Raw genomic sequence first — 59,054 nt, 5'->3', positions numbered from 1 at the left:
AATTTGTCAAACTTGCTTAGATGATAAAGATGAATCAGGCTGCGAACGGTTTGCCCACCTGTACTTGACTCCCAAATAATCATCCCAGATAGTTCAGATCCTGGACAAGAATAAGGAAGAACTCTCACGTGCAACTCGAATTTTTGCTTCTCCCCAGGCTCAAATTTTAGACAGCTAGGTATTGCTTTGATCTCAACTTCAGGATCTAATGTATTCTTGAATATTTGGACACTGAATGTGTACTCCTCAGCACTTTCACCAACATTTGTTAGTTCACGTTTAAAAATTTGCTCAAAACTCAAATGAGAATAAGAGAAAGACGCCACAAAAGTTGGGAGATTCAGGTCAAAAATTGTACGCCTATGTTCAACATACTCTTCGAAGCTATCATAACTTTCATTGTAAACAAGGCCTGGACTCAGAGCAAGTTCCAGGTTAGTTGATCCAGCGCCATATGCGAATTCGCTACCTGGGATGCATGTCGCTGCAAAGCTTGAAGCTACATAAAAGTACATTTTAATGTTAACAAAAAAAAGGCAACTATATAAAAGTTTAATAACTAATAAGAGTAAATTACAGTTTGTGCCGCACCACTTGACACTAGACTTCTAAAACTACCACTTGACATACCTAACTTTTATAATGTGTGCACTTATGTCACTCCGTTAATTTTTAACTTTTTTAAAAGGCATTTCAGTCTTTGTCATCATCTTCTTCCTCAAACCCATCTCCATCATTGTTGAAACTTTTGAGAAATTAAAATTTGAATTTCTTTTTCATTTCATAGTGAAATCAAATCATTCAAGTTTTGACATAGTCATCTTTTTCTTTGATATTGATTTTCACTATCAATATTATAATTTGGTGAAAACAATTTAAAAGGACATAACTAAAAAGTCTATACATTAATTGAATTTTGTAACATACGAATTCTTGAACGAAGATGATAGGTAAACGATGAATTTACCCCTGAATTTCCTAACAGTGTTCAATTAATTCGACGAAAGTACATACATTGTAAAAAAGTTATAAATCTAAAATAGCAATTGGTAGTTTTAAAAGTCTACTATTTCAAGTGGGTTGACACCCAAAGTGGTGCACTTTACTCTAATAAGAATAACATGCAGTATCACATTATCACTAATTATTTTTTATTTTAAATTACCTGTGGTTATTAGAGCTGATTTGACTTCTAATGGACTCCATTCGGGATGGCAAGAATATACAATAAGAGCATATGCAGCTACTAGTGGACAAGCATACGACGTTCCTGACTCAATTATGCAGTTTCGATACCACCCTTCCACCATATTTAATGGAACAAAAGTGGTATGTGACACGAGGACTGCACTACCTACAACAACTATGTCTGGCTGCAAAAACGTTGACAATTTATTTCACAAATAATCAAAATACATATAGTCATATAATATATAAGAGATATGCAAATAAGAAAACAGAAAACTTGCATATAGTCTAAAGCAAATTTCTAAACAAATTTCTGTCATAGAACTGGTAATCTAAAATAGAGGGAGCTGCATGGTTTAGATTTTATAGGTTTCCTGAACATCTTGAATCATAAAAATATGCAAATAAGAAAACTGAAAACTTGCATATAGTTTAAAGCAAAATTTTGTCGTAGAACAACCGGTAATCTAAAATAGATGAAGCTACAAGGTTTTAGAAAATTTTATAGGGTTTCTAGAGCATCTTGAATCTTAAGAAACCGATATATGCAGCTTAAGTTATGAATTTTTTAAGGTTGAGTTATAACCTCTGTGTTTTTTTAAGTCCCTGATTACACTTAAACTATTGACAATACGTTGTTTCTGAAATGGCAATACCATTCAACACCAAAAAAACAAGATCATAATGAAGTAATGTCGCTTAATCTAAAGTATTGAATTATTTGCACACAGTTGTAATCATATGAAAAAACTATTATGACTTTGACTAGGGTGAAGTACATAAGAATGAAGAGAGTTGATTACACTTAAATTATTAACAATATGTTGTTTCTGAAATGTCAATAACATTTAACACCAGAAAAACAAGACCATCTTTTTAAATGCTTAAACAAATTGTCAAATACAAGGAAATTCCCAGCAACTAAAATAGAAGAATAATGTAAAAAAGAAGAAAGAAAACTTACACTCATGTTATCTTCATATAACCTTGATGGACCTCTCGAAGAAAAGTTTGACATAAAAACATTTCGATTATCGTTTTGATATTTACTTTTCAGAAATCGTACATAGAGTGATTCCCTGTCAACAGGAATATAATTTATGTCAAATAGTAGCAAGTCAGACAAGCAGCAGTACCATTTATCAAGTGTTCTCAACTAACCACAAAGATATAGGGACTCTATTTTTTTGCTAGGCAACAGTTCATCAATTTAGACTAGCATGCAATTAATAACCCTTTAAATTCAGGTAAATCAAGGATAGATGAGAAAATATATACCCATGTTCCATATATAATGTGTGCAATTGATGCATTTGTGCTTTACTAATTGTAACCTCCGGCGTTACATTGAAACATGTCAACAATGTTGAGCTTTTATTTGGGGTAGCTGGAATCAAGCAACATTCCTCATTGGATGCATGTAGAAAACCCTCCTTACTCCATGCATTTTCATCAACCCTGTGACACAACACAATAATAATCATTTGACATATGCAATAAAAATTGTGAAATTAATTCTACTTTAATTAATAGAAAATAAAACTTAATTGATTGATTGAAAAACTCTAATTATGTGTACCTCAGTTTAAGAAACTGTGTGTCAATCACGTTGAGAGAAGCTCCCTGACAAGTATGAAATAAATATTTAGCAATGTTGTTAGACATGAATGAGGTTTGTTATATGTATTAATAATAAAACCCAGATAATAGTACCTTTAACCTAGTATATAGCAACATGAAGCCTTCATTCTCATCTTTTATGGCAATCTCTACTATGGTTTCCAGTATATTCCCATTTGTACAAGCACCAACTATCATGGTCCATGGCCTACAACACACAACTGATTCTTTGATTGGCCCTTCATTGCCTATAGATACAATTGTTAACACTTCTTTTTCGATTGCATGTAATAGCTCCAACCCAACTACATCATTTCCTGGATGTCGAATTTTCTGTGCTACTTCCGCATCATATCCTAGGGACATCGAAATAACCTTAACACCATCCTTAATTGCTTTGTCGATTGCATTGATTATACATTCATCGGTGGGTTCACAAGTATCACACACGTCGAAAAAATTTACATGTTTGCGTTTGCAACATCAGTGATGCACATGAGAATCCATGTGGGCTTACCGTTGCATCAGCTTCAATATAGCTATCACACATGTCGAAAAAATTTACATGTTTACGTTTGCCACATTAGTGATGCATATGAGAATCCATGTGGGCTTACCGTTGCATCAGCTTCTCCTTTACAATCATCAGAGTGAAATACTTCAACCGATAAACTACAATAACATAATAACAAGAAGTATAAGAAATATGAAGACAAATTAAAAGACACATGAAGGTGGATATTGCATCTAAGTTAGTTAGATTACCTTTCAAAAACATTTTTATCCTCCTCTTTAAGTGTTCCCCTACATCCCTCGTCAATTACACCAATTTTTGCAAGACAAATGGAACGAAGATCGAGATCTACGTGGAAATCTAAGTTATAATAAAAGACAATTGCAAGTTACTTTAAATTGGTCAAAATCTGCAATACAAATCCTATATCAGGGGCGAACCTGCAGCTGGGCTGCGGTGGGCTAAAGCCCAGGTCAAAATTTTAAAACAAAACTTTTTATTATTAGTAATATGTAGTGTTAGAGTCTCAGCCCGGTCCATATATAGGAGAAAGTATGTGAAGCTGGGCTTCTGTAGTTTAGCCGCATCACGCCTGGGCTGTACAAAACGATAAGTATGTGTATATTATTTTTAAAATTTATAACTCCTTAATTACTAAAGAAGCACAGGCGAGCAACGGTTTTCTTTAACCACCTAGCAACTGTTTCAATTTTGTATCTTATATTATATATTTATACGAGTGTCTTTTATATATTGAAAGGTGCTTATTCTTATGATTAGTTATTTTTACTACAATTTGAAGGATTATGACAATTAAGAATTGTTATTTTGTTATTAATTTTAATAATTTGAATGAAATTTTGTCTTATATTAATGTTTATTTATTAAATGTTACTACGTATTCTAATACTCTCATAAAATATAGTTTAATAAATTATTTTGAATTTTTTTTCTGAATAAATATTTATTATTACATTTTTATACAAAAAAGCAAATTTGAAAAAAAATTATGCAGCCATGTTTATATGCAGTTTAAAATGCGTATCGAAAAATGAAAAAAATGTAAAAATATAAGAAACACAAAAAGTGTATTTTTTAGGGTAATTTTTTTTTAGCCCAGGTAAGATCAAAATCCTGGATCCGCCCCTGTCCTATATGCTTGAAAAATAAACAAATTTAAATAGATTGCTCTATAACCCAAAATCTCCTAAAATTCATAAAGTTCCAGCGTCAAAAAAAGATATTGGAAGTTAAGATTTTTACCTCCGGGGTCAACTGATGCAGATGAACCAGATGCATGCATGGTGTTTTGTAGGAATTCCATCAAAAAATCGAAGGGTAACAATTTCCTACATAAAGTAAATTACATAATTAGAATGAATACATGAAACTCCCAAATTAAATTCAATACAAAAAGAATCAAAAAATCAAAATCAATAAAATAGAATACAAATCAGAACAACTACTAAAGCGTAACTACTAAACAAGCTGAAAGAGCTTCCCACTGTAATGAAATTTATCAAATATTTCATGAAAGATAGCAACCAGTATCTCTAAAGAAGGCCAAATTAATCAAAGATTTCACCTTTACTAGAAAACCTAGAAACAAAACAACCTAAGTATTACAAAACTTAAAAAGAATCATTCCAACACTAAAAACATAAACATACACACATACAACACATGCATATATAAAACAAAGCAGATAATATGAACTATGTTAAGTAATAAGGAATCGTCTAAATTAAGGAACAACTTTATTACTAGTATTCTAATAATAGGAGCATATACGTGAAACTAAAGGGTTAAGACATGAAACTGAAAAAATGCATATAATAACCTGGATTCCCAACACACTTTTGTGTTGAGGTCACAAGAACATATAATCTTGTTAGGTCCAAAGTATCGTAGAAGGGGGGGTTGAATACGATACTCACTACAATTTAAAATTCTTTCGAATCTTGCGGATAAACAAATTGCAGTTCTGTAATGGGTTTCGTGTTCCGGATATTTATTGGGTCGGTTTCTGAGGATATGAAAATATTAAACCAACACACAATATTTTCCAAGGTATATCTGTATATTGATAAATACCTCGAAGGGTGCTATAAATCCAAACCCGAAGGTTGGCTACAATGGCTACTACTACTTACACTCACAAACCCTAGCTTCTAAATATATATATATATAATACAAAACTAAGCTAGAGTTTATTTGTGTGTAGTAGTGTGCAAGGCACAAAGCCATTCCACCATAAAGGTGGTGGAGAGTGTTACAAATGTGAACAAAATCCATGGGTATTTATAGGCTTTTCATAAACTAACCATGGTTAACTATATAGTCTTCTGGCGCCACTTCATCTTTTCTTTGTTCCTGTTAGTGCAAGTGGCGCTTGTATGTTCTCCCTGTACTACAGTGTAGAACTTGCCTTGGCCAATATTACCTTAATAATCAAAGTTGCGCTCCACAATGATTCTCATGTGGTGCCACTCTGATTTGTTTGCCTTAGTTTCTACAGCCTTTAGATCAACTGGCGCCTACAAGATACACACATGTATCACTGAAGTCGCAGCATGCTTACCAGCGCAACATGTGATTTTACATGATTAGCCTTGCTCCTTTTATCAGTATCATAGCATGCACCATTATGGACAATACAGTAATCATCCAACTTGCGCTCAATATCCTTCAGATGGCAGTTGACACACCAGGTTAATAATAATCTCAACCGTAGCGCCATATGTGTATATTCCATTTTATCCTTGCGCTGCAGGCTGGTTTATGGTGTCCACTCTTCTTTTTCATGTGCAGTAAGTTGCGCTACAATTTCCACTGTAGGCACTGAAGTCTGCCTTAGCAGAATTTGCAGGACATGCAAGCTTTTAACTTGCGCCACAGCAAGGTCTTCATGTTATCTCTCCGTGCTAGCTGTGCATTCCTTGAAACCCTAGGACACATGACATCACATGCACATGCAAACCCTAGGTTGTAGTAGACACCTGACATCATCACATGCATGCATAATATATATAATATAATATATTATGTTGTTATTTTATTAATAAATAAAAGTATATATAAATATATACACACATATATATATTATTTATATGAACATATAATAATATATGTACATATATTTAAATATATTCTCATATATTTAAATATATATAATATATAATTATATGTAAATACAAATGTAAATATATATATATAAATATATATATAGATATATATAGTTATTTATAAATATAAATATAAACATAAATATATATAAAAAAAAGTATATATAAATATATACATATATATAATATTTATATAAACATATAGTAATAAATATATACACATATATTTAAATATATTCTCATATATTTAAATATATATAATATACATATAACTATGTGTAAATATAAATATAAATATATATATAAAGATATATATAACTCTCTCTAAATATAGATATATTTATGCACATAATATAATATATATATACACTTAAATATATAAATGTTTATGTAAAATATAAATACATATATTATATACATATATATTTATTTAAATATATATACATATAAATATACATATACATATGTTTAAAAACATATATACATATATACTATATATATATTATATTTAATTAAATATACATATATACATATATAATTATATTTGTACATATACAAATATATAAGTGCACACATATAAAAGATAGGTCACTTTGGCATAGCTTGCAGAGGCTAGGCATTTGGCTTGGCTTGGCTTTGGAACAAGTGACTTGTTATGACTTGATCAATTCTTCGATTGATAAATACTTTGGAAAACTCCGTATGTGTTGACGCTTAGTGCACTGGTCTGGTTCACAAGCGACTAACACTGAAGTCAAACATTGTACCTTCTTTGTCAGCAAACATTGATCAGTCGGTTCAGGGTTAGTTTATGCTTCAATTGTTGATTGTAAATAACCAACCAAGATATAGAGAAATATCTTGCTTCAGGGGTTGCACTGAAATCTTTCGAGTACTTGGACAACATCTTCATTACTTCCACAATCTTGAATACTTCAATCTTTATTCTTCACTGAGGCATGAACATATTAATGAACTTCTTCCAGTGAACTTATTCCTTCAAGACTGTAGATGGCTTCTTCAACCTTTGTCTTTGTATCTTCCGATTCCGGTGCAGATGTAGTGTTATTTGCTTGTCCTGTTCTATTGTTGAGTTATCATCCCTATGTAACAGATAGGGTTGTCTTTACATTTAGACTTACAATCTCCCCCTATTTGTTTGTTAATCATAACAAGCAAATCCTCTGGAGGATAACTCAACTAACACTAGAAAAAGTAAAGTCCTGGACTAGTAAATAATGCTACAAAGTTTCTGGATCATATAATACATTTCCAGATTTCATGAATAGAAATAACAAATGTGCATATCACTTTTATTTCTCTGGTTCTTGCTTACCTGCCAGATAATCCTCATAGTCTGTCTTGAGGAGAATTCAAAACATTCCATTATGCAAAGAACAATCAGCGGCTTCATTGAATTCTTCAGTGGTAATGAATGAGTTCATGTCTACCACATACTGAAGAATAAATGTATCACCTTATACTTCTCCTCCCGTTACCTTGATCAGGTTCCCCTTAGTGATAAGTAGTTGTCTCCCCTTAGATGAAAGATCAATCCTCCTCCTTAGTTGAAAGAAGAATCTCCCCCTCAGTAGTACACAGCTAAAGAGTAGTTTAATCCCCCTTAGTTGTAGACAGCTAAAGAAAGCTAACTTACTTTTTCTTCCCCCTTTCATAAATTCTCCCCCTAAATATATTCTCCCCCTTAGTTGTGGAATCCTCCAAGGATATGTGGTATCAAATAGGTCAAGGAATGTGTACAATACTTCCTGTACCAAAAGATAATCTCCCCATAGAGAACTAAACAACGCTAAAGCTGGGGTCGAAGAAAGAGTTCAGAAGAAGGGTTTACTCTGATTGGGTTGGTCCCTATGCTGAAAGAATAGGTTCCAAACGGAAAAGTAATGAATAAGAACTGACATTCCAGTAACAACATCCACTTTGTCTTTAGGTATAAATTTGGTAATTAGTAGGTGTCTCACTAAAATGTTCTGCAGGTGTATCACTCAACACTCAATTTTCTCTCGGTTTTAGGGTAAGGGTGTCACTCACAAGTTCTGTAAGTGTATCACTCCACACAAATACTGAGCTTCCAAAATGCTGAGTACCTGCAAGAAAATCACCTTAGCCACCCTTAAAGGGGGGTCACCGGTGGTGCAATGGGAGTTCGTAATTCCCAGTCCCTGCGGACTCATCAGATAAATCCGAATCATGGTCCACAAGTTGCCAACCACTAAGTGGCTTATCCAATTAAGGATCCAGAGTTGTTTGCTCTGGGAGGTTAGACAAAGGCTTAATTATGGCAAAGGCCTAAGTCCTCCTCAATGTCTGTGAAGACACTTGATTCAAGAGAATCATCAACCATAGGTTCACACCGTGAAATGGAATGAACTATAGTTGCTTCCGTCAATTCTTTCAACAACTTGTGAGCTTTCAATACCGATTATTATTATATGTACCTCACAAGTGTTTCACTCTTCTCAAAATCCTATGTGTTTGCACTCACTTATGCTCACATATTTCTCATTCTGATATCTCACTGGTTCTTCTCAGAATCTCACCAAGTGTTTAACTCTCAGTGTTTGGCTCACAGTGTTTCTCTCAGCACTCAAAGTATGGTCTTCTGTACCTGCATGAGAAAATCACCATAGCCCCTTCAAGAGAGGTCACTGGCGGTGCAATGGGGTTTCGTAAATCCCCGATCCTCAACTGACTCATCAATAAATTGACTCATAGTCAGAGAGTTGACGATCTCCTATAAATAGGAAATCCATTCCGATTGGATCCAGATCTGTTCTTATCTGGGGAGGGAGACGAGAATCCTGAAGATTTGGCAATTGAGATCCTCGTTTCCTCCTTACACCTGTAAAGGCATCAACCATCTTATTTACCGTAAAATGGTGAATGAAGAAGTTGCTTCTGGAACAAAACCTTTAACCTTATTGTGCACTCTCTTGTATTGTGTCCATAATATTTTCTGTTTAGGCTCTTCATCAGAGTGATTACTGATGATGTGCTTGACTCAATACAAGATGCTCTGGCTGACGAGCGAATTTCAATGGACTCATCCTTTTGAGAGAATGATTCCAGAGACTGTTTAATTGCCTTTTCAGCTCTATATTCTTTTGGGAGAATACAGATGAGTAACAGTTACCTCAAGTTTGAAAACACCTTTTCTCCTTGAGAGGTAGAGCTGTGGGTACACTATCCCTCACATCCTTATTTGCTGCAACGAGTATAGTTTCTCCCTCATTGACCTCTAGTCTAATAAGTTCCTTATTACTCCAGGGAAAAAGTTGGGATGTGTTCTGAATTTGGTTTTATAGTCTGGGATAAAGATTGTTGGTTTTCAACCTTATGACTATCTAGGAAAGCCAAGAGGCTGATTAAGTTCCAAAGAACAGAAAGAGATATAAATGCACTTTAGAAAATCTATGATTTTGAATGAAAGCAATTGCATTTAATCTTTTGAGAAAAATGAACCAGTTGTGAGTGTAAAATGATTTTCATAAAGAACGACAATCACAACTGATGAAAGAATTGAAGTTTTCCATTAAAAACTGGTTTGAGTTTAAGAGTCTGAATCTATGCATAAAAGGTTTAAATGAACTTGTCTTTGAAAAAGACACAGACTCCTGTTTCCCACTACAATTTAAAAAGGAAACAAGAAAATTTATGCGCTACAGTGTATAAAGCACTCGCCACACTAATTAGTGAAAAGGTCTCATACTAGCACATCGTCAAAACAGACGCTGCAAGTGACAAAGATCACCAAGTACACAAATAAAAGATAATCAGTGTCTCGTCCTATGACGCTTCATGTATAGATGCAAAATATTCTAAGAAATATTTATGAAATAGAGTAGTGGATACCAATTGTTGAAACCAATTGATAAGAAAATTTCTTTGAAGAAACTCACCACTCCAGAACATAAATATGAGACAGAATAAAAATTATGTTGTTTCCCTTGTACTCAGAATATTAAACACCTAAAATATATTAGCACCAGTGGTTTTAAGAAATATGCAACAATATTTCACCAGTGCCAATACATCACAATCAATTCACAAATAAAACATCAATAAAGCATCAAGAGAAGATACCAATCAAATATTTCAAAAAGGAATTAATCATGCTTCTATTATTCTATCAAAGTCAATCATGAAACAAATAGGAATATAATTGTCATGGATCACAATTTAACTAAGATAAAATAATAATTACCTACGCAATATCATATAATTATCAGATCATCATATAACAACTAAAATCATGACAATCATACAAAGATATACGCAAGCCCGAGGGAAAGTTGAAGAAAAGTTCACAAGTCCTATACATGTAAGCATTGAGTACAAGTAAACTCACACAACTCCTCGCAGAAAATATTAACAATTAATATTAGTGGTCTACGTATAAGCATGCAAAACATCACTAACACTAAAAGTATCACAACTATATGCAGTTAGACATGAAATAAAATATCAATTAATAAATCATCAAATATCCAACACAAAAAGTCATGCTTCAAATATATACACTAATATAAATGGATTCAGCCTAGAGAGAATCTAAGTAACTCCACAAATACTAGTATATCATGACTAGATTATGATAAATTTCTCTACTAGATACCAATTGTTAAAGAGGTATAGTTCAAGAAAAATAACATAATTAAATCATGCTTCATGTCATCTCTAATCATTTAAATTATGAACAAATAAGTTACTTAATTGTCATGCACCATAATTTAAATAATTGAAATAACAAACACTCATGCTAAAACACATTATTACCATCTAAGCATATAACATATCATCATGGCAATCATATATAGTAGCACAAAGCACGAGGTACTGGATTTTAAATAAATTCACAAGTCCTATGTATAGACAATTTAATACTCATGAATTCATTCAAGAAATACGATAGACATGCTCATGAAAGAAGTAATACCTTATAGAAAGTATAGTATGTGATCCACTTGCAGTTAAGTAAAGTGATAAGTTGAATACCTCTGAGACTTGACATTTCAGTTGATGTACCTCTCTTGTACTGATCAAGTCCAGTGGTTGTTGGCATAAGTCTTAGCAGGTCTAGAATCTTCCAAAATGCGCATATTCAAAAGATCCTTGACTTCCTTTTATTGCCATCATTCTTTAGGCTAACTAGTAGACCATAAAGAATTGCAACTTTCCACAAACTCATCATATCACTAATCTGCATTCACTTAGCAATTATCTTGCACAAGTGACGTTAGTCCACATATAATATAATCATGGTATTACAGCACCAATAGTTGTATTGTGTGTGCCTTGTATCATGAGAGGTAATAATTTGGATACCAAATATGACTCTAGCAAACAGATATTAAGATAATATGCTAGTAAGAAGTCATACCATGTCTGTGACGATCATCAGGTGTTGGATAACAACTCATAGAGAGCTGGTGAAGAAAGAGAATACAAATTCCGTTGGATCTGCAACTGCAAAGTCTTTGAAATGTTGCATGAAGCTTCATCTTCTAGCTCACTGTAATATCCTGAACCCGAGTCTCGTCAATGGTGCTTTAGTTCAATCATGAAGGTCGTTGAGTCCCCTAAGATGTAGAGTCCTGAACTTGAAGATTCTGTTTCCATCATCTTCATAACCTTCTCCTTTGTAATAACTCTAAGCAACCAAATTGGCTTGTCCCTCGTAACAGAGCCAAAAACATCCAGTTGGAATCTAAATACCCGACAAATACTAAGTACTGAATTGTCATTAGGTCAGGGTATCAGACTCCGCACAATCTGCTTTCAAACTGATTGAGATCATCTTGCTGTGCAATCACTCAATCTGGATCCCTTTAAGAGCTTCTGAATCATCCCCAAGTTTCACTTCAGATTGAAACCCAAAGAAATAACATCCTTTCACAATAGCTCTCCTAGTCTTCACTTCACCATTAGGAACATATAAGAACTAGAACCCGAGAATGATATTGACTTCAAACCCTTTGTCTAAGCAGATACGTTCTTCATATGTCCTGTTCATCTTCAATGTGGTGTTGAGTTTGACTAGTGGATCCACCAAATGCTCCCCCTAAGCTGTTGCTGGGATCTCCTTAACAATCCTTATCCTTGCAAAGAGATTCTGCTTGGATTGAATCATCATAATACCAATGATATCACCATTAACAGCTTGGAGCAAAGTGTTGTTCAACGTCCCATCCAGACTTACAATCACCTTCTGTTGATCAATCATAATCACCCTGTAAACTGTAAACTCCATTGAGTAGCCGAGGAAAATATTCTTTGATTTTCAAATGCAAGACTTTCAAAGAGGCATTTTCCTCCAAACACATACCAAGAGTTAGTGTTTGCTTCTGATTGGCCACTAGAAAGAATGGTGTCTTCTGGATTTATCAATGATCAGGGTTCATCTTGATCAACCTTCATTTGTGACGTCTCATCCTTCGAACACATACGAACAACACGAAAGAATCTAGAGTAGTCAATGATCATCGCAAAAAGATATCTAGCTTTGTTTGCAGACATGACATTAGCTGATCCGTAGAAATCCATACGTATCATCTGAAGCGGCTCAGTAATGTTAGTCATATCTTTGCTTCTTTGTGATGCTCCTTCGACTTCCCTATTGACATACCTCATAAGCTTCATCCATAATGAATTCCAGATGAGGTAGTCCTCTCACCGATTCTCTTCTTACAAATAAAAAGAGCTCCTTGTTTTGACATACAAGTTTGAGAGCTTCAAGTGCCATAGCTAATACTCATCTGATGAAGCTTCACTATCGAAACAGCTCACTCCATCTTCAATTGTAGTTCCATATTAGCTACGAGCAGATTCACATCTTTCCTGATTTGAGATAAAACACTATTCCATGAACTGACATAATGTCCTTTGTCAGAGAACAGTCTGATACTCAGAATTTGTGTGCTTTGACTCTTTTCAAGAAAGATATGCTTCCATGATGACATTCCAAGTAAAACTGGCATGTCCCGTAAGAGAATCTTTGTTGTCATATTTCAAAGATTATTGACGGAATTGCTCACACGATCACATTTGCTAACAGGGTACTTTTGGTGAATATATGATTTCAGCTACTCAGCAAACAGAGTGCACCAAAAATCATATGGAACATATGTAACCTGCAATCACAAATGGAAAGAGTTCTATGGTCCCCAATCATAACTGGGTCCGGATGGATTAGAGATTTTTCTTTAACAGTGGTAACAACAGAATCAACCTTAACATGCTAATTCTTATTTAGACATTGCCCTAATGTGATTCTCAAACATGCTTTTCTAAAATCAATGCAAGTACACGGACATGCATTCATGACAAGAAAATAAGCAGACATGATGTTGAATACACATGGCAAATAATCAAAGATAAGACAAGAGCAAGGTAGGCAGTTATGCAATTCAGAAGATTCAGTACTCTCTACTTAAACCAATTAACACAAGTGTAACAGGTAGCAAGTAGAATTACAGATATTCAATAATCTTCTAAGAGCATAAGGATTAATCCCAATCTGTTGTTATACGGCATTATACTATCTCTATTACCTAAGTTAGTTTTAGATCTAACATGAAGTTCTAAAAGTTCTACTAACACAAGGTAGACATTCCATCATAGAACAAATAAATTCCTTAACAAACAATTCAGATAAATAAGCAAATCTAGTTGTACTAGGAAATTTGAAACTAAGTGTTTTAACAAAGTTATATATGCTAGGATCATAACCCATAAAACTAAGAGTCGTGTTCCAAAGGAAAGCTTCTAATCTCACCATTGCAAATAATCAAATCCTAAATATTCATACACATGTTAAGAATCTGCTAAAGACACATGCACAAGATTATCATCAAGCCTAGTAACTAGAACAGTCATCTAGCATACCAGTTTAACATTTTCTACTGTGATGCTATCATGCTTGTGCTTGTATGTTAAACAATTCTACTCAGAGATTTATAACATGCTTTGAATATAAAGAAATATGTATTGCATAGTTAGAAAGAATTCGTACCTGAGATGTGCGAGTTGAGTCATCTTCAGAGAATGCTAGGATAGCCAGATAACCATAATCATCCTTCTCATCAGCAACTGATCCAGCTCACACCTTTCCTAAAATAGCATAAGAACTTGTTGTGATGTTTCTTTCAAAACATCCACTTGAATTTCAGACAAGCCTTATCATCCTTGTTTGTCGAGGCTTCAATATATATAGCAACCATTCTTTGCTAAAGATACCAAACAATATTGTGTGTACTGACCAACTCAGTTTTGAAAAACAACCTCCTTGAACTGAACCCCGAAGAGTCTCTACTTGAAACCAATGGATTCCATCTGAATCTGACATGACTAAAACCTCTCAGACAGTGTTATGCTAATCCTTGAAGTTCTGTCCTCACATTCTTCAAAAGTGTTAACTTTCGTCGACTTGAGCTTCCTCAAATTCAGCAGTTACAAACTCTTCTGTTCAATCCTAAGGTTCTGACATAAATGCACGAAACTGATTTGGTGCGGTAGTAACTCGATAATTATATCCTTAAACCTCCACAGTTCTCTATCTTTGGTTCAGTTGATTCTGGATGGATTTAGAATTTATACAATTCACTGTGTTAATTGTATATCCCTGAATCACTAAGTTAGATTGAAATCCCTTGAAGATTCGTCCGTAAAAACTTCTCTTTTCCTACTACCAGTGGTGCCATTCAAAGTTGACATTCTGAGCCCTGGAAAGATGCTTCATTGCAGATGTAGCAAATTCCCATCCTGATCTGGTGATCTGATAATCAAGTCGGAGTAATTTCTCAGATCAAGGCCTGAAGTACCTTCTTCAAAATTCACTGTCAGTACTGTCCAATCAGTCTTCAATAGAATCTTCTTCGAATCACAATCTGCTTTGTTGAACATAGAAAAATGCTTCTAATAATCCTTTGAGTAATCAATTGGATTGGGTCATCAATGTACTTCCATTACCGGTTCTGAGAATCTGGTATTTGAAAACCCGGTGTTTGTCTTGTAATCTGTTAGCCTAATCAGTCTCAACTAAATGTCAATCTGATTTGTCTTGGAGTAGAAATAATTGAATAGGTTACGGGACACTTGATTATTTAAACTAAGTTTAAATTATAAAGAAAATAAAAAAAAATAAGTTTTAAAAGATGAAAGAAAATAAAGTATAAAATAAACTTAGTCAAATCTATAAAATAAATTTAATTATATTTAAAAAATAAATTCAAATAAATTCATAATAAACTGAATAAGTTTAGAATAAATTTATTTCAAATTCATTTAGTAAATATATTAAAATTTATTGTATAAATTTAATTTTTGAAAATATTCAAGTGTCTCGTCTCCAATTAAATTATTACTTCCAGAACAAACTAAATTGAACCTTTGAACTTGAACTTATATCCATAATCAGTAAAATCCTCTTAAATTTATATTTTATATTTTAACTTAAATTTAAATCATAAACTATACAAATTTAAATAATAAATTTATAAAAATTTATGATAAACTTGATAAAGTCTAAGAGTAAACTTTACAAGTCTAAAATAAATTTAAGCAAATTTATTAAATGAATTTAGTAAAGTTTATAAAGTAAATTTAATTAAGTTTATAAGATAAATTTAATTAATTCATAATAAACTCAATTAATAAGTTTAAAATAAATTAAGTGTTAGGTCCAATCAGACGTAGAAGGGGGGGGGGGGGGGTTGAATACGTCGTACCAATTTCTTCGATTTAATTTAATTGCGGATAATCTTTGTTTCAGTCCATGTTAAATCAATCGTAAATAAATAACTCCAGCAAGTCGGGGAATATTCTTATATTAGAAATAATCCTCGGGTGCTACAAATTCCAACACAAGTGTCGGCTGCAGAGACTACAATCACTCTATTACAAACTCTCGATAAATACGATCTTCTAATTGAACTCTCGAGAACGTGTATAGTGTGTGCACTTACAAAGTGTGTAGTTGTTTTCAAGTGAAAACACAAAGCCCTATTTATAGACTTTCCAACAACTAACCATGGTTAACGAGTTCGTCCAGGACGACTTAGATTTACAAAAATAAATCTAACACAGAATGTATTAGGAGTGGCGCCACTTTCATATACATATATGTGAGTATATATATATATATATCAAAGTTGCGCCCCAAAATGCATGTATACACACCTGTGGTCAAACTTGGCGCCACTTAAGTCAATGGTTGCGCCATACAGGAGGATGAGAGTGTACATCTCCACTTAGCCACAAAACAGAGTTGATTGTCAAGCGCAAGTTTTGACTAAGTCAAACCTTGCGCTTTGACATAGTCAAACTTTGCGCCCCTTCAGGAAGTGAACCCCTGTGACTTAGAAACTTTTAAGTGAACTTGCGCTAGATGAACTTTTGTAGTCGCAACCTTTGACTTGGTCAAAGGTTGCGCTCAAGAGCGGTTCCCCTGTGTCCCTGTACCATACTTAGAAATTCTAGCACATAAGTCTTGTGCATTTGTATGAAGCGCAAGCTTTGACTTTTCATGGTCAAAGTTTGCGCCTAAATGCAACTGAGTTCCCTGTGATGTACTTAGACATTTTTACAGGTCTTTCATTTGTGCAATAATTAAATATACATATATATACAATTAATTGTGTTAAGTTAATTACTTGAATTATTTAAACTCAAATAATTCACAATTAATATATATATATATATCTAATTAATAATTTCCTTTGGCAATAAATCCTGGAGCAGCTCGATTGACTTGATCAATTAATTCGTTGATCGAATCCATTGAATACTTTTGTACGTCCTGACGTCCTGTGCACTGGTCTGGTTCACGAACGACTCGAACTGAAATAATCCCTTGAATTCTTTGCTTGATAATATACTTGATCAGTCATTCCGGGTTAGATGTTGCTTCGATAAATTTGATTATTAATAATCAAATGAAATGTACTGGAATCTTCTGGTCTTTGATACTTGATCTTCAGGCAATCTTGATAGCAGACACATGAACTTTATTCTTCACTGAGGCTTGAACATATTAATGAACTTCTTTCAGTGGACGGATGCTTGTCTCAGATATCTTGATTGTCTTTGTCCGTTCGTATCGAATCTCCAACCTGTAGATTCCTGTATTATACTTACGTATTGTTTCCTGTCTTTTGTTGTGTTGAGTTATCGTAATTACAGTTACGTTGCATTATGCTTTACAATCTCCCCCTATTTGATTGTTAGAGTTCGACAAGCAAATCCTTTAAGAGGATAACTCAACTGACACAATGAAAAAGCATACTAATTTAAACAGGAAATAATACTAAGTACAGTCTGGATTATATCTTACATTTTCCAGAAATCAAAAGTAAATACAAGCAGCCATTGTTCCTCTAGCCTGAACTAATCTTTCCTTGGTTTCTTGGCTCTTGCATTAATCAGCTTCTGCTCTGCTTTCCTCTTTGCAGCTTCTTCTACTCTCTTCTGAGTAAGCTTGTTTTCAATCTCTTCAATCCTTGCTGTAATGGTACTCAGTGCCACTTGCTCCAGTGTATTCTCAGGTGGAGGTTGCTCTAGATTTTTCTTCATCTTCTCTAAAGTTTGCAGGTGAACCATCTTCTTCAACTTCTTAAATGTGACATTCATCTCCATTCCTTCAATTTTCATAATGATCCTTGATGGATGAGCACGAACTCTAGAAGTGTTGTGGACAGTCTCTACAGCTTTTCTTATCTCCAGAAGATCAACCAAATCTTTGAGCACACTCTTGTCTTCTTTTACCACTGACCACTTAACAGCTGCAACTGCACGAGTGATTCTTTTGGAATTGAGTTTTCCAATCTCTGTGAGTGGTATAGCAGTGACTTCAGAGTCTTTCTTCTTCTTGAATATTACAGATGTAGGATTGTAAGTAACAACAGGTGCATTTGGATTTTCAGGAATTTCAGGGTTGAGTGGAGGCAGTAGATATGGTGGTTGACGATTGATGGCTGATAAGTCTAAGTCTCTCAGAGCAGCAAAGTTCAGACGATAGGCATATAGCAGTTCAGCAGTTAGTCTTCCCTTGCTAGTCCTTGAGCACTTCTCCCTGACTTGAGCTTCCAGATATTTCAGTATACGAGGATTGTATGTTGATAGTGCTTCATCAGTGAGTCCAATACTCTGAATCATACCATCCTTGAAGTACTTAATAACTGAGGGCTTGTCATGAATTTCAACTCCAATATCAGTGATCCATTCTTCCACCATATCTCTGAATATTTCATTATGTTTTCTGCCGGTTGAGATGATCTTGTTTCTTACCACAAACAGCTCAGTTAAAGAAAGATCTCTGAGAAACTGACTTGACACATGCTTGAGTCCATGGCCTTCTCTTTGTAGCTCAAATGATATGTTAACCATCCATCCTCTTCTGGGAAGAACAGCAACAGACACAGTAGAAATGATATCATTCAACACCTCGTGATAATCATGTAAATCTTTGTAGTTGTTCCTGAAGGAGTCAAAGATATCTTTTACTTCGTCATCATTATTATCTTGAGTGACCTCTGGAAAGTCAAACACAGATCTAGCAGCATCCCATTCAGCTCCATCTTTATGTAAGTTGGCAAGTCTCCTTTCCCTTCGAATCCGTCTTTGGTTTTCTAACTTCTCCCTTGCTTTCCTTTGCTCAGCATAATCCCTAGCAACATCAGCAATGTCTTGTGGATTTGCAATTTCAAACTCTTCAGCAGGAAAGATGTCATTGTGATATGCAAGTTCATCAGCAAAGACTTCAGCATCTGGGATTTCTCCTTCTTCAAGATCTTCATTCTCAGCACCAACCATCCTAATCACCCTGTCATCCACAAACTCAGGGATGTATTCATCATGAGTGTAACTGAATTGATGCCTAAGAGCAGAATCAATCAGTTCTTCAGACACCCCTGTTATCACCCTTTTTCCTTTAGCTTTTTCTGCTGCTCTCTCCCCCTCAGTTGAGTAATCCTCTCTGGAAGGTTGAGATGCCAGCAACTTAGCCTCCAGGGCAGCCAACTTTTGCTCCATTGTTGATTTGATTTCTACCAACTCCTCCCGTAGAACAAGATTCTCAGCTTCTAAGTGTTGAACTTTGAATTTCAGAGCTTCAAATTCTGTCACAGATACAGTTGGAAGTGGTGTAGGTTGGGCTGCAGGGTTCTCACTTGTGCGTTCTGTAGGTGTTTCTCTCGTTTCACTCAATGCTAGAACACTCAGTGGGTCAAAGGGTTTCTGTATAGCAAGTTCTGTTGGTGTTTCCCTCTCACTCAAAGTCATTCCAGCATCCTTAGTTGTACCTGCAGAAGAAATCTTCTTAGCCTCTTCTAGAGAGGTCACAGAAGGTGCAATGAAGGTTCGTAAGCCTTCGTCCTCAGTTTCCTCGTCAGATGAATCTGAGTCATTAGAAACAAGTTGCCAACTACTTGAATGTAGTGAGTCCTTTGATGGATCCTGAGTTGGAATCTCAGGGTGGGTAGACACAGGGCTCGAAGGATGTGATCCTTGAACTGGCGAAGCACCCTGGTTTCCCACAACTGCCTTTGACGGCGAAAGACTTTGTGACAAGTCCTCTGTAACTGGCACACTTCCTGATACGAAGGGCTCAGAAACAGATTGCCGTTCACCTTCGAGAGGTGAAGAGTCCTTTGAAGGATCTGGGAATGTTCCTCCCAGGGGGGTAGACAAGGATGTAGAATGTGGCAATTCATCCAAGTTTCTCCCAGAAGCCTGTGAAGGCAATTGACCCTGAATAGGATCAGTAACAACAGTGTCTATCCCTGACATGGACGACAAAGTGTTAGCAACCGTCAATTCTTCTATCGTGTGTGCAACCTCACTGTGCATTGAAGTAATATCTGGCTGAGGTGGTGAAGAAAAAGACAGTTCTGCAGTTGTCTCAGGTTCTATTCTCCTTTCTTGACTAGGAGACAGAGCTGCAGTTTCAGAAACAACCTCCTTTTGTGGTGCACTTAAGGCACTTTCTCCCTCGCTCGCAATTATTTGAAGTGGTTGGCTGAGGGGTTGAGATGTTTCTGCTTCAAGTGTTTGGGAAGTGGTGCCTTGGTTATGAATTTGGGGGATTTCAAATTCACTGGCACGTGGAGGAAGTGGAGTGAGTGGATTAAGATCCAGTAAATTCTGGACCCAATCATCAGGTGCACTAAATGACAAGTTGTCAGAGTCAGAAGGTATACCTGATGAATGCAGAGGATTGTATGTATTGGTGAAGAGTTCATCCACATCCACCATCACATCATCAGTTGGTGCAGCTACAGTGGATTGGACAAGACTATCTGCTTCATCCTCAGAGTCAGTAGAATTGTCCTGTAGTGAATCCTCTCCATCAGATTGATCATTTGCTTCAGAGGAGTCATCTGCAGCATCTTCCACAATCACTTCTTCCTCTCTAGGAACATTGTGAGCCTCAGGAATGTTTTCTTGAATGAGTGGCTCAGGGATTGGTTCATCTTGTTCTTCAGGGACTTCTTCAGCAACAACAGGGGCAGCAACAAGTTGAATTGGTGGTGGAGGCACATTTTGATTCAGAAATGCTTGCATGGCCTCAGTGATCACCACTGGTTCATTGTTGGTGTACCCTTGATGATTCTCCAGCATTGAGATCACTCTTGTAGTCATGAAGGAACAGATGACATTGTCTATTCTTGGATAGACAGCAAGTTCAGCAGGTGTCAACAGCTGATTCAGCACAATCTGGAAGAAACGAGGATATAGAAGTACATGTCTGTTCTTCCTCAGAGAGTCCTGAAAAGCTCCCATAATCATATGTCCTAGATTGATTCTTGAGTTTTGAGCAATTGCAATCCCAATCTCTTGATTGAAGTTGGTAATCCCATGGAACCCTCCAGTCTTTGGTGCAAATACATGAGATATGGAATTAAAGAAGAAATTCCATTCCCGAGGTAAGTGCTTGACATACAATTTGGCTGGAAGATTACCATTTTGCTCCCTCTGACAGTGGATAGCAAAGAAAAAGTTAACTCTCTCAGCACTGTCAGGAACAGCTTCAAAATTCTCTGTAGGTAGCTGGAGTGCAGTGTTCAGGGTATTCTCAGTGATAGAAAGTGTACGTCCCTGAATTGTGCAAGTAAGTCCAAGTACCTGTCCTGCATTTACAACAGAAAGAGAAGACAAAAACTCTCGTAGAAGAGATTTGTTAAGGTTAACTGATTCTGTCATGGCAAACCTAGCAAAAGAAAATTCTGACATAAATCGAACCCAGCGTCGATAATTCGCTTGCGTAATTAAATTATTATTTTCAACAATAGTGAAATTTGTTTTCGGAATATCAAAATTTGCAGCCATTTTTAATTAAAATTAAAAATGATTATAAATTTCGTTTCACGAAAAAACACGAACAAATATCAACTTATGTCACGAAAATAATTAATTAATAACGCTCCGTAAAACCCTAATTCCAAGAATTTCAGATTTCGATGAAATTACAGTATGTTGTACTTCTTGAAATTCTAAGAATAATGGTATCGGTTTCGCAAATTATTGATGCTTAAAACACGTAAAAATCGAGCCTAGAAGTCCAAAGGTTCTTGAAAAACCCTCACGAAAAATAACGACGGATCGTTAAAGTTTTGGTATGAAAAGAAAGCTCTCGTCGAGGGGATCTCAAAACTGGTCTCAGAATCTAAAATGGGCAAAGTTTTGTCGGTGTTTTATGAGTTTAAAAAACTCGAGTTCGAAAAATTCTAATGGCAGTGGAGAGGTTTGAGTTCGTGTGTGTATAGACGTGTGTATATGGGTGAATAAAGAGAAGAAAACAGCTAAGTGTTTTGAATATATACACAGAGTATAACTCGAGGCGCAAGTTGGTTAAAGACCAACTTGCCCTCCATATACGACACAGGGAAAGCGCTGGGCGCAATAAGTAGAAAGACCATGTTGCCCTCCATAGTGAATACTGTGGAGGCGCAACTTTGGGGACTTAGAAAAGAATTCTAAGTAGACTCAACACTTGTAAACGCCTGAGGCGCAATGTTTGACTGGGTCAAACGTTGCGCTCCTCAGTGTACCCTTGGAGAGAACGCCTGAGGCGCAATGTTTGACTGAGTCAAACGTTGCGCTTCACAATGTTGCCTTGGAGATTTTTAACAAAGAAACTCAACGGCAAACACCCCACTTATTATTTTATTAAATAAATTTGATTAAGACAAAATTATCTAATAATTTAATAAGAAGAAAAACACAATTAAATCAAATAAAGTTAACTAAGTTAAATTTAGTCAACAATATCTAATTAATTATGCTGCAAGTATTTTAATTAAAGTTTAATTAATGGACAACTTAAAATAATTTGAATTGCTTCAAATCCATTAATCAAATATAATTAAAATATGAATTAAATAAACACTAATATTCATTAATTGAATATAAGCACTTAAATAATTCAAGAAAATTAATTCTAAATATCTACCACTTAGCAATTAATCACATAATCACACAAGGTCATGTAGATCATATAAATCATGGCAAATAATTAAAACTAATTATCAGAAAATTATGTAAAATACTGGATGCACTTTGTAAATTCACAAGTCCTGAAAATATGGACATTTTTAAAACTTGTGAACTTACGAACAAATTGCAGTTATTTCTTGTCTAATTAATTAGACATATTTAACATCCCAAGTTCACCAACCAATCTAGAGAAAGTGGATTCGTCTAGTGGTTTAGTGAAGATGTCTGCAATTTGTTGATCAGTAGGTACGAAGTGTAACTCTACTGTTCCATTCATGACATGCTCGCGAAGGAAATGATACCTGATATCAATATGCTTTGTCCGGGAGTGTTGAACAGGATTGTTGGCAATGGCAATGGCACTCGTGTTATCACACAGAATCGGAATTTTATCCAACATGAGTCCATAATCTTGCAGTTGATTCCTCATCCACAAGATTTGAGCACAGCAACTTCCAGCAGCTATGTATTCAGCTTCTGCTGTAGACGTAGACACGGAGTGTTGCTTCTTGCTATACCATGACACCAACCTTCGTCCAAGAAACTGACAGCTTCCTGAAGTACTTTTCCTATCAATCTTACATCCTGCAAAGTCAGAATCTGTATAGCCAACCAGATTAAAACCTGTATCTTTAGGGTACCAAATCCCTAGATTGGGGGTTCCCTTAAGATACCTAAAAATACGCTTAACAGCTATAAGATGTGACTCTTTAGGATCAGCCTGGAATCTAGCACATAAACAAGTTGCGAACATGATATCTGGTCTACTAGCAGTTAAGTATAAGAGAGAGCCAATCATACCTCGATACTTCGTGATGTCAACTGACTTACCAGATTTGTCCTGATCAAGTTTGACAGCAGTTGGCATAGGGGTTTTGGCAGGAGATGCTTCTTCCATTCCATATTTCTTCAGAAGATCCTTAATGTATTTAGATTGGCAGATAAAAATACCGTCAGGCTTCTGAATGACTTGAAGTCCTAGGAAGAAGGACAATTCTCCCATCATGCTCATCTCATACTTGCTCTGCATTAACTTAGAAAATCTTTCACACAAAAGATCATTAGTAGAACCAAATATAATGTCATCGACATATACTTGTACAAGAATTATATCATCCTTATGCTTTTTATGGAAAAGAGTTTTATCGATGATACCTCTGGTGAAACCATTTTCAAGTAAGAACTTGGAAAGAGTGTCATACCAGGTTCGAGGGGCTTGCTTCAGGCCATAGAGTGCTTTGAAGAGAAAGTATACGAAGTCTTCAAATTCTTTGTCTTCAAACCCAGGGGGTTGTTCAACATAGACTTCCTCTTCCAGATCACCATTCAGGAATGCACTTTTCACATCCATCTGATATACTTTGAAGTTGGAGTGTGCAGCAAATGCTAAGAACATCCTGATTGCTTCAAGCCTAGCAACTGGAGCGTAGGTTTCATCATAATCGATTCCTTCTTCTTGTGAATAACCCTTTGCAACCAGTCTTGCCTTATTCCTCGTAACAATACCATCTTCATCCAGTTTGTTTCTAAAAACCCATCTGGTGCCAACTATAGATTTTCCTTTAGGTCTTGGCACCAGCTTCCAGACTTTCTGCCTTTCGAATTGATTGAGTTCTTCCTGCATTGCAGATACCCAATCTGGATCATTTAGAGCCTCTTCAACTTTCTTTGGTTCTGTCTGAGACAAGAATCCAGCAAAGTTGCATTCATTCTGAGTTGCTCTTCTAGTCTGCACTCCTGTGTCTGGATCACCAATGATTTGTTCAACAGGATGGGCTCTACTCCATACCCTTTGTCTTGGCAGATTCAATCTTGATGATTCACCAAAATCATAGTTGTGTTGAGTGTGATGACTAGTAGATCCACTTTGACTTACTCCCCCTGAGCTGATGCTAATTCTATTTGATGATCCTCCACTTTGACCACTGTGATCATGATGATCATTTGTATTGTTGCCAATACTTCTTCCAGATGGTTCAGGATCAGCATTTCCTCCATTTGTATTAGGTTCCCTCACATCAGCTTCAGGTTCATCTTCTCCTAAGTAGATGTCTTCTAAATTCTCAAACTCCAGAGAATCAGATTCATTTTCCTTTTGAAGACTTGGGAGTCTGGTATCATCAAACCTTACATTGATGCTTTCAATCAGCTTGTCGTCATTGATCAGATAAACCCTGTAGGCCTTAGACTCCAAAGAATAACCCAGAAATATGCCTTCTTCAGCTTTGGCATCAAACTTTCCCAAATGCTCTTCTTTTAACACAAAGCATTTTGCACCAAACACATGAAAGTAACTCAGTGATGGTTTTCTGTTGGCCATTACTTCATAAGGAGTCTTATCCAAATCCTTGTTAATCAGGGTACGATTTTGAGTGTAGCAAGCAGTACTCACAGCTTCAGCCCAGAAATAGATTGGAAGTCTTGATTGACTAATCATTGTCCTTGCTGCTTCAATCAAGGTTCTGTTCTTCCTTTCTACGACACCATTTTGTTGTGGAGTCCTTGGAGCTGAATACTGACGAGAGATGCCCTTATCAGTACAGAAGTCATTAAGAACAGCATTACGAAATTCTGTTCCATTATCTGATCTGATTGCCCTTACTGGCAGATCTGCTTCCTTTTCAATCTTCTTGATGTGATCAATGATGACGAGTGCTGCTTCATCCTTTGAATGTAAGAATAATACCCATGTGTATTTTGAGTAGTCATCGACGATCACAAGAGCATATCTTTTCCTTGATATAGAAGGAATGTTGACTGGTCCAAACAGATCCATATGAATCAGTTGAAGGGGTGAACCAATGTCAGTCATGCCTTTGCTCCTGTGTGATGCTTTCTTTGACTTCCCTTTTTCACATGCATCACAGAGTCCTTCTTGACAGAATTCTTTCTGTGGCAATCCTCTCACAAGTTCCCTTTTGACTAAAGAGTTCATAGTCTTAAAGTTCAAGTGTGAGAGCTTCCGATGCCATAACCAACTATCATCAGCAGAGGCCTTGGTGTAGAAACACTTGACCTCCCCCTTACTTGCTGAGTCTATGTCGGCTATAAACAAACTTGATTTTCTTACACCACGGAGTGTAAGATCCTTGTTCTTCCGGTTCTGGATTAAGCAAACTTCCTTCTGAAAGATTACGTCGTATCCTTTGTCACAGAACTGACTGATACTTAGTAAATTATGCTTGAGTCCTTCCACCAGAGAGATATCTTCAATTATGACATTTCCAACTTTCAGCTTACCATATCCCGTTGTAAAACCTTTGCTGTCATCTCCAAAGATTACAATTGGGCCGGTTCTCATCACCACATCTGTGAGCAGGGACTTTTCACCAGTCATGTGTCTTGAACAACCACTATCAAGAACCCACACAACTTTTCTTTTCCTTCCTGTGCCCTGCATTCACAAATGGATTAAACTTTCTTTGGTACCCAGACGTTCTTGGGTCCAGGTGATTTAGTAGAAACAGGATTATCAACAGAAACTGGTTTAACATGAACTTGTTCAGGGATGACTGGACTCTTCTCCTTTGTAGTCTTAGCAGAAGTGCTTTTAGACTTGGAGTTGGGAGTTTCCTTCTTCTTAGAAGGACTAGCAGTCTTTGCCACAGGGGCAACTGAAGGTGCAGGCATATTCATATTCATGGCAGATGGTGCAGAAAAAGATGCATTCAACATGGTAAAGCATGCAGACATCATATTCATAGCACATTGCATGCAACCTACTCTACCACATGGCAAATGAACAGCATTCATGTTAACAATATTTGGCATGCTAGAAACAGAATTATCTACTTTAATCACTTTACATGCATGAGTAAGATGATTAGTAGAATTGCAATTATTACAAACCTTTCTAGCATTAGAATTCCTAGAATTGGTGTTCTTAGGATCTAACTTGCCATTCCTGTTGTTCTTCTTTTTGTTGGAACTAGTACTTCCTAATCCAGTTTTATCTGAGTCATCTCTGACTTGGGAATTAGAAGGTACATCTTGTGATTCCTGTTTTACTTGAGGCTTAACAACTTCCTCATTTTTCAACTCTTCTTTGATTACAAGATCTTCTTCTATCAGAGGTTCTGTTTGTGCCATTCTAAAGATAGGGGTCTTGGTGTTCTTTAGAATTTTAGGTATATTTGTTCCTTCAGGAGCATTCTCAGTTCCTGCTGAAACAAATATGCCTTCATTCTCTTTTCTTTTCTTTCTTTTAGCTCTTTCCAAAGAACTATAGTCAAGGCCAATAGCAACCTTCTTATCAACCCTTTGACTATCCAAGATCTCTTTCTGTAGAAAGGCAGAATTCTGATAGGCCCTAAGCTTAGTTTCTAGGTCAGCAATCTGAGACCTAAGGGACTCCTCAATTTCTGCACTACACTTCTCCTTATTCTCTAGATATTCAATTCTATCTTTAAGGTTAGTGTTTATGAGTTTCTCTAAAGCTAATTCATCTACTCTTTCTTCAAGTTTAGCTATCTTTAGAGAAAGACTACTGTTATCTGATTCTGAAGCTAATAAACTAGTGTGCAAGTTATACATCTCTTGACCTAGTTCATTTATAGTCTTTTTATAATCAGCAGTAGTCATGTCATCAACAGAAATTTCAGGAGATACCTGAGATGGAGATTCCTCGACAGTGTCAGCCATTAATGCAAATGCATAATTGCTCTGGACAGGTTCATCATCAGAATCTGTGTCATCCCAGCTTTTTCCCTCAGCAATGTAAGCCTTTCCTTTGTGCTTGGCCACCATTGCTTCCAACTTAGCTTTCAGCTTCTCATTCTCTTTCTTCAGATCCTCATAAGAATTCTTCTTATCATATGAGTTGCTTCTGACAGGAGCTGCTTTGGGTTTCCTGCACTCCGTTGCAAAGTGCCCTAAGTCATTGCAGTTGTAGCATCTGACCTTGCTCTTGTCATACATGTTTGGTTTGAAACTGCCAGTAGTCTTTGACCCTGAGCCTGAGTATCCTCCTTTACCCTGAAACTTGTTCCCTGAAGTTTTCTTGTACCGGGGGTTCTTCCTGAACTTGATATGCTTGAACCTTGCAGCCATATAAGCCATTGACTTATCTTCCAGCTGCTCCAGCTCTTCTTGAGTGTAGAACTCATCCTCCGGTTCTTCAGAAACTTCATCAACTTCAGCTTCTACAATCTCAGTAATGGTAGAAGGATAGTCAGCTTTGATGGATGAACAATCACTCTGAGCAACAGTGTGATCATTGATACCATATTCAACTAATTGTTGATAACCAAAGTATGGTTGATCAGCAATCAGTGCAGTGGTCTTCTGTAAGGCCATACTCTTGGATTCTGTTGATCCACCACCATATATGATCTTTCTCTGTTCAAGTTCCATCTCAAACGTCTTCAGTTTTCCAAACAGCTTTTCCAAAGTCATAGTCCTGAAGTCGCTTCTTTCCCGGATGGTCTCTGTCTTTACAACTAGATGGGGTGGCATCACAAATGAGAACTTTCTGTTAATCTCTTTCTGTGGATAAGTCTTTCCATGCAGGGTGAGTTCATTCAGTAACAACATGAACCTCTCGTAGATTTGAGAAATGTTCTCTCCAGGTATTGCCTGAAATGCTTCATATCTGGCAATTAGCATATCGTATCTGTTTTCCCTGACTTCTTCAGATCCCTCCATCAATGCCTCAATAGTATCCCACATCTGCTTTGAAGTTTTCAGACTTAGTATCAGATGTGTCATTGTCTTGGTCATTGATTCAACAATTATGAGTTGCAGATTATGATCCTGTGCAACATATTCCTTATCAGTATCAGTGTATTCACTTTTCTCTTTGGGAACAGACTTTTGTGGAATACGAACACCATTTTCAACAGATTCAGGAATAATTTTCATAGGCACAAATGGACCATTTTCCAGAATCCCAATGAACATGGGATTAGCAACTCTGATGTACAGCAACATCTTCATCTTCCAGTTGTTGTAGTCATCCTTGTCAAATGGAGGTACTTTGATTCCTAACTTGTGTGTCGACATGTTATCAGATAAAATTACGATTGTACGGACAGCTAGCTTTTCAGATTGGTTACGGATCTCAGATCTGTATATCGATCAGCTAAGCTCTGATACCAATTGTTAGGTCCAATCAGATGTAGAAGGGGGGGGGTTGAATACGTCGTACCAATTTCTTCGATTTAATTTAATTGCGGATAATCTTTGTTTCAGTCCATGTTAAATCAATCGTAAATAAATAACTCCAGCAAGTCGGGGAATATTCTTATATTAGAAATAATCCTCGGGTGCTACAAATTCCAACACAAGTGTCGGCTGCAGAGACTACAATCACTCTATTACAAACTCTCGATAAATACGATCTTCTAATTGAACTCTCGAGAACGTGTATAGTGTGTGCACTTACAAAGTGTGTAGTTGTTTTCAAGTGAAAACACAAAGCCCTATTTATAGACTTTCCAACAACTAACCATGGTTAACGAGTTCGTCCAGGACGACTTAGATTTACAAAAATAAATCTAACACAGAATGTATTAGGAGTGGCGCCACTTTCATATACATATATGTGAGTATATATATATATATCAAAGTTGCGCCCCAAAATGCATGTATACACACCTGTGGTCAAACTTGGCGCCACTTAAGTCAATGGTTGCGCCATACAGGAGGATGAGAGTGTACATCTCCACTTAGCCACAAAACAGAGTTGATTGTCAAGCGCAAGTTTTGACTAAGTCAAACCTTGCGCTTTGACATAGTCAAACTTTGCGCCCCTTCAGGAAGTGAACCCCTGTGACTTAGAAACTTTTAAGTGAACTTGCGCTAGATGAACTTTTGTAGTCGCAACCTTTGACTTGGTCAAAGGTTGCGCTCAAGAGCGGTTCCCCTGTGTCCCTGTACCATACTTAGAAATTCTAGCACATAAGTCTTGTGCATTTGTATGAAGCGCAAGCTTTGACTTTTCATGGTCAAAGTTTGCGCCTAAATGCAACTGAGTTCCCTGTGATGTACTTAGACATTTTTACAGGTCTTTCATTTGTGCAATAATTAAATATACATATATATACAATTAATTGTGTTAAGTTAATTACTTGAATTATTTAAACTCAAATAATTCACAATTAATATATATATATATATATATCTAATTAATAATTTCCTTTGGCAATAAATCCTGGAGCAGCTCGATTGACTTGATCAATTAATTCGTTGATCGAATCCATTGAATACTTTCGTACGTCCTGACGTCCTGTGCACTGGTCTGGTTCACGAACGACTCGAACTGAAATAATCCCTTGAATTCTTTGCTTGATAATATACTTGATCAGTCATTCCGGGTTAGATGTTGCTTCGATAAATTTGATTATTAATAATCAAATGAAATGTACTGGAATCTTCTGGTCTTTGATACTTGATCTTCAGGCAATCTTGATAGCAGACACATGAACTTTATTCTTCACTGAGGCTTGAACATATTAATGAACTTCTTTCAGTGGACGGATGCTTGTCTCAGATATCTTGATTGTCTTTGTCCGTTCGTATCGAATCTCCAACCTGTAGATTCCTGTATTATACTTACGTATTGTTTCCTGTCTTTTGTTGTGTTGAGTTATCGTAATTACAGTTACGTTGCATTATGCTTTACATTAAGTCAAATTTATAAAATAAACTTTTTAAAATTTAAAGTATAAATTTATAAGTCCCAGTCCAAAGTTCAGTGTCCGACAGATAATCCTTGCTTAGGCCTACGGACAAATTCAGCAACACAAACCGGAAGAACATTTCACCTAATCAAATATCAAAAGCTAGGTTCTTGATTTTCCGTACTATAAGGATCCTGATTTGTATATCAATCAACCTGGCTCTGATACCAATTGTTAGGTCCAAAGTATCGTAGAAGGGGGGGTTGAATACGATACTCACTACAATTTAAAATTCTTTCGAATCTTGCGGATAAACAAATTGCAGTTCTGTAATGGGTTTCGTGTTCCGGATATTTATTGGGTCGGTTTCTGAGGATATGAAAATATTAAACCAACACACAATATTTTCCAAGGTATATCTGTATATTGATAAATACCTCGAAGGGTGCTATAAATCCAAACCCGAAGGTTGGCTACAATGGCTACTACTACTTACACTCACAAACCCTAGCTTCTAAATATATATATATATAATACAAAACTAAGCTAGAGTTTATTTGTGTGTAGTAGTGTGCAAGGCACAAAGCCATTCCACCATAAAGGTGGTGGAGAGTGTTACAAATGTGAACAAAATCCATGGGTATTTATAGGCTTTTCATAAACTAACCATGGTTAACTATATAGTCTTCTGGCGCCACTTCATCTTTTCTTTGTTCCTGTTAGTGCAAGTGGCGCTTGTATGTTCTCCCTGTACTACAGTGTAGAACTTGCCTTGGCCAATATTACCTTAATAATCAAAGTTGCGCTCCACAATGATTCTCATGTGGTGCCACTCTGATTTGTTTGCCTTAGTTTCTACAGCCTTTAGATCAACTGGCGCCTACAAGATACACACATGTATCACTGAAGTCGCAGCATGCTTACCAGCGCAACATGTGATTTTACATGATTAGCCTTGCTCCTTTTATCAGTATCATAGCATGCACCATTATGGACAATACAGTAATCATCCAACTTGCGCTCAATATCCTTCAGATGGCAGTTGACACACCAGGTTAATAATAATCTCAACCGTAGCGCCATATGTGTATATTCCATTTTATCCTTGCGCTGCAGGCTGGTTTATGGTGTCCACTCTTCTTTTTCATGTGCAGTAAGTTGCGCTACAATTTCCACTGTAGGCACTGAAGTCTGCCTTAGCAGAATTTGCAGGACATGCAAGCTTTTAACTTGCGCCACAGCAAGGTCTTCATGTTATCTCTCCGTGCTAGCTGTGCATTCCTTGAAACCCTAGGACACATGACATCACATGCACATGCAAACCCTAGGTTGTAGTAGACACCTGACATCATCACATGCATGCATAATATATATAATATAATATATTATGTTGTTATTTTATTAATAAATAAAAGTATATATAAATATATACACACATATATATATTATTTATATGAACATATAATAATATATGTACATATATTTAAATATATTCTCATATATTTAAATATATATAATATATAATTATATGTAAATACAAATGTAAATATATATATAAATATATATATAGATATATATAGTTATTTATAAATATAAATATAAACATAAATATATATAAAAAAAAGTATATATAAATATATACATATATATAATATTTATATAAACATATAGTAATAAATATATACACATATATTTAAATATATTCTCATATATTTAAATATATATAATATACATATAACTATGTGTAAATATAAATATAAATATATATATAAAGATATATATAACTCTCTCTAAATATAGATATATTTATGCACATAATATAATATATATATACACTTAAATATATAAATGTTTATGTAAAATATAAATACATATATTATATACATATATATTTATTTAAATATATATACATATAAATATACATATACATATGTTTAAAAACATATATACATATATACTATATATATATTATATTTAATTAAATATACATATATACATATATAATTATATTTGTACATATACAAATATATAAGTGCACACATATAAAAGATAGGTCACTTTGGCATAGCTTGCAGAGGCTAGGCATTTGGCTTGGCTTGGCTTTGGAACAAGTGACTTGTTATGACTTGATCAATTCTTCGATTGATAAATACTTTGGAAAACTCCGTATGTGTTGACGCTTAGTGCACTGGTCTGGTTCACAAGCGACTAACACTGAAGTCAAACATTGTACCTTCTTTGTCAGCAAACATTGATCAGTCGGTTCAGGGTTAGTTTATGCTTCAATTGTTGATTGTAAATAACCAACCAAGATATAGAGAAATATCTTGCTTCAGGGGTTGCACTGAAATCTTTCGAGTACTTGGACAACATCTTCATTACTTCCACAATCTTGAATACTTCAATCTTTATTCTTCACTGAGGCATGAACATATTAATGAACTTCTTCCAGTGAACTTATTCCTTCAAGACTGTAGATGGCTTCTTCAACCTTTGTCTTTGTATCTTCCGATTCCGGTGCAGATGTAGTGTTATTTACTTGTCCTGTTCTATTGTTGAGTTATCATCCCTATGTAACAGATAGGGTTGTCTTTACATTTAGACTTACAAATCTGATATTTTAGGAATCCTCAACTTTAGCTCTTAATTGGAGGTTTGCTGATAGGTATATGAAGCCTTAAGGTGCAGATTATTATGCATAATCGCCCAAGTTTTCATCAGTTATTTAGCAATTAACTGTCTTATATTAACTATATTTAAACACCTTGGCTATGATTCGAGACATCAGATTGTGAATGTGTAAAAACAGGTTCAGCCATCTAAAATTTATCCTCACTATATATAATCTTCCCATAAGCAAGACTGATGTGCAAAACTGTAAACAATCTGTACTAATACAGTATTTAAGCAAATTAAGAACTCAAAATCAAAATTCGATAAATCATGCAGTGGGTCAGTATTGTAATCTACAAAGACATGAGAAAGAAGCACAAGTAATACTCTGCATATAAGCACATTATAAAATCAGCTACCATATTTAATACCAAAAATAATTAGATACCATGCTACTCCAACCTGGAGCTTATTTAACACCATTAATATGGATGATTCATATTTATACAAAGAGCACAGATTTAAATTTTAATCTAGCATTAACGGGGAATTTAGAAGTTGCGCTGTATCACTAAAACCCATTAAAGAAACCAACATACAAGGATAGATACATATATATTTCATAATGCAAGGTACAATACCAAGAGAAGAAGTGATAGAAAGTCGAATGCGTTTTTGGTCTTTAACTCTTTACCCAATTTTACCACGGCCAAACGTCTACTTTTACTCGCCTAAACGTAATTTTACCTTTCCGTGTCTTGGTCCTTCCTTTGTCTTAAGACAGGTATACTGTTTTGGACTTTTAACCATCTACAGCCCATTATTATATATTATTGTCTTTTTTTTTTAAGTTTTTAAGATAAATAAATCTATACTATACTATTAAAGCCGAAACATTAAAAGTTTGGTCGGTCGGTCGGTACTTGGGCCAAAATACGGGCCTATCTATATAACCAATTATTGTGGGCCTATTTATATAAATAATTATTCTTTTTAATTTGGGCCAAAGTACGGGCCTATCTATATAACCAATTAATAATAATCCTTTTAAAACTGAAACATTAAAAGTTTGGTAGTTCAGTACTTGGGTCAAAATACGGGCCTATCTATATAACCAATTATTCTGGGCCTATTTATATAAATAATTATTCTTTTTAATTTGGGCCAAAGTACGGGCCTATCTATATAACCAATTAATAATAATCCTTTTAAAACTGAAACATTAAAAGTTTGGTAGTTCAGTACTTGGGTCAAAATACGGGCCTATCTATATAACCAATTATTCTGGGTCTATCTATATAACCAATTATTCTTTTTAATTTGGGCCATAGTACGAGCCTATCTATATAACCAGCTAATCCTTTTAATTGAAATATATTACCTTTTTATATTTTTGACTAAAAAACTTAATCTTCTAAAATAACATTGAGAAACATGGTAATTACTTTTTTAACTAAAATATATTATCTTTTTATAAATTTTCCAACTAAAAAATTAATCTTTTACAATTAATACGGACATGGGCGACATATTTATACGTAAAGATGTGTGCCAAAAATCTAAAAGTCAAATAATAAAAAATAGAGGGAGTATTATTATATTGGTCGGGCGGTCGGTACTTGGGCCGAAGTAGGGGCCTATCTATATATATAACCAATTATTCTTTTTAACTAAAATAAATTATCTTTTATATATTTTTTAGATAAAAAAAACTCAAGCTTCTAAAATAATATCGAGCAACATAGTAATTGTCTTTTTAATCAAAACGCTTTATCTTTTTTAGATTTTCTAACTAAAAAAACCGAGTTTTTACAATTAACACGGGCGCCATATATATAAAAATATAATATCATTAAATATAATTATTAATAAATAACATGTGATATTTTTCAACCAAAATACATTAATAACATTATTTTTAAATACTCTAATGATCTCATATTAAAAGAAATATTACAAATCTGTCATATACTATATATTATTACACTATTAAAGCCAAAAATAAAAATTCACTTGGTTGGTCAGTTAGTTGAGTTTGGTGAATCGTTTGCTATTCGACCCACGGAGCTCTTGAATTTATAACATGTTATAGTATATTTTTTATTATCAATTAAACCAAAACATTAAATTTAGGTTAGTATGATGGGGAGGTATTTGGTTTCATGCGTATGTTTTATACCATATTATTAATTATTAATAACGAAATATCAAAGGTTGATTGGTTAGTTTATATATGAGTTTATACGCCACCTTAAATTATAACATGTAAAAGAACATATTTTAACATTCTCATTAAAATATATATGTTCGACCTAATTTTCAATTAGCCATTTAACGGACTTAACTATGAAGAATTTATCCAACTGTTAAGTAAAAAATTTATTGAACCATGTTATTCTATCATAATTTTATTTTTACAATAAAATTAGGTAGCTTTAAAATATATATAATAAAATAACAAATATGTTAACCGCCCGTGCATTGCACGGGTTATAAGCTAGTATAATTAATAATGAAAAAACTATATGCTTATTATTTATATGAATAATTTATCTTATTTGAAACCAGTTGTATATATAATAATTTGATCTTCTATCAAAACATCTTGTTAACCTAATATTCTTAATATTTGTTTCTCTATTTTCAAAAAAATAAACATAAAATAGTTGATAAATTGTATTTATAAAATCCAAATCATTATTTTTTTTATTTTTTTATTTTTTTTTGTATTTTTTGCTTTTCACTATTTAATCCTTTATATTACTTATGGAACTATAATATAGATATACGTTTAATATTATTATGAAATCATCGTTGAATTAATGAATATTTCCCTAGCTTCACATAGACTGTAAAATCATCCAAAACCGATTTATAAAACTAACCGACTCAAACACTAAAATTTTAAATTAAACATAAAAATTAATATATATATATATATATATATATATTAATTTTAAATTTTAATTATTACCATTACTTTTATCATTTAAATATATATAAACAAACAAAATTTATATAAAGTAAAACATATCATAAAATTTCATGTCAATTTTATTTATTTTACTTATATCAGTAATAAAAATGGTGAGTTGGCTAATACAAACCCAACTAACATACATATAAAAATAAATTAACATTTTTTCCTATCCAACAACTTATATACTCCCTCTGTCCCAATCAATTCTATACAATTTCCTTTTTGGGACGTCTCATCATTTCTATACATTCCAAATATAGTAACTTTTAATAATATAAAAGACTATTACACCCACTTTTTCTTCCACTATCTCCATTCTATAATAATATAAACACTATTACACCTACTATTTTTCTCCACTAACTCAAATCTATCATTAAATATAAATGGGTCCCACCACTTTACTCACTTTTCATCTCACTTTACTAACTTTTTACACTTTTTCTTGGTATCCGTGTCCAAACCAAATGTATATAATCTACCGGGACGGAGGGAGTATATATTATAATTTTTTATTTTTTATTCAATTTTTTTTTAAAAATATATTTCGTGATTATAATCAACCTATTTTTTTACCACTAATAATAATATACTTTTTTTATAATAAAATTATACTCCCTCCGTCCCGTTGGATTCTATACATTATGGATTCTATACATAAAAAAAAGGAGACATCGATTAAAAACAAAAGGCATCGATAAGCATTTTAAGGCTCCTATAAAGTACAGTTTCATGATTTATTTAAAAAAAAATTAAATAAAAATATAATAGTTATATTTTTATTCAAAATAGAATATTTTAAAAATAAGTTATGCAATCACACTTTGCACGAGCATTAAAATGCGGAACTATACTTAAATCTAAAGTATAAGTTATGGACGTTGCTGGGAAACCAAATTGGTTACAAAAAAATCATAAAAGTGATGTGGCACGATAATTGGTTCATTTTAATTCGTGGGTGTGTATATATGCACGCGGGGCCATCTCATTGTTACGAAAAGTTACCAATTATATCACGATTTTATAATATTTTTTGTAATATTTTTTGGAACTCTAGCATTTTTCATAAGTTATTGATTATATTTTTAAGCAGGAAAGTTTTAAGTGACATATTGAAATATGTGGTATATCTATTGTTGTTATCCTTAGATTGTGACGGACAGTTTTTAAAATTTTATATCTATATGATTCCCAAATAAAGTAATCAATCAATCAATATACTTATATAAAGGAGAAGCGAGAGGCGTGTAGGTGGCGCCTCTCACATCGCTCCGTTCTATTTTTCTAATTAGAACTATCTTTTTTAGTTTCGGATATATTAGAAACCAGTTTCAGAATCTGATTTTGTTTCAGATTATTTATGGAATATAATAGCTTGAAAGTTTTAATCTGATTTTGTTTCTATATAAATGAGAAGTGATAGAACTATCTTTTTTAGTTTCGGATATATTGGAAGCAAGTTTCAGAATCTGATTTTGTTTCAGATTACTTATGGAATATAATCTGATTTCGTTTCTATATAAAGGAGAAGCGAGGGGCGTGTAGATGGCGCCTCTCACATCGCTTCGTTTTATTTTCCTAATTTTCTGATGAAAAATATCACAAATTAGAAATACCTCTTTTAGTTTCAGATATATTAGAAGCAACTCTCAGAATCCTGATTTTGTTTCAGATTATTTATGGAATATAGCATCTTGAAAGTTTTAATCTGATTTTGTTTCAGATTATTTAATTATGGGAATGAGTAGCACACAAGTCTCTTTGCACCTATAAATACCCCTATAGGTTGTAGGGTTTTCGATCATCTAAACAAAACATACTCTCTCTCTCAATACCACAACCGTACCTCTCTTTGGTGATAGTTCACTTGCTCGATTTCTAACTCGGTGGTGTCGTTCTTCTGCAACGATAAGTGAAGGCTGTTTATACGGTATTAAAAAATATAAAGGTTGTTACAAGCAAAGGTACTTATATACCGCTATGTGAGAGTCGACAAATTCAAATACGAGAGAAGAATATATAATCTTGACATGATATTGATGGATGATATCAATAAATTAACTAGTGACGTATGTTTGTTGGTTATTCTTTTATAATATTTATTTTGTTCATCGGACATTTTTGTTGTTAATTTTAATATGATTTATTTTGTATACAGGAAAATATTATTCATGCATTATCTGTTTGTTCCGTTCAAGCAACTCTTAAGTGAAGACTGTTTATAAAGTATTAAAAAATAAAGGTTGTTACACGCAAGGATAGTTATAGATCGTTATCTCAAGGATTTAATTTAGATGTTTTTGTGCACAATCAATCCAAAAAATTGGAAAAAGGTGACAATGTAAGAATATGATTACGTGTAGAAATTTATTTTCATTTTTTCACCTTGAATTATAGTACGATTTTGCAATTTTATATATTAGTATTGGTATTACATCAAGATTTTTATGATATAAAATTTATTTTATCCTATAAATATTAATTTTAATCATTAATATATTTTTTATAGACAGCCACAAAATTATTATACTTTACAAATATTAGTATTGAATCATTAATATAATTTTTATAGACCGCCGCAACGCGCGACTTATCAAGTAGTTTGTTAAATTATAAAATACACGATCTTAAAAATAGTTCGTACACCGCGTAGTGTGGCTTTGTTGCCTAGTTTTTATAAACCAGAAAGATGAGAAAAACCTTTTTAATAGTTGTTTGCAAATAATTGACGTTTGACTTTCTGACACATACTTTTAAGAGCCTTGACCGCATAGTTAAAATAATTATTTTTTAATTTTTTTCTGAATAAAAATATAAGTTATATACTTTAATTTATAGAAGAAAAAATTAAAAAATAATAATTTTAACGTGGTCAAAGCTCTTATAAGTGTGCCACAAAGTCAAGAGTAGGGCCCGCAAAGGTTGGTTCGGCTGGTTAAAGAGGGGACTTGTATCCTCTTGGTCACAGGTTCGACTCCCGAAGGGAGCGATATTTGTGATTATGCCTCTTCTTGCGTATTGTATGTGCATTCCATTGGCCAACTTGTAATTTACGATACTACATATTCATCATACTAGCCTTTAACCCGTGCGATGCACGGGTTTCCTTTAATATTATTTTATTTTATTATTTATATTATTTTTGTGTAATAAAAATTTAATATAAATGTATTCAAAAAGAGTGTTTTATATTTTAATTTGTATTGAAAGTATATATATTATTAGGTATATATTTACTAATATATACAACTATACAAGTAACCTGCATTATGGTGACATTAGCCTCGTGCCACGGGGGTAAGTTACTAAGATGGTTGATTTTGGACTTGGATGGAGTTGTTGTCTAACTAAGATTAGATGGTTGTTGTGAGTTGATCTTGATTGTGTTGTTGTTTGTCGAAGGGGACGTAAGTTTAAAAACCTGCAGGAATCACTTAATCATAGGGCCCGTTTGGTTAAACTTAAAAAAAGTGATTCCATGCTTAAAGTAAAGAAGTGGAGTAGAAATGAGAAGTAAATAAGTGAATAAAGTGTTTGGAAAAGAAGCAGAAGCTGTGAGAGAGAAGCTAGCATTCTCATCTTCTTAAAAGTGCTTCTACTTCTTTAGACAAACGGGTCAAGAAAAGCAGAAGCCAGAAGCAGAAATTGATTCCGTTTCCCAAACAGCCCCATAGCCATCGTAATGTCAAAATCTTGTTAAGCCTTGTTTTGCTTGTTAAGCCCGAACCAAAATAGCTCCTGAACCTAAGGACTTTATACATGACTAGTTAGTACTTGATTCAAGGATTGTTTTGGTGCAATAAGCATGTTAATATGACTTACGTAAGTTTTAGTGAAACGAGACTGCACTACTTAGTAAACTTTGAGACCTTGATCGGATGACTTAAAGATCAAGATTAAATACGAAACTTGGATGATAAATACTAGGGACAGTTAAGATCAAGTTCCTAAAGGTTTCGTAGTAAATTAGTAATTCGATAAATGGTTTATCGTATGAAAATGCGTAATAAGTTAAAGTGCTTGGGATTCAGGAAGTAACTCAGAAATGGATTTTGGGCTTGTCGAGTATACACCTGGGTTAGTATAAGTGATAGATCTTGAATCTTATAATGATTATTCGTAGATTTTCGGACATATTTTAAGAATTGTTCTACTGGAAATAACTCAAAAACCTCATCTTTCTCAAATATACCTGTAGCATCGGCTTCAACTGCAAAGAAACTGAGACCACCTTGTCAAACAGCACCTACTCCACAATGCCAGGTTGAAAACTGCAACCTGTATCTTTCATCAGCAAAAGAGTATCACTGGAAACATAGAGTTTGTGAAAGTCATTCCAAATGTTCAAAGGTGGTAGGAGATCTAGAACGATTTTGCCAAGAGTGTAGCAGGTAAGCATCTTGTAATATTACTAGTTCTCTGTATGTTCACCTCTGCTTGGTTTTATACTCATGTAGATATAACTATATCTCCAGAGAACAGTACTTTATCTGAACAATATGTTAATGTTTGACTTTAAACTTTTTTCATTCCCTTAATTTTCATTTTTTCTTCTATCATGAACAAACTGGGCAGACACAAATGTTGCTGATAAAAGGATCCATAAAGGCCACATAAATATAGTTAATACAATAACTTGACACAAATCAGAAGGCATGGTAACAAATAACCGCTGCAACAGGAAGATGACACGACTCAGGAAGATGACACGACACGACTGAGTTTTAGAGACCCATACTGAGCAATGCTGAACGACGACAACTCTTGACCTTCTCAACCCTCAAACATGCCTAGTACTCACTGGATCAGTAGACACCTTTAAATTAATTAATAAATCAAGATTCAAGAAGAACCATACAACTAAAAGAAAGAACAAATAGCAAAGTTATCCTTGAGGTTAAATTGATGTTAGTAATTTGACATATCACATAGGAAGTGGACTTGTTAAACAGAGCATGTAATGAGAAATGAATAACCAGGAAGTCTAAATTACTTACTATCAACCAAAAAAAAAAAAAACAGCACTTCCCAAGAACACTTTATTTACACGAAGTATAAAATTTAGCAAGTCAATTCCCATTTCCCATGGTGTACCAAACAAGCACTTAGTAGTTAATATCCTCGTTCCTTAAGTGTCAAAATGTCACATAAAAGGTTCCGCTCATCAAGGTAACCTTTTCCCAAACTTAAAAAGACATCATACACATTAAAATTTTCCAGACATCAAGTTTCAGGGACATCAATGCTTAATCATAACTCTTGGACGCGGATATACCCGCACAACTCCATTCGAATCTGAAAAACAAACAAGAAGATGCATCAAATATAGTTCTAATCACTTTTTTAACAATTTTACTTTTTCTTATTCTCTCCAATTTGATCAGCCCTAGAAAGCAAAGACAAAGGACAAAACAGACCTTTGAGCCTTGTAGCATCATCCTTGTTCAACTCAGCAAAGAAAAGATTGGCTTTTTGCACAGAGCATGCAATACTTTTGCTATACAAAATTTGTAGATAAAAGAGAAAATCAGGCAATACCAACCATCACATAAAAATATAAATAAAATAACCCTTAAAGAACAAGATAATTTTACCAGTCAATTCCTTCGAGTAGTTTAAGGCAATCCTCCACTGTAACTCTGTTAGCTTCCACGACCACGCGATATACCTAAGTCAAACATGATATACAAAATAAAAAAAACAAACAACAAAAAACATGTATAGTACACTAGTACAACACTAAATCAACACGTAAGCCATGCAAAGACAGGGGAGGATCTTTCAGTTCTAGAATTAAAGTGGCAACAACTTGCTGCTGATTTAAAAAAAATGAGGGGTATGATAGTAGGTGGTAAAATATTGTCAACATAGATTTAAAATTGTTTGTAGCTTAAAGCATCTCCAAACAGACTCCTAGTTCCTTCTTTAAAAATAATAATTAACATGTTCTAATGTTGGAGTCGCTAGACCTCTCATTTAACCAACTTGAAGGAAAAATTCCACAGCAACTCACTGGTATACATTGTCTTGCACTTCTAAATTTTCTTGCAACCAACTTAGAGGTCATATTCCAGAATTTATTATGTTTTATTTATTAATGCAGATCCTTCCTGAGGAGGTTTATTAGAATATTTCACCTGTTTATAAGATTTGTGGTCACTCTTCTTTCGGGTTTGCAAGTAACAGGAATATTGACCAGTTTATGATTTTTTTAGTCCTTGTCTGATTATATCAAGAAGAAAGCAAAGCAATATTGAAGCCATTGTATCTGTTGGTATTCTAGTCAATAAGCATGTCTGATTCTTTCCTTATATGATTTATACAAAGTTTTTACTCAAGCCTATTGATTAATCTGTTCCAGACGAGGCTCTGGCAATCCTTGCATTTTGATTTCCTTCCTTTTCTTGAATTTGCAATGGAGTTTCTGAATCAGCTCTCAAAGACCCCATTCTCATCACTTATCAAAGTCTAAGGTTTTCGTCAATCCATAAACATTTAAGGTGGGTGTTGATTTTTCTCACTAACTAGTTTCAAAAGTAGCTATCAAAGACTCATTCACATCACTTTTAGAAGTCTTTCTCTCGGTGGATCCATACACTTTTAAGGCTAGTCTTGAAATTTGTAATTGATTTTCTAATGCTCTTAATGGCATTCTATTACAACCCAGATATTAGTAGACAGGCTTATAATGACTAATAATGAAGTCCCAGTACAGGCCTACTATTCAGATAGCTATTGCACCGCAACTCTGCCGGACTTAATTCTAAGAGAGTTAACTGTCACAGCTCGACCCTGTACAAAACAAGCTAAATGCATATGTGAATAGATATTAGTTTTCGATTTTTATTAGGGTGAATATTGATAGCAAGTTTTGGAATTTTATGAGGAAGAAGAGCCCCTAGATTTAATGAGGAAGAGCAACTTATATTTCTAGATTATAGTCAAGACAAGACACTAAGTAAGCACCTCTCGCTGATTTGTACAGCAAAATTTAGATATGTTTTTCCCTTAAAAAGATGTTTTAATAAAGTTTACAGAATTGCATTATTTCTTTCATATTTTCCTGAAGTTGCATTGGAGCTTCAGAAGTAGCTTTGAGTGACTCACCGTCTCACTCTCATCAATTCACAAAGTCTTGATGTTTGTCCATATATACACTTTCATGACCCATGTGCAACTCATATAGCAGTTTTACATTTAATATAATAACAATACTCTATGAGGCGTGTATTTCCGCCATCCCACACGGCCTTATCCTGAAAACGCATTCCAGCTCAAATAGTAGCTATCAGAGACTGATTCTGAATGTTTTATTCTGATTAATAGTCCTGTTCAGTAAAATTTCAGGCTCAGGTTCTTAATTTCTAGTCTCTACTACATGTTGGATGTTAAATAGTATTTAACAGTCAACCCTATTCCGGGATATTTTGTATCTCTAATTGAAGATTTGTGAGAATTCATCTGATTCACACGTCTTATGAACTAAAAAAAAAATCTTAAAAAAACATATTGGACTGCCTTAATCACTTTCAAGCTGTTCCCATCTAATTTCTACTAGGTAAGTTTTAAACTTATATTGTGTTAAATTCTTCAATTCTTTGTTGTGTGTGATTTGATACAATAAAATAAAATTGTTGATACTAATCTTCACTGCAGTCTGTGTGGAAAACTCTTTCACAGTTTATGTCATACCTAATACTAATCTCTATTAAAACAGTTTACACATGTAATATGTATTCCAATAGTTGCATATAAACCTCTTATACTATGAAATTTATAATTTTTCTGCTTAATATTTGCAGATGAGGTCGTATCGATGCCATGTCTTTATACTTGATTTAGCCTGAACAATTGTAATTTTTATGGCCGAAACCAAGTTCCATGTTCTGTTTAATAATCTCTTTGGCCCAATTCATATGGTTGTCGAGTGGTAAGACCATATAATCATTTATGACCAGACAATCAATATTCATTCAAGATTTAGCTAAATTGGATCTTGTTTAACTAGAAGAGTTCAAACTTATTTAGTTAATTGGATCTTGTTTCCTTTTGTCTCTTTTCTGGTGAATGTTCTAATTCTAAAATTCTTTGATGGTTATGGATCTTATAAGTATTGATATACTGAGAAGTACGAACTAGTGTTAGTGTTACACAACAAACTGTCACATATAATACTACTGAACATGGATATACTACTGAACATGTATCATATATTTAGTGAATTAACATGTTCCAATCAGAACTTTCATGGCACCGCAGATTAATAAGGAAACCCACGTAAAATGTTTTACAAACTAACAATAATAATAAACAAGGATGCACTCACCTCACGTCGTTTGGATGCACTCACCTCACCTCGACTGGACTCATCATCATCGCCAACTATCCAATACAAAAATTAAGTTAGGTTGGTAGACGAAAAAAGAAAAAAAGCATATAATCTCACAGAAGGAAACATAAAGTAAAAAGTTAAGGGGGTCGTTACCACATGACTATCAACCTTCACTATATGAGAATTAATAGCTTCTACACAAATACCAGTTATACATACAAGTAGAAAAAAACAAATCAAGACATTCAAAAGTTGATGAAATACTTGATTTACCCTGTAGATCACCATGCAGGGGCGGATGTATAGTATGGAATGGTGTGTCACGTGACACACCATTATCTAAAAAAAAAAAATTCTAGTATATATATATGTGTCCTTCTCTTTGAGCAGCATTCATAAAAAACTGTTAAACTCTATACTTGATAGATCATACTGCTCGCCTACTTGTGCTCTTTCACTTCTCCAGACTCCAATGATCAGATTTAATTTAAAAATCCATCTATCTATCTTTCAAACTCCACATATATATGGTCTAAATTGTTTTGCTTAAATTCGGGTTTCTCAAATTTCAAAAAATATACACTTTGACAAAAAAAATTGGGTTTACAACGTGTTTATGAAAATGTCACAGTAGAATAATTTAATAAAATTCATTGCTTTATTTGCTTGTTGAGTAGTGACAGGATGAAAGGTCGGATTAGTGACACACCATATATTAAATCCTGTATCCGCCACTGTCACCATGCTAAATATATATCTCAATTATATCTTTAAAATATTGTCAATATACTATATTTCTCAAAATTGGGATTTCTCGATTGTAACTCATTGCAGTTAATTTGAAATCTCAAACTAACTCGAATAGCATATAATTATAACGGAGAAAACAATGGAAAACTTACAATGGCGTTGTACACGCGGTCCTCGAAATGATCTCGGTTGCCCTAGCATTTTTAATTGTTCACGATCATCTTGAGGAAAGTTGTAGAACACATGACCATTAGCACAGGAGCTGTGAAAAATCCTAGGAACTCTACTGATGTCGACATCCTCAGGGTAGATTTGATACTGCAGCAAAAGAGGAGAAAAAAATTAAGTAGGCAATGGGTATATGCTTAAACGAAAATAAAAATCGAAACCAAAATTGCATATACCTTCTCCCCGTTCTTGATACCGTCAGTAATCAACTTTTTGTCGACAAGAATCATCTTGCCTACATAAAGTAAATTTCATAATTAGAATGAATACATGAAACTCCCAAATTAAATTCAATACACAGAGAATTAAAAAATCAAAACCCTAACAATCAAAATCAATAAAATAGAATACAAATCAAAACAACTAAAGCGTAACTACTCAACAAGCTGAAAAAGCTTCCCACTGTAGAAAAATTTATCAAATATTTCATGAAAGATAGCAACCAGTATCTCTAAAGAAGCCCAAATTAATCAAAGATTTCACCTTTACTAGAAACCCCGGTAACAAAACAACCTAAATATTGCAAAACTTAAAAAGAATCATTCCAACACTAAAAACATGCACATACACACATACAGCACTGGCATAGTTAAAACAAAACAGATAATACGAACTATGTTAAGTAATAAAGAATCGTCTAAATTAAGGAACAACTTTATTACTAGTATTCTAATAATAGGAGCATATACGTGAAACTAAAGGGTTAAGACATGAAACTGAGAAAATGCATATAATAACCTGAATACATAGTAACATCTAATATGTATACAATGTATTATGCATTGTACATAGGGCACTTCTTGTTCCGCTTAGTATGACCTTCTTGCTTGCACCGACTACATTTGTGACCCGTCCGGAAACTGTCCATCTCGGTCCGTATTCTCACCGACTGCCCCCTTTGGCCTCGCTTTGCTCTTATCTTTCGCAGAACCTCGTTCGGCACCACAGTTCCATACCTTTGCCATGCTAATGGAGTTGCACATCCCAATAGCCGGTTGCTGGTAACGGATATATCATAGGCTCCCACATATTTTGCAAAACGGGAGTGTAGTGGTAAGGACCGATCCACTGCTTCCAGTTTATGGAATTACGATTACACCCAGCAATCAAATGAGAACATGGAAGGCGATGACAGGCCCATTTCCCGCATGTGCAAGTATCCCCTTTGATGTCCACGACCTGTGTGTTTCCGCCCTTTTCCACACCTTTGAACCTATACCTACGCGTCTTTACGGAGAATAAACCACTTTGCCGGTGAAATGTTTCAACATGGTGGGCGTTAGCCCTCTCAATATTGGTTTCCAACATTCTCCTCGCTCGCAGGCAGAGTTCATGACCTTCTTGCATGCTTTCTAGAGCAGCGTTTCTCTCCTTATTCACCGTCCTTACAGTTTTGTAAAAGAGGAATTCCATCATTGCGGTGACCGGTAGGAAGCGAGCTTGTCGAATGTTGCCATTGAAACTCTCCGTCACGTTGGTAGTGGCCTGGCCGTAACGAGCGTGGCCTGTGTCATGACAGATGGTCCACAAGGCAGGATTTATCTCCCGCAAATATGTCAACGCTTGGGGAGAAATGCGGGCAATATGTTTCATGTAAGCCTCGTGCTTTCTTATTTGTGGTGTTCGGCCTGCTAGCCACATGTACATCTTCAACTCATTTCCCGGGTGATGTTTGGAGAAGTTGCTTCTCACATGGTGGAGGCAGTATCTGTGAACACCAAAAGGTTCAGTGAAGCCGTTCCGCTCGTCATTCACTGCAGCGAGGATCCCGGGGGCACGGTCCGATATAATACAAACGCCAAGTCTCTCTCGGCATACATGTCTTCGTAGAAGACGTAGGAACCAGGACCAGTTCTCCGTAGTCTCCTCATCCACGAGGGCAAAACAGATTGGATATTGGTGGTTGTTAGCGTCCACTCCCACCGCAACCAGCAACTTTCCATTGTACTTTCCCTTGAGGAATGTACCATCAATTGAAATGACTGGGCGAGCATGCTGCCAGCCATCAATCATCGCCTTCAAACATCAGAATGCGCGAACAAATACAGATTTGCCAATCTCATTTTGATGTGGAACCGCATCAATCTCATTTTGATGTGGAACCGCATCAATCTCCATTACGCTCCCTGGATTTGTACTTGCCATGACAGACAAGAACCGTGGTAACTCATTATAGGTTGTCTGCCAATTGCCATAAAGGGTCTCCATTGCAGCCATCTTCCCCCTCCACGCTTTGTTGTAACTAACAATGTGCTGGAACTCATCGTTCACCATTGTTATAATGTTTGTTACCCTAAGATTTGGGGTTTGTGAAATCTGTTGAAACGAACAAGTATTAACAATCAAAAGGACAGAAAATCAATGTTAATAAGAGACAATAGGTTGTGCGACTTACGTGTGGAGCAACCAATGACCCTATCATTTTTGCTGAAATCTTCTTATGATCCTGTGTCGGCCTATCCAACAAGCACGTGTGTGTCTGAGGACATTCTGTGATTTCAAACATACCGTGCTGCTTTTTCTTCACCGCCCTTAACTTCCACTTACAATCATAGACTGTACACTTGACTTTGTATTTTTGCGTAGTGCTTTTTTGCACAACAAAGTTCCGATTCATTTTAATATGTGCCTCCTTAACCGCCGAGATTAGAACCTCTTTGTTACGAAACATGGCTCCGACGCCTAACTCTTCAACGGATGGATTGAACCCGTGGGACATGATAGTGTCCACATTGGACACTATCTCAGTCTCGTACTGCTGAGATCCAAACCATGCAGCCTTAGGTACATAAACAGACATATCGCGCGTCTGCAACGAGGTATTCCCCTCTCGGACTTCATCCGAGTCGGCTTCTGAAAAGTCTTCAGATTCTTCCTTAACCTCATCGTGTGACAGATTCCAATCCGAATCGTCACTTGTAGTTAATGCTCGTTCCGTGGCATTTTCTTCATCTTCTTCGTCCCCGTGAAGTGCAAGATTCAGAGCTGCACTTCTGTCCGGCGTTTGACGAGGCGGCGACAATTGTGTGTCCTCCTCAACAACTTCTTCAACGTCAAAACGTCCCGTATTACTAGAGCCCCCGACAAACTGCCCTACAGTCCCGTAGTTGTAGCCACTTTGGAATACGCTATTTGACAATCCGGCCATAGACCCCAACTCGCTTCCTCCATAGTCGCCACCGTAACCCCCCCCATAGTTTCCTGCATAGTTCCCATCATATTGTTGGCTATCAAGAAATGTATGCGTCTGCCCAGATTGTTGGGTCCATGGGGCTTCATAGGGTTGGCTTTGCTGAGCAACACTCTCAGCTTCAACAAACATCCATACGTCTCCCATCCCGTACAGAAATCGGCCGGGGATGCTTAGCATCCTCCTCACATCGTCGTCCGACCTAATGGACTTGACAAAATATCCTATTACGAGGTTACCGACACCAAGTCTAGGATATTTGAAACTGAGTTTCAAATTCCAGTGATGCCTACTTATGTTCATAACCTCATACACAATATCGTGTAACTCTTCCAATGTAGTGCCGAATTTGATAAACCTCATCTCTTTTGGATCAGCCGTATAGATAACATCGTTATCTTGCTTGACGATTTCACCGCCCCAGAAGATGTTCACGTTTACGTAGCCTGCCATTATTGTGGTTGTGTGTGTTTGTGTGCTTCTCTATTTTTTGAAGAGTTTCAAACTGGATTTGCTATGGTGGTTGTTGTGTTTAGCTGTGATTCAATATGCATGGAGAGCTGCAACATATAAAGAGACCATTGAATAATTGCTGCTTCACAAGTGTAATAGTGCATAGGATGTGACTATACGTACACACCCTTCAAGTGAATAGTAGCTGCAATTACATAGGATGTGACCATACGCATACTGTGCATGAGCAGGAGGAGTTATAATTGCTCCTTTGATAAAAGGGGTTGCAGCAAATCCTGCACACCCTTCAAGAAAAATCTCATAATTCCACTATATTTTGCTGTAAAAAAAAGGCTGGCTCATTGAATAATTGCTGCTTCACAAGTGTAATAATGCATAGGATGTGTATAGAAGAACAATAGCTCCAATTTATTAGGATATGACCATACGTATCCAATGCAACACACACTTAGTTAACTGTTTGATTTAACTATAGTTACTCATCACTCCGGATTATTATTCTGATAGTGTAATGTCGTCCGAGGATGATTAAGTGGTCTTTATTTTCGTCGTGATTGTTTTCTCCTTTTCAGTTTAAGTCGTATTATCGTTGTTTTAATATTCTCTATGAAAAAAATTGCTCAATTATCACTTCAACTCATTTTATATGCCAATTAAACTAAAATAAATTTACTCAATTATCACTTCAACTCATGACATTTTTAATCAATAAAATAATATCATTTCAATATTTACAAAACAACCAATTATATGTACATTTTTTTTAAATCAAATAAACCCATTATATGTAATTTTTTTGTAAACGAATTTTTAGTATTTTTTATATTTACATTTTTTTAAAAATGAAATAAACTCATCATATGTGCAAGTGATACGAGGCAAATGAGAAGTTTAAAGCCCTTATATGTTCGCCCTTGGAAGGGGCAAACATATAAAAAATTTTAGTTATGTTCGCCCTTGGCAGGGGCGAACATATAAGGGATTTCATGTAATGTTCGCCAAGGATTTAGGGTGGTCAGTTTTGTGAAGTGGAAAAAAGGGTGGTTAGTTTTGTAAAGAAGTTGTTCAGGGTGGTTAGAAATTGAAAGGAGCCCAAGAAAGCATATGAAACAGAAGAGGAGGCGGCACAATTTACAAGAAATGATACAAAGTTTTGAGTCATTTGAAAATTAAGATTGTATATTGATTTGAACTTGTAACATTTTCATATGCAAAATATTACTCCCTCCGTCCCTTTTTATCTGTCCATTTTGGAAAAAAAAACACATACCAAGAAATAATTGATTGTATAAACTTTTTTATTAAATACCTCTAATTAATATCTTGAAAATGGTGGAATACCCTTACTTTATGTCTTGAAAACATGAATTCAACCAAGTTGTAAATAAGTCAAGCCTTGAAAATTGAAATTATGGAGATATATTTGAAAAACTATCATTAAATTAGTTTTGAAAGTATAAATTGACAGATAAATAAGGACAAATTTTTACTTTCAAAGTGGACAGATAAATAGGGACGGAGAGAGTGAATGAAAAATACTTCTGAAATATTTTATGACTTAATTAAAAATATAAAATCACATTTTTTTATTAAGTAAATATGAAAATCGATCAAATAAAAAAATAATTTGGAATTCAATTTTTAAAATGAGTATAATATTTTTGAAATTATCCCACCTAAATTTTCTGAGGTAAAAAAAAATATATCTCATAAAAATACACGAGGGTGTTAACAATATTTCTTAGATAATATCACCTATATTTTATGAGATAAAAAAACTCATATACACACACACACACACACGAGAGTATTGGTAATGTTTCTGAAATTATCTCACCTAAATTTCCCAAAATAAAATAGATCTAATATAAATTTTCCTCATGAACTTTATTCTATTCTAAAATTCACTTAATATTTTCTTTAAACAATGTCTTTACATTTTGTAAATTTAATATATTCATCTTATTTTAAAATTCTGTCAAAATCCATTAGTCGTTAAAAGATCATATCATATAACAATTATAATTAGCGATTTATATCATTGAAGATCAGTAACTCTTAATTACACAATTATAATATATTTTTCCATATCACAGTTTATAACTACGCTCAGAGACAAAAATATCGATTAGTCCTTAAATGGTCATATCATTTAACAATTATAATCACAAAATTTCATCATAGTAATAAGAGCAATAAATATTATATTATATACATTTTGTATCTTCTGTGCCAAAATAACATATATAAGTCGTACTTAAAATATTATTTCGTCTAAAAAAATATTGATTAGTCATTAAAAGATCATATCATCTAACAATTATAATCAAAAAATTTCATCATTGTAATAAGAGCAATTAATATCAATATAATATTATATTATATGCATTTTGTATCCTACATGAATTATTCTGTGCCAAAATAACACATATAAGTCGTACTTAAAAAATTAGTTCGTCTAAAAAAATATCGATTAGTCATTAAAAGATCATATTGAAAGGCATATGTTCAGCCTATTTGTATTTAAAGAGGTACAACTCAATTCAGATAAGAAAGCTCAGTAAATAGCAAGTCATCGGAATCCGTACGAAGAACGTCAAATGATTTATTGGAATTATATGTCAGATAAATTCCAGGATGCTGCTGCACACCACTGAAAGAAGTTCATTAATATGTTCAAGCCTCAGTGCACAAATAATCTTTTGTGGCACGTCCAGGAGTTCAGAAGATATAAAGTTTCTATACTTTATTTTATCAGAAGATTCCATTTAATGAAGAAGTACTTACAAGACGAAGACTCGACGAACAAATCAAATTCTTAATGTTTATTTGACAAAGAATATTTGATTTAATTAGATACAGATGAACCAGACAGTACATCTGTGTATCAGTTATTCAAATTGAATATTTGAAGTCAAGCAGAGTTGGTGGTTCGTTCGTTCGACTGATCAAGACGGAGTTTTTAATGTTTAAAGAAGACGGGAAGCAATTCTACTGATGAATGGGTGATTAAATATTTAATAGATTATTTCAAGCTGCCAAGACAATACAGATTGTCTGACCGAAGCTTTGCCTGCAAGACAATCCTGATTGTCTGACTGAAGCTTACAAGACAATTCTTAATTGTTTGACCGAATGGTACTCAGCAAGACAATTCTGGATTGTCTGCCCGATTATGCACAGCCAAGACAATTTTGATTGTCTGACCGAGGAAATGGCTGCAAGACAATTCCTGAGTCTTTCAAGACAATCTTTGTTTGTCTGGCCGAATGCATTCTGCCAAGACAATCCAAGATTGTCTGACCGAATGGTTTCAGCAAGACAATTGCAATTGTCCTACCGAAGGTTAATTGTCTTGCTAGCTTTAAAATTGTCTTTCTGCTGTGTCTTGTGCTTGCAAGGCAATCTGTGATTGTCTTGCCCTTGCCACTTTGTCTTTGCTACTTACAATTGTCTTGTCTTTCAATTGTCTTACAAGTACAAATGCTTTGCCTATAAATATGGCATTGCATCCTGTTAAATATAATTGATGATTACTAAAATTCTTAAAGTCTGTTTTAGAACAGGAATCATCAGAGTTTAATCTGGAAGCTGATCAGAGTTTAGTAAAGTCTGACAGAGTTTGATAAAGTCTGACAGAGTTTGATAAAGTCTGACCAGAGTTTACATAGTCAAGATTCATCAGAGTTTACACGTGGAAAGAGCTCAGAAGCGGATATACTTCAAGGAAGGATAGAAGCGGAGGAGTGATTTACTGGCTATGGAAACTAAACAGAAAACTGGAGCAATCTTTGATTGATAGAATTCATAGCAGATTTATAGGATATCAAATCAGAGATTGATTTTGTAACTGTGTCTATATAAACACAGATTAGGGTTACTCTAGATGAGTTGAGTTATCGAGTATATTATTAAGAACCCTAGCAGCTCTTAGTGATACATTATAAATCACTGAGAGAGCTTTTGTAACCATTAAAAAGCTTTGTGAATATAAGAGTTTATTACTTTCAATCTCTTATATTGTCTTACTGTGTTACAGATTGTGATCACTATATCAGATTATATAGTGAGTTTATAGGACCTAACAAGTGGTATCAGAGCCAGCTCTGTTAAGATTACTACAGTGAGATCTTAAACACAATCATGTCTGAAAAATCACAAGCTTCATCCTTTAGAGTTCCAATCCTTAAGGCATCTGAATATCCAGTCTGGAAAGAAAGAATGATAATATTCTTAGACTCTGTTGATCCAGAATACCTTGACAGGATCTTTGATGGACCACATATGCCCACCAAGCTCTCTGTTGGGATTGCAGATGAACCTCAGAAGATGGTTCCAAAAGAAAAGAAAGATTACACCCCTGAGGACATCTTGTCAATTGGTAAAGACTCTAAGGTAAAACACCTTCTGCACAGTGCCCTTGATAATGCAATGTCAAATAGGGTGATTGGGTGCAAAACTGCTAAACAAATCTGGGATGCTCTAGAAACCAGATGTCAGGGAACTCAGGCCATAAAGAAAAACAGAAAAACAATCCTTACACAGGAGTATGAGCACTTTGACTCAAAATCTGGTGAGTCCTTGACAGATCTGTATGACAGATTTGTCAAACTGTTGAATGACTTATCTCTGGTAAACAAGGAATATGATCTTGAAGACTCAAATCTCAAATTCCTTCTGGCTCTTCCTGAAAAATGGGATTTGAAAGTCACCACAATAAGAGACAATCTTGATCTTGGAGAAATGTCTCTTGATGATGTTTATGGAAGACTGAAGACTCATGAACTTGAAATGGAGCAAAGGAGCAAACGTCATGGAGGAAAATCAAAGTCTGTTGCTCTGAAAGTTCAAGAGGAAGCTGCTAAGAGCAAAGGAAAAGCTCATGTCACAAAGTCTGACATTGAGTCATCAAACTCTGATGACTCAAACTCTGATGTTCCCTCAGACTCTGAAGAAAGTGATGATGAGATGATGCAGTTAGCAGCATTGATGGTGAAAAGCTTCAAGAAGTTGGCCTACAAAAAGTTCAACAAAGGCAAAAGTTTTTCAAGGAAAGACAGAAACTCTGACAGAGTTTATGACAAGAAGAACTTTAAGAAGAATGAGGGCAAAGAAGGAAAAGCTGTAAAAGCTGACAAGTATACCTGTTTCAACTGTGGTGAAAAGGGACACTTTGCATCTGAATGCAAGAAAGCCAAGAAGGAAAAAGAAAAGGCCTTTATCACCAAGAAAGGAAACTGGACAGATACATCTGATTCAGAAGAAGAAGTCAATTATGCTCTGATGGCAAACACTGACAACAATTCTGAATCTCCTGCTAAGGTACCTCATTGTACTCTTGCCTTTGATACTGAAGATATAACTGAGTTAAGATTGTTTCTTAAAACTTTGCATATCAGCTTTAGAGATCAGACTTTAGAAAATGAAAGATTAAAATCTGAAACTCTGAGTGTAAAGAAAAGGAATGATTTTCTAGAAAAAGAATTAGTTCAGATGTTGGAAGTTCAGAAAGAAAGAGATGATGCTGTCATTGTCAAAGATGAATTATTAAAGAGGTATGCATCTCTTCAATCAGAACTTGCTAAGGAAAGGGAAATCATTAAGACATGGACTAATTCAGGCAAAACTACTCAGGATATCTTAGGTAGTGGAAACTGGAAGAAGGGACTAGGTTACACTGATAACTCAGAAGCTGAGTCATCAAAAACAGAGTTTGTTAAAACTCAAAAACCTAAGGTTAAACCTGTTAAATTTGTTGCTGAATCCTCTAAGTCTAAACAGAATAGACCAAAATCAGAGATTAACAACAATTTAAAATCTGATAAGCCCAAACAGGTTAACATAGGACTGATGACTCAGAAACAGCTTAAACACAAGCTTAAAGGGGTAAAGTCTGATGACAAAAACAAAGAGCCTAGGAAAAATAGAAATGGCAAGATTGGAATAGACAAGAGTAATAACTACATGCCTATTCCAAATGCACCTAGGAAGACATGCCATAACTGTGGGAATACTAATCATCTTGCTAATTTTTGCAGGAAGAACAAGGACATTAACTCTTTACCTACAAAGTCTGGAGTTAGAAAAAGTAGTATTAGATATAAACCACAAGATCCATGTTTTCATTGTGGTAGTTTATGGCATTCTATTTATACTTGCAAAGAATATCATAGTTTGTATTATGATTATTATCAATTGAAACCTTCTTTAAAGGTTAATAAAAACTCTGCAAGTACAAACTCTGTTTCTAGTACAAACTCTGTTGCAAAGTCTGTTAGCTCAAACTCTGATAATAATAAATATTCCGCTGCAAAAGCTAACAAACTTAATAAGGCCAAAGGATCCAAGCAAGTCTGGGTCCTTAAAACTAACAATTAGTGGTCTTTGTGATTGCAGGGCAACAGGAAGAATATTCTAGTCTTGGACAGTGGATGTTCAGGACACATGACTGGAAATAAGTCCCTGCTGTCAGAGTTTGTGGAGAAGGCTGGCCCAAGTGTTTCTTATGGAGATGGCAACATAGGAAGGACTCTGGGATATGGCAACATCAATCTTGGAAATGTCATCATATCAAATGTAGCTCTTGTTCAAGGGCTAAAACACAATTTACTCTCTGTCAGTCAAATCTGTGACAGAGGATATCATGTTGATTTCTATGAAGAACACAGTGAGATAGTAAGCAAGTCAACAGGCAAAGTGGCAGTGACTGCTCACAGACATGGGAATATTTATGAAATCCACTTGCCTACAAACTCTGAAGGAAAAGCAATTTGCTTGTCTACAAGGATCTCTGCAGAAGAAAGTTGGAAGTGGCATAAGAAGCTCTCACATCTGAATTTCAACTCTATAAATGAGCTTATAAAGAAAAAGCTTGTGAGAGGACTCCCTGAATCACTACTCACATCTGATGGATTATGTGATTCATGTCAAAAGGCCAAGCAGAGAAAGACATCCTTCAAGAGTAAGACTGAATTCTCAATAAAGAAACCATATCATCTTCTACATGTTGATCTATTTGGACCAGTTAATGTACCATCCATTGCAAGGAAGAAATATGCTCTTGTCATTGTTGATGAGTATACCAGATACACTTGGGTATATTTTCTTCCCTCTAAAGATGAAACAGCCTTGCATCTGATGGATCATGTGACACAACTGGACCATGGATCTGAAGACAAAGTGAAGATCATTAGAAGTGATAATGGAACTGAGTTCAGAAATTCAACAATGGAAGAGTTCTGCAAAGAAAGAGGTGTAGTGCAACAATTCTCTGCACCTGGAACACCACAGCAAACTGGTGTAGTTGAAAGGAAAAACAGGACTCTTATAGAAGCTGCCAGAACTATGCTTGATGAGGCTAAATTGCCTACTTATTTCTGGGCAGAAGCTGTTCAAACAGCTTGTTTCACTCAAAATGCAACCTTGATTAATAAGCATGGCAAGACCCCATATGAGATGGTGAAGAAAAAGAAGCCAAATCTGAAATATTTTCATATATTTGGGTGCAAATGCTTTGTCTTGAAGACTCATCCAGAACAGCTTACCAAGTTTGATTTAAAAGCTGATGAAGGCATTTTTGTAGGTTACCCTCTGATAACTAAGGCCTTCAGAGTCTACAATCTCAGAACCAAGGTGATCATGGAATCCATACATGTGTCATTTGATGACAAGAAAATTATTGGCTTAACAGATATGGATGATCATGAAAAACTGCATTTTGAGAATAAAGAAATATTCTCTGATTCGATAAACTCTGATGAACAGTCAAACTCTGACTGTGAACAAGATACAGCAAACTCTGATGAAAATTTACAAGTCCATGATAATGAAGCACTTGCTGAGGGGGAGCATCAGAATGTTTCAGACTCTACCCAAGATTTCTCAGAGAATGCTGAATCAAACTTATCAGAGAATACTGATTCAAACTCTGATAGCACAAATGCAGGGGGAGCTACAGAGAATAATCAACAGAATCAAGAGAGCATGGATCAAGGGGGAGGATCCAATGATGAAAATGGTCAACTTCCACATGCTAGGAAGTGGACAAAATCTCACACACCTGATCTAATAATTGGAAATCCAGAAGCAGGTGTGCAAACAAGGACAGCTACAGCAAATGAGTGTTTACATCATTGCTTTCTGTCTCAAACTGAACCAAAGAAAGTGGAGGAAGCTCTTCAAGATGCTGACTGGATTCAAGCCATGCAAGAGGAGCTAAATGAGTTTGAGAGAAACAAAGTATGGACCCTAGTACCAAGACCTAAAGACAGATCCATAGTTGGTACAAAATGGGTGTTCAGAAACAAAACTGACAGTGAGGGTGTCATTACAAGGAATAAAGCAAGGCTTGTGGCAAAAGGGTATTCACAACAGGAAGGTATTGATTATGATGAGACATTTGCTCCAGTTGCAAGATTGGAGGCAATCAGAATCTTTCTGGCCTATGCTGCTCACAAGAAATTCAAGGTATTTCAGATGGATGTCAAAAGTGCTTTTCTAAATGGGAAACTGGATGAAGAGGTATATGTTGAACAACCTCCAGGCTTTGTGGATCCAAAGCATCCAGACTATGTCTATAGATTGGACAAGGCACTTTATGGACTAAAGCAGGCTCCAAGGGCATGGTATGAAACTCTGGCTCAATTTCTTCTTGAAAATGGATTTACTAGAGGTACCATAGATAAAACTCTGTTTTATTTGAATCATGGTAATGATCTGCTTTTAGTTCAAATCTATGTTGATGACATTATTTTTGGCTCCACTAATGCTAAACTCTGTCAAAGATTTGCCAAGCTCATGCAGTCCAGGTACCAAATGAGCATGATGGGGGAACTCAGTTATTTTCTGGGTTTACAAGTCAAACAGACTGAAGATGGGATTTTTATAAATCAAGCCAAGTATACCAGAAATCTTTTGAAGAAATTTGGTATGCAAGACAGTTCAGCTGCAACTACTCCTATGGCAACAACAACAAAACTAGACAAAGATACTGGTGCATCAGTGGATATCACAAACTATAGAGGAATGATTGGATCTTTGCTTTATCTGACTGCAAGTAGACCAGACATTATGTATGCCACATGTCTATGTGCAAGATTTCAGGCAGATCCAAGAGAGCCTCATCTGATTGCAGTAAAGAGGATATTCAGATATCTCAAGGGAACCACATCATTGGGATTATGGTATCCTAGAGAATCAGATTTTAGTCTAATTGGATACTCTGATGCAGATTTTGCAGGTTGCAAAATTGACAGAAAAAGCACAAGTGGGAGTTGTCAATTTCTAGGAGGAAGACTAGTTTCTTGGTACAGCAAGAAGCAGAAGTCTATTTCAACATCAACAGCAGAGTCAGAGTATATAGCTGCAGGCAGCTGCTGTGCTCAGATTCTTTGGATGAAGAATCAACTGTTGGACTATGGGTTATCCTTTTCTAAAATTCCTATTTATTGTGATAACCAAAGTGCTATTGCTATGACAGGAAATCCAGTTCAACATTCTCTGACAAAGCACATCAGTATAAGATATCATTTTATACGGGAGCATGTGGAGGAAGGAACCATTGAACTTCACTTTGTTCCCACAGAACAGCAGCTAGCAGACATATTCACCAAACCACTAAGTGAAGCAACCTTCACTAGACTGGTGAATGAGCTAGGAATGATATCAGGAACTGAGTAAACATACTGGTCAGATCTTTCAAATTACCATATGTATTGCTCACAAATTTGCCATGCTATACTCTGATTGTTAAAATCTGATGACATTCTCTGATGATATACTCTGTGTGCTATACTCTGATGATATTCTCTGATCGTCATTCTCTGACGATATACTCTGATGTTTGTAAACTCTGAATCTTGATTAATGATTTCATTTTTATTTTTCTGAGAAAACAAACCTGTGAAGATACTA

The 59,054-nt window shown here is 35.0% G+C and overlaps 2 protein-coding genes across 2 annotated transcripts; both read right to left on the bottom strand.

Moving 5' to 3' along the window:
• Positions 1-40,377: 40,377 nt before the first annotated feature.
• LOC135148403 (uncharacterized) lies at positions 40,378-46,157 on the bottom strand. The gene is made up of 5 exons (XM_064083537.1): positions 45,655-46,157; positions 45,403-45,568; positions 44,495-44,550; positions 41,586-41,836; positions 40,378-41,463 (listed from the first exon to the last, which is right to left on the bottom strand). The coding sequence occupies exons 1-4, from the start codon at positions 45,706-45,708 to the stop codon at positions 41,759-41,761; spliced, it is 354 nt and encodes a 117-aa protein (XP_063939607.1). The 5' UTR covers positions 45,709-46,157; the 3' UTR covers positions 40,378-41,463; positions 41,586-41,758.
• Positions 46,158-46,444: 287 nt separating this feature from the next.
• On the bottom strand, positions 46,445-47,491 carry LOC108198044 (uncharacterized). The gene has a single exon (XM_017365826.2). The coding sequence runs from the start codon at positions 47,489-47,491 to the stop codon at positions 46,445-46,447; it is 1,047 nt and encodes a 348-aa protein (XP_017221315.2).
• Positions 47,492-59,054: the final 11,563 nt, after the last annotated feature.

This window comes from Daucus carota, chromosome 8 (genome assembly GCF_001625215.2).
Source record: "Daucus carota subsp. sativus chromosome 8, DH1 v3.0, whole genome shotgun sequence".
NCBI classification, from domain to species: domain Eukaryota; kingdom Viridiplantae; phylum Streptophyta; class Magnoliopsida; order Apiales; family Apiaceae; genus Daucus; species Daucus carota.
Note: the sequence above shows the minus strand (reverse complement) of the source record. Positions and strands in the feature narration are given on the sequence as shown.

Bases quoted from the DNA above. Each gene is read 5' to 3' on its own strand.
- LOC135148403 (XM_064083537.1), bottom strand. From the start codon at position 45,708: ATGATTCTTGTCGACAAAAAGTTGATTACTGACGGTATCAAGAACGGG. The intron at 45,569-45,654 runs GTATATGCAATT...CTTTTGCTGCAG, and splicing joins GTATCAAGAACGGGGAGAAG to TATCAAATCTACCCTGAGGA. The intron at 41,837-44,494 runs GTGAGTGCATCC...TGTTTGACTTAG, and splicing joins GTGCATCCAAACGACGTGAG to GTATATCGCGTGGTCGTGGA.
- LOC108198044 (XM_017365826.2), bottom strand. From the start codon at position 47,491: ATGATTGATGGCTGGCAGCATGCTCGCCCAGTCATTTCAATTGATGGT.